Source organism: Amblyraja radiata, chromosome 45 (genome assembly GCF_010909765.2).
Source record: "Amblyraja radiata isolate CabotCenter1 chromosome 45, sAmbRad1.1.pri, whole genome shotgun sequence".
In the NCBI taxonomy this organism is placed as follows: domain Eukaryota; kingdom Metazoa; phylum Chordata; class Chondrichthyes; order Rajiformes; family Rajidae; genus Amblyraja; species Amblyraja radiata.
The window spans coordinates 11,956,177-12,028,265 of NC_046000.1; the positions used below are offsets into that span (position 1 = coordinate 11,956,177).

General features: G+C 46.7%; 2 protein-coding genes across 3 annotated transcripts; one reads left to right on the forward strand and one right to left on the reverse strand.

Annotated features, from left to right (window-relative positions):
- Nucleotides 1–12,578: 12,578 nt before the first annotated feature.
- LOC116968490 (acylphosphatase-2-like) lies at nt 12,579–49,567 on the reverse strand. Of its 2 annotated transcripts, none has more exons than XM_033015259.1 (5): nt 49,509–49,567; nt 37,610–37,769; nt 26,528–26,544; nt 19,587–19,696; nt 12,579–13,402 (listed from the first exon to the last, which is right to left on the reverse strand). In XM_033015259.1, exons 2-5 carry the CDS (start codon nt 37,686–37,688, stop codon nt 13,288–13,290), a joined length of 321 nt encoding a protein of 106 aa, XP_032871150.1. In that variant the 5' UTR covers nt 37,689–37,769; nt 49,509–49,567; the 3' UTR covers nt 12,579–13,287. The 2 variants fall into 2 exon arrangements, with proteins under 2 accessions (XP_032871150.1, XP_032871149.1); XM_033015258.1 differs by lacking the exon at nt 49,509–49,567 and adding an exon at nt 48,009–48,066.
- Nucleotides 39,929–44,299, forward strand: LOC116968489 (probable G-protein coupled receptor 75). The gene is made up of 2 exons (XM_033015257.1): nt 39,929–40,314; nt 42,516–44,299. Exon 2 carries the CDS (start codon nt 42,626–42,628, stop codon nt 44,174–44,176), a length of 1,551 nt encoding a protein of 516 aa, XP_032871148.1. The 5' UTR covers nt 39,929–40,314; nt 42,516–42,625; the 3' UTR covers nt 44,177–44,299.
- Nucleotides 49,568–72,089: the final 22,522 nt, after the last annotated feature.

Sequence of the window (72,089 nt, forward strand, 5' to 3'; positions counted from 1 at the left end):
TTTCCTTCAGGGTTTCGACCCGAAACGTTGCCTGTCTCCTTCGCTCCATAGATGCTGCTGCACCCGCTGAGTTTCTCCAGCATTTTTGTCTGCCTTCGATCTTCCAGCATCTGCAGTTCCTTCTTAAACCTGAGCCAATTAGCCAACAAGCCTGCACGTCTTTGGAGTGTGGGAGGAAACCGAAGATCTCGGAGAAAACGGTCACGGGGGAGAACGTGCAAACTCCGTATGGACAGCACCCGTGGGCAGGATCGAACCCGGGACTCTGGGGCTCAACTCTACCTCTGCGCCACTGTGCTGCCTCATCTACATACAAGAGGGTCTGAAGAAGGGTTTTGGCCCGAAACGTCGCCTATTTCCTTCGCTCCATAGATGCTGCTGCACCCGCTGAGTTTCCCCAGCAATTTTGTGTACCTTCGATATTCCAGCATCTGCAGTTCCCTTTTGAATACATACAAGAGGTACCTGCTTTGTATTTGCTGTTTGGTACTCTCTACTGCTGCAAAATATTTTTCTTAACACGTCTACAAAGATTTATAATCAGAAGCATACTTTTTCTCGAAGCCACAGCGCTTGATGAAAACACTGATCCTTATCAATAGACTCTTCTTACATAACTCCCAGAGTAAGGTCAAAGAGATGTCACATTCCAATAATTCCTAAGGTGCTCCTGAGGTTAAAAAAGTAAGGAGATATCCATTTCAAAACAAATAGAAATTACATTTCAGATATTAAACTGTCAGAAAATATATATTATTTTTTTAATGTCAAGGGGTTATGGGGAGAAGGCAGGAGAATTGGGGTTTAAACTGAGAGGGAAAGATAGATCAGTCGTTATTGAGTGGCGGAGTTAGAGTCGCCAACTTTCTCACTCCCAAATGAGGGACAATAGGTCAAAATACGGGATGATATTCCCGGCGGCAATTCGTCGACCGACTGGGCCGTGGCTGGGTGAATGATGAGTTGGCCCCGGGTGCTGGACTGCACACGAAGCCCAGCCGGCGGGCCAGCTGAGGAGTTTAGGCCCGGGGAGCAGCGCGTAAAGTCAGGCGCCCCGTCCAACTCGTGAACCGATGCCCGGGGTTTTCAAGTTCAGGACTGGTTGGATTGCTCTTCGGAGAACGTGCGAGGGGCTGTAACAGGTCGATGAGGCCGTCCGAGCCGTTTGGCCAGCTCTCCCCCCAATTTATAACCATATAATATAACCATATAACAATTACAGCACGGAAACAGGCCATCTCGACCCCTCTAGTCCGTGCCGAACACATAATCTCCCCTAGTCCCATATACCTGCGCTCAGACCATAACCCTCCATTCCTTTCCCATCCATATAACTATCCAATTTATTTTTAAATGATAAAAACGAACCTGCCTCCACCACCTTCACTGGAAGCTCATGTTACCCTTAAACTTCAGTCCCTTAATTCTCAAGTCATGTCCCCTTGTTTGAATCTTCCCTACTCTCAGTGGGAAAAGCTTTTCCACGTCAACTCTGTCTATCCCTCTCATTATTTTAAAAACCTCTATCAAGTCCCCCCTTAACCTTCTGCGCTCCAAAGAATAAAGCCCTAACTTGTTCAACCTTTCTCTGTAACTTAGTTGCTGAAACCCAGGCAACATTCTAGTAAATCTCCTCTGTACTCTCTCTATTTTGTTGACATCCTTCCTATAATTAGGCGACCAAAATTGTACACCATACTCCAGAATTGGCCTCACCAATGCCTTGTATAATTTTAACATTACATCCCAACTTCTATTCTCATTAACATTACATCCCAACTTCTATACTCATGGAATTTAGTCATAGATTGATACAGCATGGAAGCAGGCCAACTTACCCACACCAGCCAGCTGCACTAGGCCCACCTGCCTGCACTTGGTCCACATCCCTCCAAACCTGTCCAGTCCTATCCATGTACCTGTCTAACTGTTTCTTAAACGTTGGGATAGTCCCAGCCTCAACTACCTCCTCTGGCAGTCTGAGGGAGGGTTTCGGCCCGAAACGTTGCCTATTTCCTTCGCTCCATAGATGCTGCTGCACCCGCTGAGTTTCTCCAGCATTTTTGTGCACCTCCTCTGGCAGCTTGTTCCATACACCCACCACCCTTTGTGTGGAAAAGTTACCCCTCGGATTCCTATTGAAAGTAGATGCTGGAGAATCTCAGCGGGTGGGGCAGCATCTATGAGTTTCTCCAGTATGTTTAGTCTACTTTCAATTTTTCCAGCATCTGCAGTTCAAGTCAAGAGTGTTTTATTGTGATTTGTCCCAGACGGGACAATGAAATTCTTACTTGCTGCAGCACAACAGAATATGTGAATATGTAAGATTTGTATACAATGGGGGAAAAAGAAAAAGAAAAGTTGACAAAAAATCTTCTTAAACACCTCAGATTCCTATTAAATCTTTTCATAGATACATAGAAAATAGGTGCAGGAGTAGGCCATTCGGCCCTTCGAGCCTGCACCGCCATTCAATATGATCATGGCTGATCATCCAACTCAGTATCCCGTACCTGCCTTCTCTCCATACCCCCTGATCCCTTTAGCCACAAGGGCCACATCTAACTCCCTCTTAAATATAGCCAATGAACTGGCCTCAACTACCCTCTGTGGCAGAGAGTTCCAGAGATTCACCACTCTCTGTGTGAAAAATGTTTTTCTCATCTCAGTCCTAAAGGATTTCCCCCTTATCCTTAAGCTGTGCCCCTTGTCCTGGACTTCCCCAACATCGGGAACAATCTTCCTGCATCTAGCCTGTCCAACCCCATAAGAATTTTGTACGTTTCTATAAGATCCCCTCTCAATCTCCTAAATTCTAGCGAGTACAAGCCAAGTCTATCCAGTCTTTCTTCATATGAAAGTCCTGACATCCCAGGAATCAGTCTGGTGAACCTTCTCTGCACTCCCTCTATGGCTATAATGTCCTTCCTCAGATTTGGAGACCAAAACTGTACGCAATACTCCAGGTGTGGTCTCACCAAGACCCTGTACAACTGCAGTAGAACCTCCCTGCTCCTATACTCAAATCCTTTTGCTATGAAAGCTAACATACCATTCGCTTTCTTCACTGCCTGCTGCACCTGCATGCCTACTTTCAATGACTGGTGTACCATGACACCCAGGTCTCGCTGCATCTCCCCTTTTCCTAATCGGCCAAAGGGTTTTCCCCTTTGCATCGAACCGATGTCCTCCAGTTCTCGATTCCCCTACTTCTTCTTCTTGCGTATGGCGTGCACAGCCTAAAGTTGTCGGATAACTTCTTCTATTTGATCTTATTTGATTGAGCATGCCGCATTTGTCGAAACAGGGCGGACCACGTGAAGGTTGCAATCTCCCACCCCGATTCCCCTACTCTGGGCAAGAGACTCTGTGCGTCTACCCGATCTATTCCCCTCGTGATTTTGTACACCTCTGCAAGATCAGCCCCCTCATCCTCCTGTGCTCCAAGGAATAGAGTCCCAGCCTGCTCAACCTCTCCCTATAGCTACCGCAAGAAATGCAACACCTGTCCCTTCACCTCCCCCCTCGACTCCATTCAAGGACCCAAGCAGTCGTTCCAGGTGCGACAAAGGTTCACCTGTATCTCCTCCAACCTCATCTACTGCATCCGCTGCTCTAGATGTCAGCTGATTTACATCGGGGAGACTAAGCGTAGGTTGGGCGATCGTTTCGCCGAACACCTCCGCTCAGTCCGCAATAACCTACCTGAACTCCCGGTGGCTCAGCACTTCAACTCCCCCTCCCATTCCCAATCCGACCTCTCTGTCCTGGGTCTCCTCCATTGCCAGAGTGAGCAACAGCGGAAATTGGAGGAACAGCACCTCATATTCCGTCTGGGGACCTTGCGTCCGGATGGCATTAACATTGAATTCTCCCAATTTTGCTAGCCCTTGCTGTCTCCTCCCCTTCCTCAACCCTCTAGCTGTCTCCTCCCACCCTCCCATCCGCCCTCGGGCTCCTCCTCCTCCCCTTTTCCTTCCTTCTCCCCCCCCCCACCCCCCATCAGTCTGAAGAAGGGTTTCGGCCCGAAACGTCGCCTATTTCCTTCGCTCCATAGATGCTGCTGCACCCGCTGAGTTTCCCCAGCAATTTTGTGTTCCCTCTCCCTATAGCTCACCCCCTCTGGTCCTGGTGAGGATTTTTCTGCCATTATCCTGCCCGACAGATTTATGGTCCCCCCACCACCATGGGTGCAGGGCCCTGCGCGGAAAGCCGATATGCCTGCAGTCAGCGTGTCTGTGGTTTCTCATTCAGCCCCATAGCCCCGCTGCGCTCAGAGTGTGAATGGGAAATGTCAGATGCTGTTAGCCAAGTGTGCAGCCCCACTATCGCACACAGTAACTGTTCACCATTCCGCTCCGGCGATCATTTCTTCCCCTCTGCCAGCCATCAGCGTTTGTTATTGTTGGGATTAAGCCGACTGACGGCCTGGGGGAAGGCAAAGCCCGCCAGGCCTGTGGCCGACCCGGGCTGGACTCCCCCGCCTGAAGTAAAAAAACATTATCCAGTAATGCGAGTGGATTGTTTTTAAGAAAATAACTTTCTCCTGTTGGGGAGAAGGGTACTGCGGCTACGAGCTGGTTTCCCTGATCCTCTTGGCTGCACTTCACACCCACCGCCCTCGTCTTTGTGGACACCCCCTGAATGTAGGGGAGAGGGTAGAGGCCCGAGGGTGCGCTGGTCGGGGTTTGCTCCTGGGCCTGGCCAAGCTGGCCATCCGCGAGTCACGGCGCAAGGCGGAAGAGGGCCCTTTTCCGGGGTTAGGTCCGCGCCCGGGTGACAATAATAATAATAATAATGGATGGAATTTATATAGCGCCTTTCTAATACTCAAGGCGCTTTACATCGCATTATTCATTCACTCCTCAGTCACACTCGGTGGTGGTAAGCTACTTCTGTAGCCACAGCTGCCCTGGGGCAGACTGACGGAAGCGTGGCTGCCAATCTGCGCCTACGGCCCCTCCACCTCCACCGCCCTCTGAGGCAGAGATTCCACAGACTCACAACTCTCTGTGAGATGCATTTCGTTGTCTCTGTACTGTACACTGACAATGACAATTAAAATTGAATCTGAATCTGAATCTGAAAAAGTGTTTCCTCGTCTCCGTTCTAAATGGCCGACCCCTTATTCTGAAACTGTGGTGTTAGAGAGGGTCCACTCGCTGTCCACAGACGCCGTGGGGGGATTTCTGGGACCGCTGGGCACCGCGGGGGTGGAATGCATCCTTGCACAGTAGTTTATTTAGTATATGCGTTTGTCTTGTATTATGTTGGTGGGTTCTGCTCTGTTTTGTTGGATGGTAAATATCGTTTTTTAATAATTGAGCCGCTGCCTGAAAACATCTCTGCGAATAGCTAAGGACAAACTGCACCCCCTCCACACACACATCTGGATCTCCTGCCATCAGGCAAGAGATACCGTAGCATCAAAGCCCGGACTACCAGAGCCTTTCTAATACTCAAGGCGCTTTACATCGCATTATTCATTCACTCCTCAGTCACACTCGGTGGTGGTAAGCTACTTCTGTAGCCACAGCTGCCCTGGGGCAGACTGACGGAAGCGTGGCTGCCAATCTGCGCCTACGGCCCCTCCGACCACCACCAATCACTCACACACATTCACACACAGGCAAAGGTGGGTGGAGTGTCTTGCCCAAGGACACAACGACAGTATGCACTCCAAGCGGGATTCGAACCGGCTACCTTCCGGTTGCCAGCCGAACACTTAGCCCATTGTGCCATCTGTCGTCCCAAATAGACACAGGAGTAGGCCATTCGGCCCTTCGAACCAGCACCGCCATTTAAAGTACCCCCCGTTCCTGCCTTCTCCCCATATCCCCTGACTCTGCTATCTTTTAGAGCCCTATCTAGCTCTCTCTTGAAAGTATCCAGAGAACCGGCCTCCACCGCCCTCTGAGGCAGAGAATTCCACAGACTCACAACTCTCTGTGAGAAAAAGTGTTTCCTCGTCTCCGTTCTAAATGGCCGACCCCTTATTCTGAAACTGTGGTGTTAGAGAGGGTCCACTCGCTGTCCACAGACGCCGTGGGGGGATTTCTGGGACCGCTGGGCACCGCGGGGTGGAATGCATCCTTGCACAGTAGTTTATTTAGTATATGCGTTTGTCTTGTATTATGTTGGTGGGTTCTGCTCTGTTTTGTTGGATGGTAAATATCGTTTTTTAATAAATTGAGCCGCTGCCTGAAAACATCTCTGCGAATAGCTAAGGACAAACTGCACCCCCTCCACACACACATCTGGATCTCCTGCCATCAGGCAAGAGATACCGTAGCATCAAAGCCCGGACTACCAGAGCCTTTCTAATACTCAAGGCGCTTGACATCGCATTATTCATTCACTCCTCAGTCACACTCGGTGGTGGTAAGCTACTTCTGTAGCCACAGCTGCCCTGGGGCAGACTGACGGAAGCGTGGCTGCCAATCTGCGCCTACGGCCCCTCCGACCACCACCAATCACTCACACACATTCACACACAGGCAAAGGTGGGTGAAGTGTCTTGCCCAAGGACACAACGACAGTATGCACTCCAAGCGGGATTGCTAAACAACTTCCTGCCACAGGCTGTGAGGCTGCTAAACAGTCACTCCACCTGATTCTGCGGCTTTGCACTGACATTTTAATAACTCTGGCACTGGCCACTCAAATCAGCTGCCCTGGACATTTTAATGTTTTTAAGAAGGAACTGCAGATGCTGGAAAATCGGAGGTACACAAAAAAGCTGGAGAAACTCAGCGGGTGCAGCAGCATCTATGGAGCGAAGGAAATAGGCAACGTTTCGGGCCGAAACCCTTCCGGGTTTCAGCCCGAAACGTTGTCTATTTCCTTCAGGGTATCGTCCCGAAACGTTGCCCTTTTTCCTTCGCTCCATAGATGCTGCTGCACCCGCTGAGTTTCTCCAGCTTTTTTGTGTACCCTGGACATTTTAATGACTGTATTTACTGTTGCTGTTTTACCTGCTTTTAACTATTTATACTGTTTCATCAGGGGCTGGGAAACGTCTTCTCATTTTGCAACGTACAACTGTTGCTTTGCAAGATGACAATAAAGGTTGATTTGATTTGATTTAGATGCATTTTTTGATTTAAAAAAAAAGGTTGTACTGGGATCTTGCACGCGATGCCATGTCATTGCACTTCGAAGCGTTTGTGGATTAGACGAGTCCTGTTCTCAACCAGTATCCAGAGCCACATGTATGTATCTCCCTATAAAGAGATGAAGGTCTGGGCCGATTTTAGTTACACCATCCCCCACCCCCCCTCCTACAGATGCTGAGACTTCGAAACATAAAAAAACAGGTGCAGGAGTAGGCCATTCGGCCCTTCGAGCCAGCACTACCATTCAATATGATCACAAGTCAAGTCTATTCGTCACATACACATACGAGCTGTGCAGTGAAATGAAAAGTGGCGATACTCGCGAATTGTACAAACAGCAAACTGGCTGATCATCCACAATCAGTACCCCGTTCCTGCCTTCTCCCCATATCCCTTGACTTTATCCGCTATCTTTAAGAGCTCTATCTAACTCTCTCTTGAAAACATCCAGTGAATCGGCCTCCACTGTCCTCTGTGGCAGAGAATTCCACAGATTCACAACCCTCTGGGTGACAAGGTTTTTCCTCATCTCAGTCCTAAATGGCCTCCCCCTTATTCTTAAACTGTGTGTGGCCCCTGGTTCAGGACTCCCCCCAACAAGGCGAACATTTTTCCTGCATCTAGCTTGTTAATAATGTTATATGTTTCTACAAAATACCCTCTCATCCTTCTAAATTCCAGTGTATAAGAGACAAAAGACACTTCAAGTAAACCCTTGCATCCCCTCTCTCTCTGTCTCCCTCCCACTCGAGTTACCATACTGGTTAATCTGCTGTCCTGTTGAGTTTCATCGTCTGTATGCCTAGTTGTCGCCTAGCCCACAGCCAACAATGGACCATTGTGGGCTCCACTTTCCCCTGATCATCGTAACTTTTTTGCATAACTTCCCATTCATTTGTTCTGTGTCTCTCTATATCGCCCGTCCGTATCTCTCGCTCCCCTTCCCTCCCCCCCCGACTCTCGGTCTGAAGAAGGGTCTCGACCCGAAACGTCACCTACACCCTTTCTCCAGAGACCCGCTGAGCTACCCCAGCCTTCTGTGTCTATCTTCGGTTCAAAACCGGCATCTGCAGTTCCTTCCTGCACATCTTAAAGGGCTTGTCCCACGATGCGAGTTGACCTAAGAGCTCTCCCGAGTTTAAAAAAAAATAATCAAACTCGTGGTAAGTACGTAGAATGTACGTCGGAGCTCGTAACACTAACGGCAGGTACTCAGGAAACGCGGTAAGTTCGTGGACAGTATGAAAAATTTCCAAGAATAAAAAAATACTCGTGATGAAGTACCACGAGTTTGAGGTTTTTTTTAAAACTCAGGAGACCTCTTGGGTAAACTCGCATCATGGGACAGGGCCTTAGTGGACTGCCTCCTCTCTCCTATGCAAGGGCTTTTCAAACTGGCCGTTCTCGTTCTGGTCAGCCGATTGTAAGAGTCCAGGAAACAGCTGTGTCGCCGGGTGTAACAAAGGCCAGATGGCCTCCCCTGTCAAAGCTAACAAACTCCACTCCACAATCTGCAAATCACCAGCGACTCCCCGGGATTCTGCAGTGAGGATCGACCCTTCTCTTTACTACACAGAGCAACATGAACCAGTGACCGCTCATACTCCCCTCTAGCTGGTCCTACTTCCCAACCCCCTGCGTTGCAACATCAAAGACAGGAAAGAACAAGGTTCTCCTGTTAAAGGGTCGTGGAATCTGGTTTATTGGGAATACCACTGCCTTCCCATAATTAGAATTGCCACAGGCAATGACGGTCCAATTCTACACGGCCATCGTAGAGTCTGTCCTCACCTTCTCCATCATCTGGTTTGGCTCAGCCACCAAGCACGACATCCGGAGGCTGCAGCGAATCGTCCGATCAGCTGAGAAGGTTGTTGGCTGCAACCTTCCCCCTCCCATTGATGAACTGTACACTGCAAGGGCCAGGAAGCGAGCGGGCAAGATCATCTGATTCCTGGGATGTCAGGACTTTCAAATGAAGAAAGACTGGATAGACTACGACTTGGGTGGGGGAGGGAATGCAAGGGTTGTAGATGGTGAGAGAGTGAGAGACATAGAACATATAGAAAGTTATAACAGATATAGAAAGATATGCCAAAAAGTTACGATGAGAAAGGAGGGTGTCATATAGGGTGTACGGAGAAGGTTCACCAGACTGATTCCTGGGATGTCAGGACTTTCATATGAAGAAAGACTGGATAGACTCGGCTTGTACTCGCTAGAATTTAGAAGATTGAGGGGGAATCTTATAGCAACTTACAAAATTCTTAAGGGGTTGGACAGGCTAGATGCAGGAAGATTGTTCCCGATGTTGGGGAAGTACAGAACAAGGGGTCACAGTTTAAGGATAAGGGGGAAATCTTTTAGGACCGAGATGAGGAAAAACATTTTCACACAGAGAGTGGTGAATCTCTGGAACTCTCTGCCACAGAAGGTAGTTGAGGCCAGTTCATTGGCTATGTTTAAGAGGGAGTTAGATGTGGCCCTTGTGGCTAAAGGGACCAGGGGGTATGGAGAGAAGGCAGGGATGGGATACTGAGTTGGATGATCAGCCATAATCATATTGAATGGCGGTGCCGGCTCGAAGGGCCGAATGGCCTACTCCTGCACCTATTTTTTATGTTTCTATCTCTGACCCCTCTCACCTTGGCCACAAACTCTTTGAATCACTTCCCTCTCGAAGGCGACTCCGGACTGTCAAAGCTGCCAGTCAGACATAAAAACAGCTTTTTTTCCACGAGCAATAATCAAGTCTGTAGCCTCCTTTTGCTCTGGTATTTTATTTCATTCACGTTTAAACTATGTTTTATTCTTAATTGTTTACTGTATGTCATGTTGTTACTTGCGAGCGGAGCACCAAAGCAAATTCCTTGTATGTGAACATACTTGGCCAATAAACTTATTCATTCATTCATTCGTTCCTAGGATGTAGTTTAAAGTGTAGGATGGAACTGCAGATGCTGGTTTAAACCGAAGATAGTCGCAAAAAGTTGGAGTAACTCAGCGGAACAGGCAGCATCGCTGGAGAGAAGGAATGGGTGACGTTTCGGGGTCGAGACCCTTATTCGGACTGAATGTCACGGAAAAGAGAAACAAGAGATAGAGCCGATGATGTGGAGATGAATGAAAGATATGCAAAAACGCAGAAATAGACAATAGGTGCAGGAGTAGGCCATTCGGCCCTTCGAGCCTGCACCGCCATTCAATATGATCATGGCTGATCATCCAACTCAGTATCCTGTACCTGCCTTCTCTCCATACCCCCTGATCCCTTTAGCCACAAGGGCCACATCTAACTCCCTCTTAAATATAGCCAATGAACTGGCCTCAACTACCTTCTGTGGCAGAGAATTCCACAGATTCACCAATCTCTGTGTGAAAAATGTTTTTCTCATCTCGGTCCTAAAAGACTTCCCCCTTATCCTTAAACTGTGACCCCTTGTTCTGGACTTCCCCAACATCGGGAATAATCTTCCTGCATCTAGCTTGTCCAACCCCTTAAGAGTTTTGTAAGTTTCTATAAGATCCCCCCTCAATCTTCTAAATTCTAGCGAGTACAAGCCGAGTCTATCCAGCCTTTCTTTATATAAAAGTCCTGCCATCCCAGGAATCAGTCTGGTGAACCTTCTCTGTACTCCCTCTATGGCAAGAATGTCTTTCCTCAACGTAATGGTGATGAAGGAAACAGGCCGTTGTTGTCTGGTTGTTGGGTGAGAACGAGAAGCTGGTGCAACTTGGGTGGGGGAGGGACGGAGAGAGAGGGAAGTTGGAGATTTCTCACTATTTCTAAACTAAAATCATTTTCCATCCTTAATCCAGAAATCCATTCCGTGTTTTCCATATACCTTTGTTTTATAAAGATCCATACAAGTGGCGTTCCACAATTTGCTTCTGACCAGTTTTAACCTGTGCTCCCTTGTCCTACTTGTGTGGCATACTTCTAGTACGGTCTCTTCTCAAGCCTTTAAAAAGCCACACTGGGACAGGCGATTGCTATCCAAGCAGCGAATGCATCTATCACAGAGAATGCCAACACAGAATCAGGACATTCAGACATACTGCCTTACCGGGTTCGATCCGGAATACGGGTGCTTCTCTGTACAGAGTTTGTACGTTCTCCCCACGACCTGCGTGGGTTTTCTCCAAGATCTTCGGTTTCCTCCCCCACTAGAGACGTACAGATTTGCAGGTTAATTGGCTCGGTATCAATGCAAAATTGTCCCTAGTGTGTGTAGGGTAGTGTTAATGTGCGGGGATCGATGGTCGGCGTGGACACGGTGGGCTGAAGGGCCTCTGTATCTCTGAATTGAACTGAACAGCCTATCTGAATGATGTCGAAGCAAGGAACTGCAGATGCTGGTCAATACACAAAGCGCTGGAGTAACTCCAGCGCTGGAGTAACTCAACAGGTCGGGCAGCATCTCTGGAGAACATGGATAGGTGACGTTTCCAGTCGGGAGCCTTGCGTTGCATCCCTGATTACTGAGGCAGCCTGGATTAGTATAGTTTAGAGTTAAAGCATAGAAACAGGCCCTTCGGCCCACCGTGTCTGCGCTGACCAGCACTCCCCGCGCATTTGCCCTATCCCACACCCACTGGGGATAATTTACAATTTATACCAAGCCAATCAGCTGACAAACATCTTTGGAGTGTGGGAGGAAACCAGAGCTCTAGGGGGAAACCCACACAGGACATGGGGAGAACGCACAAATGCCGTACGGACAAGCGCTCGTAGTTAGGATCGAACTCCGCGTCATAGTCGCCGCAGGTCGCCGAAAATTTTCAATATGTTGAAAATCCAGCGGCGACTAGAAAAAGATACAACTCTTTGGGCGACTATTCACGACCATACAGGCGACAATAGCTTAACTGTGGGACAGTCCCTTAAGGCAGGTATAAATTGTCAATGTTCTATAGATGGCAAGAGTGGAAATGATAACACCCTTGTCAACAACTCATGAGTACATTGCCGGAGACTGACTTCATACACATATCTGTCCACTGCATCTTACTTGCGAAATTACTTTTAGTTTTGAGTTTTTTTTAGTATCGATATACAGCGCGGAAAAGGCCCTTCGACCCACCAAGTCAGCGCCGATCAGCCAATTAACCTACACGTCTTTGGAATGTGGACGGAAGCCGAAGATCTCGGGGATAACCCAGGCGGGGAGAACGTACTAACTTAAGAAGACAGCACCCGTAGTCGGGATTGAAACTGGGTCTTTGGCGCCGAAAGCGCTGTAAGGCAGCAACTCTACTGCTGCGCCACTGTGCCGTCAGATGCTTCCATTTCCTTCACTCTTTAAACAGGCTCATCTAGTACTCATCAAGGGATATGGGGAGAAGGCAGGAACGGGGTACTGATTGTGGATGATCAGCCATGATGACATTGAATGGCTCGAATGGCCAACTCCTGCACCTTTTGTCTATTATCTAAGTATAAAGTCCAGACAAGTCTCACAATTATGGTTAAGGTTCTGGTTTAATGTAGTCCAGATTTAAGCACTTTGAACAAAATAATTCAAGGATGTGGTCATTTTTCTTCAAAGCGCCCCCATATTACCAATTGCAAATCTGCTCAAATAAGGGATACTCCTTTATTTTACAGGGCTGCGGCGATCTTAGGGGTCGGGGTCAGGGTTGGATACACAAGAAATCAACGAGTCGGAGTTGGGTGCTTTGGGTATCGACTCCACAGCCGTGAAATCCTCTAAGCCCTCCATTAAAGTAACCCAGTGGCCAACAAGAATGGGGCCGCTTCTAACAGCAAGAAAACAAATATCATCAAGTAATTTTCTTTGCATGAATTCAGATTTGATTGTGCCTCAGTCACTAATAAAACTTTGGGTAGAGTGCACGAACAGAGAAAAATTTGGCCAGATTTTCCCGGAGGCAAAGAACGGATCTTCACCCAGCAACATCTCTCACTGGGAAGCCATCTTGAAAAATCGACAGTGTTGCAAAAAAAACAGTGAACACTCGACGTGAATCGACGAAAGATGGGAGGTTTAGATTTGATATGAAAATTACAGGGCAACTCTACGGAGAGCAACCAACACATATTCCTCTTTCCTTCCCCAATCACTCATATTCACCCTCTCCTCCCAGCTGGATGACAAGAGCAGTGAAGTCAGCGATCGCGACGAGCGTCGGATCTTGCGGCGCCTCAGGTTTAGTGTCTGATTGTAAAATCGTTAAACTCCAGGTTAGAGACGTTTTTCACGTTGGAGAAATGGGCTTGGTCAATCCGACACTTTGGGCTGCCCGAGGACTTCAGCCAATCCATCCTGCAATGAGAAACAGAAGAAATAAATGGAAAATCAAACTGGCATTTTCATCGTCCTATATGGGACACATGACAATAAAACTCTTTAAGAAAGAACTGCAGATGCTGGAAAATCGGTGGATAAAAATGCTGGAGAAACTCAGCGGGGGCAGCAGCGAAGGAAATAGGCAACGTTTCGGGCTGAAACCCTTCCTCATGTCAATAAAACTCTCTTGACTCTTGAAGTAGTCTCTTCTGCTGGAGAATTTGTGGACCGGATCAGTTCAGTTTTTTTAAATTTGTCATATGTAGGTTAACACAGGGTCAACGGTACGATGTGTTTGACAAGACAACGGGTCACCTCAGCAATAATATTACAAGAATAAAATTAAGAAAGATAAGATAAAATAAAAGATAAAAGTGACATCGGTAGGTAAAAGACAATAATAAATAAAATAATCAACATATATGATGTGTTTATGAGTTCAGAAGCCTGATGATAAAAACTGTTCTTAAGTCTGGTGGTACGTGCAGCCGTGCTCCTGTATTGCCTGCCTGACGGTAACAAGGAGAACAGTCTGCGTGTTGGGTGGCTGTGGTCCTTGATGATGCTGTGTGCCTTCCGTAGAAAATGTCCTGAATGGCTGGGAGACAGTTGCCAGTGATGTGCTGTGTGCTGCCTTCACCACTCTCTGTGAGAAAAAGTGTTTCCTCGTCTCCGTTCTAAATGGCTTACTCCTTATTCTTAAACTGTGGCCCCTGGTTTGGACTCCCCCAACATCGGGAACACGTTTCCTGCCTCTAGCGTGTCCAAGCCCTTAACAATCTTATATGTTTCAATGAGATCTCCTCTCATCCTTCTAAACTCCAGAGTGTACAAGCCCAGCCGCTCCATTCTCTCAGCACATGACAGTCCCGCCATCCCGGGAATTAACCTTGTAAACCTACGCTGCACTCCCTCAATGTACCTGCAATTGCGTCAATTGGCTTCTAACAATTTTAGAATTGTCAGTTATGTTTCAATGTTAACAATTTCACTCTTGGAATTCAAATCTTCACAAAGTTTTGACCCTTCTGATCTCTGTAAAGGGTAGCACGGTGGTGGAGTAGCTGCCTCACAAAACGCCGGAGACCCAGGCTCGCTCTCCCGATTACGGATACTGGTGGTACGTTCTACACGTGACCTGCGTGGGTTTTCTCCAAGGTCTTCGGTTTCCTGCCGCACTTCAAAGACGTAGAGGTTTGTAGGTTAATTGGTACAAATGTAAATTGTCCCCGGGATGTGAAGGATAGTGTTAGTGTGCGGGGTGATCGCTGGTCGGCGCGAACTCGGTGGGTCGAAGGGACTGTTTCCACTCTGTATCTCTAAACTAAATGAAAATTACCCCTCATTCTACTAAATTCCAATTAATAGCCACTCATGACATGACAACCCACTATTCTCACAAATCAGCCATTTTGTTTCGAACTGCTATAATGTTTCCGCGCTGTATCTCTAAACTAAACCAAGCTCCTTCAGTGCTCAAAGGTACACATGAGAGGAGGAGAACTTCTTCAAAGTAGGCATACCTTGAGGAGATATCGCAGTGGAGTAGACAAAGTGTTCAAAAGGGAACTGCAGATGCTGGAATATCGAAGGTACACAAAGGGAACTGCAGATGCTGGAATATCGAAGGTACACATTGTGTACCTTCGATATTCCAGCATCTGCAGTTCCCTTTTGAACATCCTTCAGTGCTCATCTCTCCAATACATTTTAATGACTTCACTGGTTGTGCCTTCATCTGCCTTGGCTCTGGAACCTCCCCATACCTTAAAGCCTCTCTATTAAACTTTATAAAGCAGATTCTAAGTTGGCCTGTCAGTGAGAATTATCTTGCAGAAGATGTTCTCATTATTCAATTACAGTGGCTTGCAAAAGTTTTCATACCCCTTGAGCTTTTCCACATTTTGTCACGTTTCAACCACAAACGTAAATGTAATTTATTGGGATTTTATGTGATAGACCAACACAAAGTGGCGCATAATTGTGAAGTGGAAGGAAAATGATACATGGTTTTCAAATTTTTTTACAAATAAAAAACTGAAAAGTGTGGCGTGCAAAAGTATTCAGCCCCCTTTACTCTGATACCCCTAAATAAAATCCAGTGCAACCAATTGCCTTCAGAAGTCACCTAATTAGTAAATAGAGTCCACTTGTGTGTAATCTAATCTCAGTATCAATACAGCTGTTCTGTGAAGGCCTCAGAGGTTTGTTAGAGAACATTAGTGAACAAACAGCATCATGAAGCCCAAGGAACACACCAGACAGGTCAGGGATAAAGTTGTGGAGAAGTTTAAAGCAGGGTTAGGTTATAAAAAAATATCCCAAGCTTTGAACATCTCATGGAGCACTGTTCAATCCATCATCCGAAAATGGAAAGAGTATGGCACAATACCAAACCTACCAAGACATGGCCGTCCACCAAAACTGACAGGCCGGGCAAGGAGAGCATTGATCAGAGAAGCAGCCATGGTAACTTTGGAGGAGCTGCAGAGATCCACAGCTCAGGTGGGAGAATCTGTCCACAGGACAACTATTAGTCGTGCACTCCACAAATCAGCCCTTTATGGAAGAGTGGCAAGAAGAAAGCCATTGTTGAAAAAAAGCCATAAGAAGTCCCGTTTGCAGTTTGCCACAAGCCATGTGGGGGACACAGCAAACATGTGGAGGAAGGTGCTCTGGTCAGATGAGACCAAAATTGAAGTTTTTGGCCTAAATGCAAAACGCTATGTGTGGTGGAAAACTAACACTGCACATCACCCTGAACACACCATCCCCACTGTGAAACATGGTGGTGGCAGCATCATGCTGTGGGGATGCTTTTCTTCAGCAGGGATAGGGAAGCTGGTCAGAGTTGATGGGAAGATGGATGGAGCCAAATACAGGGCAATCTTGGAAAAAAACCTGTTAAGAGTCTGCAAAAGACTTGAGACTGGGGCGGTGGTTCACCTTCCAGCAGGACAACGACCCTAAACATACACCCAGAGCTACAATGGAATGGTTTAGATCAAAGCATATTCATGTGTTAGAATGGCCCAGTCAAAGTCCAGACCTAAATCCAATTGAGAATCTCTGGCAAGACTTGAAAATTGCTGTTCAGACGCTCTCCATCCAACCTGACTGAGCTTGAGCTATTTTGCAAAGAAGAATGGGCAAAAATTTCAGTCTCTAGATGTGCAAAGCTGGTGGAGACATACCCCAAAAGACTTGCAGCTGTAATTGCAGCGAAAGGTGGTTCTACAAAGGATTGACTCAGGGGGGCTGAATACTTTTGCACGCCACACTTTTCAGTTTTTTATTTGTAAAAAAATTTGAAAACCATGTATCATTTTCCTTCCACTTCACAATTATGCTCCACTTTGTGTTGGTCTATCACATAAAATCCCAATAAAATACATTTACGTTTGTGGTTGTAACGTGACAAAATGTGGAAAAGTTCAAGGGGTATGAAAACTTTTGCAAGCCACTGTATACTATAAGATCTTAAGACAGAGGAGCAGCATGAGACCATTCGGCCCATCAAGTCTGCTTCACCATTCAATCATGGCTGATCTACTTTTCCCTCCCAACCCCATTCTCCTGCCGTTCCCCGTAACACAGAAACATAGAAGATAGGTGCAGGAGAAGGCCATTCGTTGGGGAGTCGAGGACCAGAGGACATAGGTTTAAGGTGAAGGGGAAAATATTTAATAGGAATCTGAGGGGTAACTTTTTCACACAGAGGGTGGTGGGGGTATGGAACGAGCTGCCGGAGGAAGTAGTTGTGGCAAGGATTATCCCAACGTTTAAGAAACAGTTAGACAGGTACATGGATATGACAGGTTTGGAGGGATATGGGCCAAATTAGGGCAGATGGGACTAGCGTAGCTGGGACATGTTGGCCGGTGTGGGCAAGTTGGGACGAAGGGTCTGTTTCCACGCTGTATAACCGGATGACTCTGTATAATAAGGTTCAGAGCGTAATCTTGATTGTATTTATGAATGGGGTGGCATCCATCTTATGAATGGGTGGCATCCATCTTATGAATGGATGCCACCGGTGGCAGCTTCCAGGAAAATCATTCTTTTCCACAAATACTGCACATTTATAATATGGCCTCATTCACACAATGAATTTCCAAGTTTGTGCTAAATGATCTTTCTAAAAATAGCAGATATCTGCCCTAGTTTATTCTAAGAGTCGGGACAAATCTTTAAAAAGATCTTTATGTCCAGAAAATTGTGGAAATATCCAAAAGCACAGTTTTGCTAATTTTGCCCATTAATTTAATTGGTAATCTAAACTTAGATTTTTATTGAAAGAAAACTTTAACTGATTTTGTGCCGAAGACGTATATAATTTAAATAGGCCATTTATAACTTACGCCAACTTACCATAAAGCTCTCCAGAGATGCTGCCTGACCCGCTGAGTTACTCCAGCATTTTGTGTCCACGTTTGGTTGTCACCTTCCAGTTGCTAACAATGTTCTATTTGACATTTTCCTTGAGCCTTGTCCCCTTTAATGTCTCATTGTCACATAGAAACATAGAAACCAGGTGCAGGAGGAGGCCATTCGGCCCTTCTTACTAGCACCACCATTCATTGTGTTCATGGCTGATCGTCCCCAATCAATAACTCGTGCCTGCCTTCTCCCCATATCCCTTGATTCCACTAGTCCCAAGAGCTCTATCTAACTCTCTCTTAAATCCATCCAGTGATTTGGCCTCCACAACTTACCCTTCCATATCTCTGTGTCTCCCTCTCCCCCAACTCTCACTCTGAAGAAGGTTCTCGACCCGAAACGTCACCCATTCCTTCTCTCCAGAGATGCTGCCTGACCCGCTGAGTGACTCCAGCATTTTGTGTCTACCATAAAGCAATGTGTACGAAAGAACTGCAGATGCTGGTTTAAATCAAAGATATAGGCACAAAATGCTGGAGTAACTCAGCGGGACAAGCAGTATCGCTGGAGAGAAGGTACGGGTGACGTTTCGGGTCTGAAGAAGGGTCTCGACCCAAAACCTCACCCAAGATTAGGAATGAGAGATTTTTGATCAACCAGGAGAATAAGGTCATAAAATCATAAGATCGTGTGATAGGAGAAGAATTAGGCCATTCGGCCCATCAAATCTACTCCGTCATTCAATCATGGCTGATCTATCTCTCCCCCCTAATCCCTTTCTCCTACCTTCTCCCCATAACCTCGGACACCCATACCAATCAAGAATTTATCCATCTTTACCTTAAAAATATCCACTCAATTGGCCTCCACAGCCCTCTGTGGCAAAGAATTCCACAGATTCACCACCTTCCGACATGCCCCATGTTAGAAGCGTCCACGTAGCTGGGCTGGAAACTGGAAGTATCCTGAGCCAATTCTGCTTCCACCATCATCTATTGCGACAAGTGATGGCTTCCATTGATTGCCGCTGAAGTTTGCGTCCTTTTCAGGACGGGCGATGACATTTGTAACAAGATGGACACGAAAAGAAGACCGCCCTCTGACTAAAGAAATTCCTCCTCATCTCCTTCCTAAAAGAACCTTTAATTCTCAGCCTGTGACCTCTGGTCCGAGACTCTCCCAGTAGTGGAAACATCCTCTCCACATCCACTTTACCCAAGCCTATCACTATTCTGTACGTTTCAATGTGGTCCCCCCCCCCCCCCCCCCTCATTCTCACAGAGAGTGGTGAGTCTGTGGAATTCTCTGCCTCAGAGGGCGGTGGAGGCAGGTTCTCTGGATGCTTTTTCAAGAGAGAGCTAGATAGGGCTCTTAAAGATAGCGGAGTCAGGGGATATGGGGAGAAGGCAGGAACGGGGTACTGATTGGGGATGATCAGCCATGATCACATTGAATGGCGGTGCTGGCTCGAAGGGGCAAATGGCCTACTCCTGCATCTATTGTCTATTGTCATTCTTCTGCACTCCAGCGAATATAGGCCCGTTGCTGTCAAACGCTCACTATATGTTATCAAACGCTCGTGGTATAGAAGAATAAAGGGGTGGGGTGGGAACGAGGACTTCAGGATCAGCCGTCGTGCCAGGGCTCACGTTCCGTGTGCCTTTTTCGGCTTCTATTTCGTTTGGCAATAAATAAAGTCCTGCGGTGAACCGTGTCACCGAATACACATCTCGACGCGTGCGCGTTGAAGATGGCCGCGGTCCCACCTCGTGCTACTTACATGCTGTCTATTTTATCAGCTGAACCCTGCACTTGACCGGTCACCGTGCCTTCTGTCGTATTCTTCACCCAGCCAACCAGGCCTAGTTTTTGGGCCTGGTCCACCGTGTACTGAAAAATAAAAACAGAAAGGAGAAAACGTTACAAACGATCCCGAGACAATCACAATGGTAAGATTGTGAGGAATGATGATTTGAGATTTGCGCAGCGGTAGAGTTGCTGCCTTGGGGCGCGAGAGACCTGCGTTCGATCCTGACCACGGGTGTTGTCACTGTGGCGTTTGCACGTTCTCCCTGTGACCTTGTGGGATTTCTCTGGGCGCTCCGGTTTCCTCGCACACTCTAAAGACATACAGGTTTGTAGGGTACGGTGGCGCAGCGGTAGAGTTGCTGCCTTACAGCACCAGAGACCCAGGTTCGATCCTGACTGCCAGTACGGAGTTTGTACGTTCTCCCTGTGAGCGAGTGGATTTTCTCCGGGTGCTCCGGCTATCTCCCACACTGAAAAGACCAAAGATCCTATAGCGGTGCAAGATCGACCACTCCTGCTAAATGCAATGGGCTGACGTGTAGTACGCAACGGAGTGGAACGTGGCTTTTTTTCATCCATTTCAGTAACCCGACCCCACTCGCAGTGTAATCAACGTTGCGGGGGAACAGTTTGTGTTAATAAATTATAATTCTGAAAATGAGAAGATTTTTACCAAAGAACTTTTATTTTTACGAGGATGTTTCCGTAACCGGCTTCCGTCTCTGCACTAGTATCTTTGGGATCTTTGGTTACGGAAATGGGGCCGAAAATTACCCATGAATCTGCCCATGACTATACTACGTCTTTTTCGTCGAGTGATCTATCTTGCTCGCTATAGGATCTTTGGAAAAGAGGAGCAGGTTTCTCAGTTAATTCTCTTCGTTAAAATTGTAAATTGGCCCTGGCGTTGTAGGATAGCGCCAGTGTACAGGGTGATCGCTGGTGGGTGACGACTCGATGGGCCGAAGGGGCTTGTTTCCTCACTGCATTTCCAAACTAAACAAAACTAGAAGGGAAGCCAAGAAGCACTGTAACTGTTAAGTTCTGTAAAAAGAGAAGTTGGAACAGATGGAGTGGTCAGTGTGGATGCGATCACACTGAAACCTTGGGGCAAAGTGAAAGCCGCAACTACTGTGGATTGATGGAATCTCCTCCCTTCCATCAGGCCCTGTGTCACACAAAATGGTGACTGTGGTGATTCATTACCCAACTGCATTCTCAGTAGAACGAGACATTCAGAGCCATCTGCCATCCCCTCCCAATGTCGGAACAAGTGCAAAGATAGGCAGAGCAGCACAGTGTAGACAGGTGAAACAACTCCTGGCTGGACTCACAGATAATAGACCATAGACAATAGGTGCAGGAGTAGGCCATTCGGCCCTTCGAGCCAGCACCGCCATTCAATGTCTTCATGGCTGATCATCCACAATCAGTACCCCGTTCCTGCCTTCTCCCCACATCCCCTGACTCCGCTATCTTTAAGAGCCCTATCCAACTCTCTCTTGAAAGTATCCAGAGAACCGGCCTCCACTGAGAATTCCACAGACTCACAACTCTCTGGGTGAAAAAGTGTTTCCTCGTCTCCGTTTTAAATGGCTTACCCCTTATTCTTAAACTGTGTGTGGCTCCTGGTTTTGGACTCCCCCAACATCGGAGAATTCCCCCCAGCCTGATACGCATAAGGTAGTGGGTATATGTAACAAGTTGCCAGAGGAGGTAGTTGAGGCAGGTACAGGTTGAGGCCCGGGGTGGCGACTGGGGGGTGCTCGGAAGGCCCCGACTACGGGTGAACATCTGGGAAGATCGGAGGGGAGGCTGGCTGGACTATGGTGCCTTCCTCACCAACTTTCTGTGTTTGTGCTTTTTTTAAATTCTATTTTATTTTTAATATGCTTTATTATTTATTTTTATGATACTGACTGTAAAGGGAAATTCATTTCGTTGTCTCTAATTGAGACAATGACAATAAATTTGAATACAATACAATATACAACGAATACAATACAATCACAACATTTAATAGACATTTGGACAGGTACATGGATAGGAAAGGTTGGGAGGGATATGGGCCAAACACGGGCAGGTGGGAATAGTGTAGATGGGACATCTTGGTTGGCATGCACAAGTTGGGCCGAAGGGTCTGTTTCCGTGCTGTGTGACTCAATGATACTCTGATTTGTCCATCAACAGTCTCTGCCCAAATGAAGAGTACATGACATAATGAGAAACCCAAAGCCATTTCAATCACCACTTGTATCCGCATCACCGCGGATGCTCTGAGAGAAATTTCCATGTCACTACTGATTTTCTGTGGGCAAAGGCACAGGAATAAATCTGGAGGGGAAAAAAAGCTGATATCATCAATAGTGACCATGAAACTAAATATTTGTCATAGTAACGGATCAGCTTCACTGATGTAGTTCGGGTACGGAAGTCTGCTATCCTAACCCAGTCAGGCCTATCTGTGGCTTTAAACCACAGGAGAGTGGTTGAATCATTCCTGCTCCCTGAAGTGTCTCAGAAAGCTACTCAGTTCAGGGACTTAAGTAAATGTACAGAAAATATTCACGAGGATGTTGCCAGCACTAGAGGGTGTGAGCTACAGGGAGAGGTTGAGCAGGCTGGGACTATTCCCTGGAGCGCAGGAGGATAAGGGGTGATCTTATAGAGGTGTATAAAATCATGAGTGGAATAGATCGAGTAGATGCACAGAGTCTCTTGCCCAGAGTAGGGGAATCGAGGACTAGAGGACATGGGTTTAAGGTGAAGGGGAAAAGATTTAATAAGAATCTGAGAGGTAACCTTTTTCACACAAAGGGTGGTGGGTGCATGGAACAAGCTGCCAGAGGAGGTATTTGTGGCTGGGACTATCCCAACATTCAAGAAACAGATACTTGGATAGGACAAGTTTGGAGGGATATGGACCAAATGCTGGCAGGTGGGACTAGTGTGGTTGGGACATGTTGGCCAGTGAGGGCATGTTTGGCCGAAGGGGCTTTTTCCACACCGTATCATTCCAGTTGGAACTTAGTAAATTGAGTTAATCAAATGAATTTGAAACGAAAAGCTATTATCTGTAATGGTGGGCAGGTAGCGACTGGATTATCATAAAATCCCATCTGGTTCACTAAAGCCCCTGAGGCAAGGAAATCTGGCTTGCTTATCCTGTCACGCGACTCCAGATGCGGCAGGCTTTTAATTGGTTCCTTAGTTCTGGCGCAATTAAGATGGGCAATTACTGGTGGTCAATACTCCACGAACATGTAAGTGAAAAAATCTGCAACAGAAATCCGCTTTGTAAGAAGTGCCTTATAATTGCCTTCATGAGAACGAACAGCATCATCATCTCACTTCACATATGCTGCTGAGTGCTTAGGTCTTCTTTTGCGCTCATTCCGAACTTCGGTCACGGTGGCGCAGCGGTAGAGTTGCTGCCTTACAGCGAATGCAGCGCCGGAGACCCGGGTCCGATCCCGACTACGGGTGCTGTCTGTGCGGAGTTTGTACGTTCTCCCCCCCGTGCCCGCGTGGGTTTTCTCCAATAGAGTAAGACTGGTGGGAGAACTGGGAGAGGGGGGGGTTGGGGATGGAGAGAGAAAGCAAGGGCTATCTGAAGTTAGAGAAGTCAATGTTCATACCGCTGGGGTGTAAATTACCCAAGCGAAATATGAGGTGCTGCTCCTCCAATTTGCGCTGGGCCTCTCAGAGAGTTGTGAGTGTGGAATTCTCTGCCTCAGAGGGCGGTGGAGGCCGGTTCTCTTGATACTTTCAAGAGAGAGCTAGATAGGGCTCTTAAAGATAGCGGAGTCAGGGGATATGGGGAGAGGGCAGGAACGGGGTACTGATTGGGATGATCAGCCATGATCACATTGAATGGCGGTGCTGGCCTACTCCTGCACCTATTGTCTAACTCAGCAGGTGAGGCAGCATCTCTGGAGAAAAGGAATGGGCGACGTTTGAAACGTTGCCCATTCCTTATCTCCATAGATGCTGCCTCACCCGCTGAGTTACTCCAGCATTTTGTGTCTACCTTTGATTTTATCCAGCATCTGCAGTTCGTTCTTACATATTATGTATTTTCAGAGCTTGCGCCAGGGGCTAGGTGCCTCAGCTGCCAGGCATGGGAAGAGTCACAGGCCATACACCATGATTTTCTGATAAGTAGCAGTCGAGATTGCTTGCCCATGGCGTGTGTTTGGAAAACGTGGACAAAGCTGCATTATCTTTCATTCAAAAAGGCCATCAAGTGATATCTTCTGGATAAAATCAGCTTCACCTGAATGGATCTGTGAAGGGGAGCTCAAGTTTGACTAATCTGATCTGAGGAGTTGGGTTGAGAAGAAAGAGCTCCCTGCTGCTTTCAAACCGGCATCAAAGAATCGCTGGCAGCCATTTGAATAGGCAGACAGACCCTACGATGCTGCAATGGAACGTCAGCTGATAGAATAAACCCTAAACATGATGGAGGACTTGAATTCCTAGAGGCAAAATACGATCAAAGGGGGAGGTGGACAGTTACTGAAACGCTCGTGAGGGAAGATTTTAATTTAATTTAGTTTAGGGATACAGTGTGGAAACAGGCTCTTCGGCCCACTGAGTCCGTGCTGACCGACAATCGCCCCGTACAGTAATGCCATCCTACATACTAGGGATTAGGATTTACAGAAGCCAATTAACCTACAAACCGGCTGTTGAAACGATCAGACTCACACATAGTGATTGGAATCCATAGTCTTTTATTAGCAACTCTGCGGAAGAAACACTAGGTGCTTTCCTCTCCATGTATGCAGCTAGTCTAACTAGAGAGAGAGAGAACTCACTATCACGTCTGTGGGCGGGTTCTGGTTCTGGTTCTGGTTGATTACTTAGCAAACACCTCATCAGTGGCTATCTCGCGCAGGTCGGAGTAAGTAGAGCAGTGATTACATTTTGAAGTCGGCCTTTTTGACCACGTGTCTTTTTGACCAAATCCCCTTTTTAAATGACTTAACTTCAGGAGCAGCGCGTGTGTTGGGTGGTAACATATTCCATTCCCTTATCGTCCTTGGGTAAAGTAAGTAAGTAAGTAAGTGGCCAAGTATTCACATACAAGGAATTTGCCTTGGTGCTCCGCCCACAAGTAACAACATGACATACCGTGACAGTTACGAATGACTCAGAAAACACTAAACATTAATAATAATAAAACATTAATGATAAAACACCATTGATCAAGCATGTGAAACAACAAAATACCAGATCAAAGGGAGGCTACAGATTTTTGGCTGTTGAGTAGAGCAACTACTCGTGGATAAAAACTGTTTTTATGTCTGGCTGTGGCAGCTTTGACAGTCCGGAGTCGCCTTCCAGAGGGAATATTGGTAGCAAAATTGATTGAAATTTAGCGAGCTGATGATGTTGGGACCGTTATTTTGTCTTGTTTCATGGGCCGTTGGTGCTCTGGGACGACGAGAGATTTGGATGGCGTGATTTTGTGAATCTCCTTGTAAATTGCCTGGTTCTGCGGAGCTCTAGGGTATCCCATCCGAGAGAAGTCAGCACATTATTCACGCTTGATTTGCACTTGTAGTCATTACATACAAAGCGAGCTGCTCGGTCGGTGTTGTACTTTCTCCAGGGTGATCTTGTTGTTGTTGTTGAGAGCAGGGGCGGAAAACCCGGGGGGGGCCAGAGGGGACACGTCCCCCCCATGTTTTGAGAGGTGGGGGACATCCCCCCACCAAGTTTTTGCCATCCGGATTTTAAAATCTCCGCTCTCCGCGAGACAGTGGAGGTGGGACTGCTGATCGAGGGCGCCGATTGGACGGGAGAGACGGCGGTCAGCAGGCAATGGGGGCGGGACGTGATGATTCAGCGCGATGATTGGAGGAGGGAGGGGGGGACGGACTGAGGATAGAGTGCGGTGATTGGAGGGGGGAGACGTGGCACAGACCTGCATCTCATCCCCAGCCAGGATCGATCCTGGTCGGCTCTCCGCCGCTGTCCCGTCTCTACCCGAGTGCCCCTCACACGGGTGGCCAGAGAGGTCGTCAGTCAGACGCGAGCTGTACCCCCAGGCCCGCGCAGAGAAGCAGCGCTAAACCCAGCTCAACTCTGCCTGTCCCGACAGGTTAACCTGCCTGGGCCTGCGGGAAATATGGCCAGCGCGGAGAAGCAGCGCTGGTTTCCCGTCAGGGCTGTAGTTAACCCGGCGAGACAGGCAGAGTTGAGCTGCATTTAGCGCTGGATTGAGCCTCCGAAGCCTCGCGCGTGTGAGTGTGCGCATGAGCGCGCGGCTGACAAAAAATTGTGTCCCCCCCTGTCCCCTCCATGTTTTGATAGCAAGTTCCGTGCCTGGTTGAAAGGATCCCATACCGCTCCACAATGCTCCAATTTGGGCCTGACTAAGGACTTGTAGGCATTCTCTTTGACGGATGTACTACACGTGTGAAAATTTATTTTGAGAAGGCCGAGAGTTCTATTTGCTTTTGAGTGACTTAAGGAATGTGCAGCATGTATAATCTGCATGGTAACATATATATATATATATGGTACTAACACACTAATCTACACCGGCCAATTATCTAAACTAAAAATGTTTAAGAAGGAACTGCAGATGTTGGAAAATCGAAGGTAGACAAAAGTACTGGAGAAACTCAGCGGGTGAGTTTCTCCAGCACTTTTGTCAACCTAAACTAAAAACCCTTCTTCAGACGAATTCAGTATCATCGTTTACTTGTATGTGCTGAGCAGACTGACGGTACTTACGAAGAACGTGGAAAGTCAAAAGAATTCCTCAGAAAATTGGAAGTATCGATTCGCACCCCCTCCCCTTCAATGAGTACATACTCACTTTTGACAGTCCGGTACCTTGTGTGACATAGGGAGGACATAGTGGTGAGAAACGGACCCGTTGGGAGTCAGCAATCTTACCTTTCGGAAAAAGACACCTGGAAATGAAAAGGAAATAAAAATAAATCATTCGCCATTTCCTACAGAGAGTGCCGCTGCAATGTTTGAGGGATGTATCCCAGGTTCCCAACAGTCTCAAAGTGAGCAACAGAGCACAAATATACATTTTCCACTCAGAACTCAGATCGAGCGGCACGGTGGCGCAGCGGGTAGTGTTGCTGCCTTGCAGGGCTTGCAGTGCCAGAGACCCGGGTTCGATCTCCGTACAAGGGTGCTGTCTGTACGGAGTTTGTACGTTCTCCCCCCGTGACCGAGATCTTCGGTTTCCTCCCACACTCCAAAGACGTGCAGGTTTGTAGGTTAGTGGTTTTGGTGTAAGTGTAAATTGTCCCTAGTGTGTGTAGGATGGTGTGAACCTGGTGGGCCGAAGGGCCTGTTTCCGCTCTGTATCTCTGAATTGAACTGAACAGTCTATCTGAATGATGTCGAAACAAGGAGCTGCAGATGTTGATCTATACACAAAGCACTGGAGTAACGCAGCAGGTCGGGCAGCATCTCTGGAGAACATGGATGGGTGATGTTTCCGGTCGGGAGCCTTCTTCAAAAGTCTTGTATTGCATCCCTGGTTACTGAGGCAGCCTGGATTAGAGTAGTTTAGAGATATAGCGTGGAAAAAGGTGGATAATTCCCATCCTTTTAGAAGCATCTGCATCATGAGTTAAAAATTGATATACTGCCAGAGATATTTGCTCAGTTTTTTTCGAGCGAACTAGGCTGTTTTCACATGGTCGCGGGGTGAATTTTGACTGCATCCCCCAATAGAAGGTTTACCAAAGCCTGAAGAAGGGTTCCCACCCATAATGTCACCTAGCCATGTTCTCCAGGGAAGCTGCCTGACCTGCTGCGTTACTCCAGCATTTTGTGTCTTTGCTTGCCATTAGAGTTAAGGGCCTGTCCCACTTTCACGACCTCTGCCGAGTTTGCCCTTGACTCATACTCGCAGCATGGTCGTCACAAGGTCGTAGGAGGCCGTGATGCTAGTCGTAGGTACTCATGGCATCAAGTAGGTCAGGGACTTCTTTTCTAGCCTGATGAAAAATGTCCACGAGTAAAAAAGGTTGTGAATTAGGTCGTGAAGTGGGACAGGCCCTTTAGGCTGAGAACATGAGACAAAGGCTTAAAAACTATTGAAAATGGTGTCGCATTTATTGCAATCGTTTAGCAGATGTATAGTTCTTTTTTTCCACCATTTTATCAAAGCAACATCTATTAATTTATTAGAAATTAATCAATGAAGAAATTTAATGCATAGCACGATTAATCCAGTGCCAAAAAGGAGAGCAGCTAGTGGAACTCAGCGGGTCATAGAAACATAGAAAATAGGTGCAGGAGTAGGCCATTCGGCCCTTCGAGCCTGCACCGCCATTCAATATGATCATCCAACTCAGCATCCTGTACCTGCCTTCTCGCCATACCCTGATCCCTTTAGCCACAAGGGCCACATCTAACTCCCTCTTAAATATAGCCAGCATCTAGGGAGGAACTCAGTGGGTCAGACAGCATCTAGGGAGGAAATGGGCAGCTGACATTTAAAGTCAAGACCCTGCATCGAGACTCTTCATTCCAGCATCTGCAGTCTCTTGTGCCTCCACAACTATTCCAATGTTTGACTTTGTTACAGATTAAATAGACAGCAGTGATCACACTACTGGCCTGAATGAATCCCACCATAAATTGGAGGAGCAGCACCTCATATTTCGCTTGGGCAGTTTACACCCCAGCGGTATGAACATTGACTTCTCCAATTTCAGGTAGTCCCTGCTTTCTCCTCCCCTTCCCTCTCCCACAGCCCACTGTCTCCGCTTCTTCCTTTCTTCTTCCCGTCCCCCCACATCAGTCTGAAGAAGGGTCTCGACCCGATACGTTGCCTTTTTTCTTTGCTCCATAGATGCTGCCTCACCCACTGAGTTTCTCCAGCATTTTTGTCTACACTCCTGTTGAATGTAAATTGCGGGAGCCCCAGCAATTTTTGTTGTCAAGCAGATGATTGAGGGAAGCGGAGGTGGATGCAAAATGCCGGAGTAACTCAGCGGGACAGGCAGCATCTCTGGAGAGAAGGAATGAGGGAAGTTGGTTTGTTTTGGGATGAGAGTCAACAGCAAGATGCAGTGGGATAAATGTGGCTGCTACTCTGCAGGGCCGATTAATGGCAAGACTCAATCCTGAGTTAGAGTTCAGAGACCAGCAATGCGTATCTCCCTCTGTGGCCCCACTGATAAACTGACCAAATTGGAGTTGGGCAATGTCTCGTGACTGAAATTAGGCAGTGATTAGGCGGTGATGGAGCAGATATGTTGTCCAAAGTTCATTTTAGTATCAAACTTAACATCATGATGGTGAGCGATCCGACTGAATCTCACACAGTTGACTGCGAGGGGAATGGACTAGTTTGAGAAAGAGTTTGTGACTCTGGGCAAACGCTGAAAATTACTTTCATGTATATGTCAAAAATGCTGGAGAAACTCAGCGGGTGAGGCAGCATCGATGGAGCGAAGGAAATAGGCAACGTTTCGGGTCGAAACCCCTGAAGAAGGGTTTCGACCCGAAACGTAGCCTATTTCCTGCACTCCATGGATGCTGCCTCACTCGCTGAGTTTCTCCAGCATTTTTGTCTACCTTCGATTGTTCCAGCATCTGCAGTTCCTTCTTAAGCAAAACTTCATGTATATGTCATCCCCTTTGCAGAGCAATCCATTAAAATAAATAAACACCTTGTTTATGCATTCAAAGCCAATCGCCCATCACCACTGGAAAAAAAATCATCAATTTTGTGAGATGAATCCATCTGTTCCCCTGCTGCTCAGGGAATAATCTGATGAGATAACGGTGACCATAGATAAGACTAAACGTTATCACCAATACGAGAAGAGTCCTTGTCAGACCCCTTTTAACGGAGGAAGCTTTAATCTTGATTGCTAAGGGTGATAAAACTGCACTACTCTCAGTCCACACAAATAATCCTGCTGTATTTTTTTGCTGCAGATCTGAAGTTAAACCTCTGCAGCAATTATTGAGATGCCTGTCCTGTGCGGGTTAGTGGCGGAATAGCATGCCTTTCGGATATGTGGCTTGCAGCACCACCAAGAGGACAGAAAGGGTTTCGGCCCGAAACGTTGCCTATTTCCTTCGCTCCTTAGATGCTGCTGCACCCGCTGAGTTTCTCCAGCACTTTTGTCTACCTTCGATTTTCCAGCATCTGCAGTTCCTTTTTAAACACTGGACAGAAATACACACTGGTTTTAAACCCAACACACTCAAGAATTGGTATTTAGTTTAGAGATACAGCACGGAAACAGGCCCCAAGGCTCACCAAATCTGAGCTGACCAGCCATCCCTGGACATTAACACTATCCTACACACACTACGGACAATTTACATTCATACCAAGCCAATTAACTTACAAACTTGTACGTCTTTGGAGTGTGGGAGGAAACCGAAGATCTCTGAGAAAACCCACGCAGGTCACGGGGAGAACGTACAAACTATGTGCAGACAGGCACCCTTAGTCATGATCGAACCTGAGTCTCTGGCGCTGTAAGGCAGTAGCTCGACCTATACGCCATTGTGCCGATAAAGTGAAATAGTTGTTGTTAGCAGCAAAAACCATAATCGTTTAAAACATTAGCGACGCAGTGGTGCTGGTTAACGACGGGAATGGTGACGGACGAACCACACATCTCTGTCCTCCAGTTCCTGCCGACTTCCGCCGCTGGAAGTATAGGATTTTGGTGTGTGTGTGCTTTATCATCGTTCCTTACAATGCCGTGTATGACAGTGATCGCAACTTCTGCTGAAGTGAGGATGGCCGTTGGCTCGCTAGGAGCTCATCCGCCCTTTGACAGGTCTTGCTTTTGGTCCTGCTGGGGGCCCTCTGACAGCCCCCTCCTCACCTGGCAAACCAGGTGGGGGAGACGGTTTAGTCGCCGACTATCCGACAATAGCAGCAAACATACTGGCAGTCAAAGGTATAAAATAGCAAGTCACTGATCCCCAACTTGTGACCTTCTGCTTCATTTTTCCCAATCCAGATTGTAACCTACCATGTATAGGAACGGCAGATGCTGGTTTACACCAAAGATAGACACAAAATACTGGAGTAACTCAGCGGGACAGGCAGCATCTCGAGAGAGAAGGAATGGATGATGTATTGGGTCAAGACCCTTCTTCAGACTGAGAGTCATGGACTGGAATCTGAAGGTAGACAAAAATGCTGTAGAAACTCAGCGGGTGAGGCAGCATCTATGGAGCGAAGGAAATAGGCAACGTTTCGGGTCGAAACCCTTCTTCAGACTCTGTCGTACTGGAATCTGAAGAAGGGTCTCGACCCGAAACGTCACCCATTCCTTCTCTCGAGATGCTGCCTGTCCCGCTGAGATACTCCAGCATTTTGTGTCGACCTTCCATTGAAACCAGCATCTGCAGTTCTTTCCTACACATACTATACTTTATTGTCAGGTACAGTGAAAAGCTTTTGTTGCGTGCCATCCAGTCAGCAGAAAGACAATATATGTTTATATGATACAGGATGAGGGAATAACGTTTAATGCAAGGTAAAGCCAGCAAAGTCCGATCAAGGATAGTCTGAGGGTCACCAGTGAGGTATAGTTGAGGCTGGGACTATGCCGATGTTTAAGAAACAGTTAGACAGGCACATGGATAGGACAGGTTTGGAGGGATATCGGCCAAATGCGCGGGCAAGTGGGACTAATGTAGCTGGGACATGTTGGCCGGTGTGAAGAAGGGACTCGACCCGAAACGTGGCCTTTTTCCTTCGCTCCATAGATGCTGCCTCACCCGCTGAGTTTCTCCAGCATTTTGCCTATCAAGGAGGAGGGTTGTCATTTGAGGAGAGATGGTAAAGAAGAGATTATTATCCACTCGGAAGAATGACGTGATCTCATTGAAACCAACAGGGTTCGGAAGGGATTAACACAGCGTTTCACAACCGGGGTTCCCTGGAAAGCTAGGGTTCCACGAGAGGTCGCTAGCGGTTCTGAGGGAAATAGTGATAAATAGGCTAATCAAATGTAAATGCATTTTTTAGTCATTTTTGTGTTTAATTTCATATTCGTAAATTTATTATACACGTACAGCATATTCTTTGAAAATTCTTGGGTATTATAATAAAGTCTTCAACCTGTTATATCGTTTAAAAGTACAGGTGCACAACCTTTTATCCGAAAGCCTTGGGACCAGACACTTTTCGTAGTTCAGAATTTGTCGGTCTTCGGAATGGAAATTTTTTAGCGTAGATTTTAATGGCTGGCTCAGTGGTAGAGTGCTCGGCTCATATCCGCAAGGTCGCGAGTTTGCGCCTTGATCCCGGCAGTTACTCGGTCGCGAGTTTGCGTCTTCAATGTAGTTTTTTCTAGCAGGATAAATGTCTGTATGAAATGCAGTGTAGGAGAGGTGTACTGACTGTGTGGGCAGAACTTTGGAAGTGATTGCCCACCAGTCTAAAAAGCCGCTGTGTCTCCCTGTCCCTGGGATAGCACGGGACGATCAAACAGCACAATACCCCCCTCCCCCTCCAACTCCAGAGGAATCCGCTCCCCGATGGGCCGCTACGGCGACAAGTGGCAGTTCGCCCACAGCCCGAGCTGCGCCCCCTCATCCGCCACCCCAAGAACAAGACGTACCTTGCACACCATCAGCTTCTGCCCCTACGTGTTCCTCTGGAGTTGGAGCGGGGCTGGGCTGGAGTTGCTGCTGGCTGTGGGTCTCTGGGATCTCCGTGCTTGCAGTGGGCCTGGGGGTCGGTGCCCCGTTGGTCCTGACGTCTCCGGCCACCCCCCTGGACTGGAGCTGAGACTGTGAACTGTACCGCCCTTGCCCCCTCCCTCTGCAACTGCAAACAACCCCACTCTCCTGCAAGGGCGGTACAGTTCCCGGAGGATGGCAGGTGGCCGGAGACGTCAGGACCAACAGGAACCCGCTCCCCGATGGGCCCCTACGACGCCCCGAGCTGCGCCCCGTCATCCGCAACCCAGGTTCCTCTGTAGTTGAAGCTGCTGTTGGCTGTGGGTCTCTGGGATCTCCGTGCTTGCAGTGGGCCTGGGGGTCGGTGTCCCGATGAGGGGGCGCAGCTCGGGGAACGGCTTCTGGTGGTCCTGACGTCTCCGGCCAGTTTGCAGTTTTCCTCTGGAGTTGGAACGGGGCTGGGCTGCTGTTGGCTGTGGGTCTCTGGGATCTCTGTGCTTGCGGTGGGCCTGGGGGTCGGTGTCCCGTTGGTCCTGACGTCTCCGGTGACTGGCACGGTCCTGCTCAAAGATCCTATAGCGGAGCTATAAGATCTTTGGTCCTGCTGGCATCGCCGACTTGAAGACAGTGCAAAGCCCCCGCGCCGGTGCAATGAGCGGGGAGCTGGAGAGGGGAGGGAAGGGGTCACACACATGGCCGGGAAGCAGAGGGGTGTAGGTGGGGTGAAACTGAAGCGAGCGACAATCTGCTGCTGCCTGCCCCGCTGAGTTAAAAAGTTCCCACGCAAGACTCACGAAACACTGTGTATCGTGAGTCTACCGTGGGAACTTTTTAACTCAGCGGGCAGGCAGCAGCATATTGTCAATTATTAACCCTCCCGCGCAATATACCCTCACCTTCTCTTTTATGAATGGGGATTTAGTTCCCCTTTCTTCGAGGACCGACCGGAGGTTCCGCTGTCACCTCTGCGGGCCGCCCTCGGTGAACGTTTTCAAGGACCTTTCTTCAAGGACCGAAAAAAATGGCCGCTATTCGGAGGTTTTCGTTATTTGGATCTTCGGATAAAAGGTTGTGCACCTGTATAATAATCAGAGGGAATTATATTTAGCGACGTCTAGACGGCGCCAGGGCGAAACGGCCTCTAGTGGTCAGTGGACAAGAGCTGTACGTGATGGATTCGTGTTTCATCAAGTGTCTCACTCGAGTACAGTCGCATACACGGTCTCCATCAGTCCTGTCTGTGCTCCCTGGCGTACAGGTACAGTCCCTCATTTTTACGTTGGGGCTCCCTGAGACATGAAAATCACTTCAAGGGTTCCGCAAGGGTAAAAAGGTTGAGAAACATAGACAATAGGTGCAGGAGTAGGCCATTCGGCCCTTCGAGCCTGCACCACCATTCAATATGATCATGGCTGATCATCCGACTCAGTATCCTGTACCTGACTTCTCTCCATACCCCCTGATCCCTTTAGCCACAAGGGCCACATCTAACTCCCTCTTAAATATAGCCAATGAACTGACCTCAACTACCTTCTGTGGCAGAGAATTCCACAGATTCACCACTCTCTGTGTAAAAAATGTTTTTCTCATCTCAGTCCTAAAAGATTTCCCCCTTATCCTTAAACTGTGACCCCTTGTTCTGGACTTCCCCAACATCGGGAATAATCTTCCTGCATCTAGCCTGTCCAACCCCTTAAGAATTTTGTAAGTTTCTATAAGATCCACCCTCAATCTTCTAAATTCTAGCGAGTACAAGCCGAGTCTATCCAGTCTTTCTTCATATGAAAGTCCTGACATCCCAGGAATCAGGTGAAACGCTGGATTAACAAGATAAATGTGAGGGTCTACGACTAGGGGCGTGGGGGGAACATTGGAATTCTCTAGAATATAAAATGGTGGAAATCTTTTGCGTGTGTGCATATCTAAGAACTGATTTGTGAACTCTAAAGGAACTAAGATATTTGGGAATTGAGGAGGGATTTAAGGGAACCAAGATATATGGGAATTGAGTGGGAGATCAAGGGGGAAGCACGACATATGGGGATTGAGTGGGAAAGTGGATGAGGCAGAGGATTACTCATGACTCCATGGAGTGATATAGATCAGGCTCAAGAGACCTTATAAATCACTCCGGTTTCTATTTATTTTGTTCTTAAAATGTTGGTTGATGATATATGGTTCCCTCGACCAACCGAACCTCACCACATTCCACAATTATAGTCTGTGCACTACTTTTAAATTCAACACTTCCATTTCTGCATTGAAAATAAGAACTGAAAATGCCAGGAATGCTGAAGAGATCAGACAGAAACCGGGGGAAGAAAAGCAGAGTTAACGTTCATCAGATCAGAACTGGACAAAGATAGAAATAAAACAGGTTTGACATTTACTTCTATCTTTATTCATGTGGTTACTTATTGTGGCACAGGCCGCTATTTGGCTCACTGGCTCCTTCGTGGCTCTCAGCAGGGTATTCCCATTATTACCCCTCTTATTTCGCTGTAGCCTCGTAAATTATTCCTCCCACATGTTCTCCCTTGTTTTGGTACTTGCCTAAGCGGTAATTTACAGCGGTTTACCAGCACGTTTCGGGACAAAGGAGGAAACGGAAGCACGTGGGGAAAGCTCTTGTGGTCAGAGAGAGAGCGCGCAGATTCCACGCTGACAGCACCCACGTTTAGAATGGAAACCAGGTGGCTGAAGCCTTGAGGCAGCAGCACTAATCGTTCCTGCTACTGTGCCACCCACTGATCCATCACGTTAGTTCATTTCTAACACCTAAATAATGTGTATTATTCTCTTTTATTGTTTAGTTTAGAGATATAGTTCGGAAACAGGCCCTTCGGCCCACCGGGTCCGCGCCGACCAGCGATCCCCGCACGTTAACACTATCCTACACCCACTAGGGACAATTTTTACATTTACCAAGCCAATTATCCTACAAACCTGGAGTGTGGGAGGAAACCGAAGATCTCGGAGAAAACCCACGCAGGTCACCTCTGTAGTCATTAGATATCAATTCTTTGGCTCCAGTTTTTGTTATTTAGCTTTTGCTAGAACTAACAGCAGTTTTAAACCATTTGCAGGCGTGGAACTTAAAAAATATCTTAAGAAACCTACCGTAGAAATTTATTTTGTCAGAGGGTGGTGATTCTGTGGAATTCTTTGCCACAGAAGGCTGTGGAGGCCAAGTCAGTGAAAGGCAGAGATAGGTAAGATTCTTGATTAGTACAGGTGTCAGAGGTTATGGGGAGAAGGCAGGAGAATGGGGTTAGGAGGGAGAGATAGATCAGCCAGGATTGAATGGTGGAGTAGACTTGATGGGCCAAATGCCTAATTCTACTAACTGGAGCCAAAGAATTGATATCTAATGCTTTTTAGTTTTAGTTTAGGTTAGAGATACTTCTCCGTGGATTGTCACCATGTCGTGGTGGAGACGCATGTGTGGTCCTGAGATCCTGAGATCGATGCCGTCTGGAGCTATGCTCCTGGTAGGGCCACCCATGGCGGTAAGGTCGAGGGGGAGGTCTCTGACAAAGAGCAAACCAACCAAGACCTCAACGGTGGAACAGGCGGAGGATGATGGCTGACCTTAGTGGAGCGTCACAATGGTTGGGAAGGCGGATAAAGGCAGCAACAGAAAACGGTCTCCGGTCGTCTTGGACTCCATGCCACTGGATCCTATCCCAGATCTGTCAAGGAATGTGGGGAGGCTGTCTGTGCACCAGTCTCCCCACTTTTAAACAAAGTCACGCTCCATATAGGGAATAGCACCCTGGAGACACCCATGGTTAGCCATGACCGAAGGGGGCCTAAGAGGAAGAAATCTAGAGATACGGCACAGAAACAGGCTCTTCGGCCCACCGGGTCCGCACTGACCAGCGATCCCCGCATATTAACACCATCCTACACACAACACACTAAGAACAATTTTTACATTTACCAAGCCAATGAACCTACACACCAGTACATCTTTGGAGTATGGGAGCAAACCGAAGATCTCGGAGAAAGCCCACGCAGGTCACAGGGAGAAGGTACAAACTCCGTACAGACAAGCACCCGTGGTTGGGATCGAACCCTGGTCTCTGGCGCTGTGAGGCAGCAACTCTACCAGTGCACCACCATTAGGGAAAAAAAATTCTAAAGCACCAACCCTGACCCTCGACGTCTGAGAGTTTTCAGCGCATTCCTTTGGGAAGTTTCGAAACAGAACACACAGAATTACTTCACAATCAATATTTAGGAATAGTTAACATCTCTGACCACACACCCACCAAACAGGATAATTAAAAAAAAACTAAAAGACAGCACGTTACTCACTGGTGAACAGTGCAGTTTAGTTTAGTTTAGAGATACAGCGCGGGAACAGGACCTTCGGCCCACCGAGTCCGCGCCGCGCCGCGCCGACCAGCGAGCCCCGCACATTAACACTATCCTACACACACTAGGGAGATTTTTTTTTACACAAGCACTGTAAGGCAGCAACTCTACCTCTGCGTCACCGTGCCGCTTTAAACATGGGTATTCAGGAGAGGGTAGACCCAGCTTGGCCTACATATGACTCAGCAATGTGGCAGACTGGTCACGTCTCTGAATTAAGTCAGTTTCCACAAAATAAGCGTGTTTATTTATTTACTTTCTGTGCACAGAAATCTCACCCGAACAAATTTCTATTCTGTATCCCATGTTATTTTGGCAGTGAATCTGGTGGCAGATAAGACACAAAATGCTGGAACAACTCAGCGGGACGGGATGCATCTCTGGAGAGAAGGAACGGGTAACTGGATAGCATTAGGAGAGGCAGATTTTATCTCCCCTCCTGTCCGTTCCTATCTTGGCCATCTTTAGTACCATGTTCACATCAGGCAATTGAACACAGACAGGATTATGGGAACGTCAGCTACGGTTAAATGCTGTACAGGTACTTTTTAACATTCGGTAACATTGGAATTATTCGTTACAATCCATATTTTTCCTACAGATTATCCGTAGTGCAACACTCTCTATGGTATTTGTAGCTCAAAAATCGGTCCTTTAAATAAATATTACAGCACAGCATAAGTGATGAATCTAGAAATGCAAAGGGCATTCAAATATTCACTGCCTTACACAGATGTGCAAAGTTCTGACTTAAAGAGTTGTCAGCCACACCTGCCAAAATAGGCTTATAACGCAGATAAATTTCCCTTGCATCTCCTTTTTCTGACGGCTTCTGCCTTTTTGTGAGTTTTGCTGGGCTATTTTCAGCTGACTCCCTTCCTCCAGCCAGAGAAAGGAGATGAAATGAAATTAAAAAGCAGAGAAAAGGAAAAATGCTTGCCCCCCCCCCCGCATCACACCAACCCTGTACAATTCCGAAGATCTCGTAATCCACGGTTTTCAGCCCTGTGGCGGTGGAGCTCATCCTCTGAAGCCGATGCATACAAACGAGGGCGCTGTCGTCTGAGGGCTGAGCCACTGCTTCTGCCTGTAGCCTCTACAGGATCCGAATGGGAACAAAATCCTGCCATCAGTCAGAGGGAGAGGAAGGAAACACAGGAGAGAATGATAATGAGGGGTGTTTACAAAATGGTGAAAATGTATTATATAATGTTCAACTCGCATTACAATATATTTACATATATTCATCAGAAACTAATTTGGGAGCTTTATAATACATTTTATGTGAGCTGACAACATTGCACATGAAATTTCAAGGCACGGGTTTGTTCACCAATTTAGATGCGTTATCATTTCAGGTGAAATAAATCGCAATAGAATATTACATGTACATTAATCACAACATTTGATTTTTTAAACATTTATTTTCCCCAAAGAAATGTTCTCATGTACTGTTGTTTTGAACACACAGTACTAATTTAATTGCAGATTGTTTTTCACCCAAAGTTGACAGGTGATAAAGCGCAGGATTTTCTCAATTTGCTATGGTGGTCAGCTGTTCGTTTTGCTATTCACTGTTATGGGCCTGTCCCAGTTAGACGATTTTTTTAGGCAACTACAGGCGACTAGTTTGTACAATACAATACAATACAATACAATTTATTTGTCATTTGGACCCCGTTGAGGTCCAAACGAAATGTCGTTTCTGCAGCCATACATTACAAAACGAAAAAGACCCGAGACACAACACAATTTACACATACATCCATCACATCGCTGTGATGGAAGGCAAAAAAACTTATCTCTCCCCTGCACTCCCCCCCGATGTCAGAGTCAAAGTCAAAGCCCCCGGCTGGCGATGGTGATTGTCCCGCGGCCATTAAAGCCACGCCGGATGATGCAAGGCCGCACACCGGGTCTTGGTGTTAGAGCCCCGGCGGGCGCTCGCAAAGTCCCGCGGCCATTCCAAGCCACGCGGGGCGATGGTGTAAGGCCCCGCTCCAGGTTCTCTTCAACCCCGCAACTCGGGCGGGAGAAGTCGCCGCTGCGGAAGCCCCGAAAAGCGGTCTCCCAGCAGGGACCCGCGGGCTTCCGGTGTTGCCGTCCGCCAGACCCGCGGTTGTAGCCTCCGAAGCTCCGGAGGTCGGGTCGCAGCAGCGCGCCACCACAGCTCCACCCGCTCCGGACTCGGCCAGCTCCACGAAGGTGAGTAGGACCGCAGCTCCGCGACTGGAGCCCCAGGTCGTTCCTGTTGGAGGCCGCTCCACGTTGCAGCCCCAATGACAACGGAGACCCAACAAAGAAAAGGTCGGGTCTCCCGTGCAGGGGAAAGAATTTAAAGTCCCCCCCCCCCCACACACACACACAACCCCCGACAAAAAAATAATAAAAACTACATAGAAACGAGACAAAAATAATAAACAGACAGACGGACTGCAGAGGCCGCTGCTGACGAGAGTCGCGCCGTCCACTGTCACCACATGTTCGCCGGGAGAAGTCTCCTCAGTCGCGCAAAAAGCCGTAGCGTCTTTCTGGTCATGTTGAAAAATTTTCAGCGACAGTGGGTGTGAGGCCAATGAGCGTAGCTTGACTTCTCCTGACGTAGGTTGTCGCCAAGATGACGTGGGTCATCGCTGTTTTTTTCGGCGACCTGCTACGGCTATGACAGTCGCCGGCAGTTGCCTAAAAACTCGCCAAGTGGGACAGGCCCATTAGAATAACACTCTCCAAACCCTTGTTCTACTACAACTTCTTGCATTTGGGCAATCAGAACCTTTAGTCAGAATAGAGGGGTCCTCCCCTGTGACCTATGGACCTAATAGGCAACGTTTCGGGCCGAAAAGTTACCTATTTTCTTCGCTCCATAGATGATGCTGCACCCGCTGAGTTTCTCCATCATTTTTGTGTACCTTCTAATCCTGTGTGTGGACTCGCTAAGAAGAAAATATCAGAGATATATGTCCTGTTCCACAGAAACTGCAGCTGCCAGTACTTGCATGTGCTCCAGCCATATATTCCATTCTGAGTGGTGTATGGCTCTTATATAAATGGTACATGGCTGCACACCTCAGCCAACCAGTGTGATGTGCGTTTATAAGTACTCGTACATGCACGTATATGGGGTGATGTAAAAGGAGGACATATTTGGACCCAGAGATTGGTTGAAAATTACCATCAAAATAATGGGTTTTAAAACAAAAAATGAAACATGCATCCAATCACATTCGTCGGAGAAGCTTCATCAATCAGTGCCAACCTGTCAATAAATGCTTCACAGCCACAGCTTGGAAGCAAAACACATTTCCAATTCGTACGTACTTGTAGTTTCCATGGTAACAGTCCTTAGAAACCAGATTGCTCTGGACTGCAGCATCGGATGAAAAAAAAGCTTGTTTAACATTGAGACCGCAATGTATGTTTGCGTATTGAGTGGACTGATTGATTAGCTCTCCGTGTTAACATCTGGCTTTGCATTTTTTTGCAATGTGGACGGGTTTCTGGTCAGCGTTTGATGCAACCTGTCGGGCCTGAGAATTTCTGATTCCCTCAGCCATCAATGTCAAATGCTGCAGTACCGAGCCCGAATGCCAAAGTGTCGTCTCATGGAGGTTTAGAACATCACCGATCACAATCAAAATGTGAGCCTGTGATCAAAATCAGGCCGAGTGGTATGTATTGGCATTTAATTAGTTTTTGAGTAACGATTCTGCGAATTAAATGCCATTAGTTCATTGCAAAATCTATTTTAATTCAGACATCTAAAGTACCAGGAATGTACATTTTATTCTTTACTCTTTCATGTGTTTCGAACATAAAACTGTTAGAAATGACCTGCAGAATGTTTATTTTCCTTTCTTCCAAAGGTGTTGAAAATGTTATACGTATATATAGTACAGTACAACATTGAACTAATTGTTCTTGATGTTTGAAATGAAATATATATATGATACTAACGCTTTTGGGACACAGCATGTAACTGTTATATATGTGTAACTGTGTGTGTCTCTGTAGCAATCAGCAGCAGTACAAAGAAGACATTTCAAATCCATGGATGACAATTGCAGTGTCAGCATTGTGCAATCTGTACACACCTCCGTGAAGCTTTTCTCCCCATCATTTCTTGGAATCCCTATCAATGTTATTTTAAACTGTACAATAACACATTATTCTCACAAAGAAAGGGTGAGAGAGCTAATCTAGTGGGATTGCACCATGTGCAGGAAACAGATTGAGGGGGAATATTACAAGGCTGGTCCCAACCAACTTCAAGTTGAAGGTGCAACAGCTAATTAGTGACAAATTATGCTTTTTGATGGGTTAAAGCAACAATGTTGACCCTACATACGATGTAGGCCGCTTGCAACAGCAGCCCTGTCTTAAGTAGAGACTTAAGACTAATGCCCCTGTCCCACTTAGGGAACCTGAACGGAAACCTCTGGAGACTTTGCGCCCCACCCAAGGTTTCCGTGCGGTTCCCGGAGGTTGCAGGTGGTTGCCAGAGGTTGCAGGTAGTGGAAGCAGGTAGGGAGACTGACAAAAACCTCCGGGAACCGCACGGAAACCTTGGGTGGGTCGCAAAGTCTCCAGAGGTTTCCGTTCAGGTTTCCTAAGTGGGACAGGGGCATTAAGTGGATTTCAGTTCTAAATGACTGATTGGTTATTAATTTCTTAACAGTTGGAGAGTATTTCCCAAGTGCACCATATATCTTTTGTAGCAGAAGTGATGAACAGAAGTGAGAAGATTGAAAGGCAACTTGATAAGAGAGCTTTAAGGAGGGTCTCGACCCGAAACGTCACCCATTCCTTCTCTCCGTAGATGCTGCCTCAACCGCTGAGTTACTCCAGCATTTTGTGTCGACCTTAAGATAATTAAAGTTCTAATTAAAGATCATCCTTCTAAATTCCAGCGAATACAAGTCCAGTCGACCCATTCTTTCATCATATGTCAGTCCCGCCATCCCAGGAATTAACCTGGTGAACATACGCTGCACTCCCTCAATAGCAAGAATGTCCTTCCTCAAATTAGGAGAGCAAAATTGTACACAATACTCCAGGTGCGGTCTCACCAGGGCTCTGTACAACTGCAGTAGGACCTCTTTGCTCCTCAACTCAAATCCTGTGCACAAACAGAAGATTCCACAGTCACTGATCAGCCATGATTTCAAAGACACTAAACAAATCTCTTCCAGTTTCCATTTTCCTACTAAGGCAGTGGAACGGTGGCACAACTAATCAAGCCTGATCTGTGATGCTGTCTGTGTAGTGTTTGCATGTCCTTCCTGCGATTGCAAACATTTGCGATGGGTGCTCTGGTTTTCTCCCACATCTTACAGGAATGGGGGTTTGAAGTTAAATAGCAATTGTAAATTGTTCCCAGTATGCCACTAGTCAAATCTCGGGGGATAGACACAAAGTGTTGGAGTAACTCAGCGAGTCAGGCAGCATCTCTGGAGAAAAAGAATGGGTGATGTTTTGTTTGGGTCGGGACCCGTCTTCAGGCTGAAATTAGGGGGGGGGGGGGGACGACTGGAGGTAGGAAAAGGCATGACCCTCTGAGTTACTCCAGCGCTATGTGTCTATCTTCAGTATAAACCAGCCTATGTAGATCCTTGGTAGACAAAAGTGCTGGAGAAACTCAGCGGTTGCGACAGCATCTATGGAGCAAAGGAAATAGGCAACGTTTCGGGCCAAAACCCTTCTTCAGATATGTAGATCCTTCCTATGCAGAATAGGGGGGATTGTTTAGAATATGAGGAAAATATGAATGAGATTACTGTGAATGGGTGCTTATGGTCAGCATGGACTCAGTGGGCTGAAGGGTCTTTTTCTCTCCCGCATTACCATAATGATATATTATTTCTGTTTTCAGGAACCACAATTAATCCATCCAAATACTTTCTGAAATTGCCATTTGTACAACTAAACGCTACCTGAATGGATACCCAACCGTATTTTATAAAATAAAAGCTCCTTTTCAAAATGAACTCAAGTCTGGAATGTATTTTCCCTGTGCTCACCGACTGCTTTCCAGGCAAGAATCAAACGCAAGTGCAAACAGCCATCCACAGGGCCACACTGGCCACCTGCACCCTTTTGCTTATCCTGGTATTCTGCCTTGGCTCCTACGGGAATCTAATTGTCTTCTCGTCCTTCTTCAATCCATCTTACAGAAAATTCCGGACCCATTTTGACTTCATGATTCTGAACCTGTCGTTCTGTGACCTCTTCATCTGCCTCGTGACCGCCCCCATGTTTGGCTTTGTGATGTTCTCCAATGATGGGAGCAGCATGTCGGACACTTTCTGCTTCACCTTCCACCTCACCAGCACAGGGTTTGTGATCATGTCCTTGAAAACGGTGGCGGTTATTGCTGTCCACCGCCTGCGTATGGTGCTGGGACAACAGACGAACCACTGCTCCTCCTTCCCCTGCAGACTCTTTTTCACCATCATCTTGTGGGTCATTAGTTTCACCTTGGCCACCTTGTCGGCCATGACCAAGTACCACAGCTCCAAGATCTGCGTGCCGCTGCTGGGGCTGATCAACGAAGACGGCAAGGCCATCCTGTACACATACGTTGTGGACTTCACCCTCTGTGTGGGCATCGTGGCCGTGTCCTATGCAATGATCGCACAAACTCTGCACAAGAATGCACAGATACACCGGTGCCCCGTAATTACCGTGGTCGACCCCAAAAACCCTGACTCCTTTCTCCCTCCTGAAGGCCCATCTTTATACAGAAAACAGAAATCCAACAAAGCACCCCATGTCCAGATACATCTGCACGCCTCCGTCCAAAGTAAAAATGCTGTTACTTCCAATAAAAAGCTTGAGCAAACTGTGAATCTTTCCGCTGTTAAGGATTCCAAAGCTGTCGTGACTTGTATTATGATACTACTATCAGTGGTCTGCTGTCTACCACTGGGTATAGCACTGGTGCATGATGTCTTATCTTCAGAAAACAGTTTTATCATCTATCAGTTTGAGCTGTGTGGATTAACCTTGGTGTTTTTTAGGTCAGGCCTCAACCCGTTTATCTATTCACGAAACAAATCTGGCCTGCGTAAGAAGGTGGCTTGGTGTACGCACCTCGTGGCCCTGCTGCTGTGCTGCAAGCAGAAAACGAGGCTGAAAGCAGTGGGAGATGGCAGCCTGGTTGCGAACAGGAACAAGTCTTCTCACCACGACACCAACTCGGCGTATATCCTCTCTCCCAAACCGCAGAAAAAGCTTGTTGACCAGGCCTGTGGTCCGAGTCATTCAAAGGATGTCTTTGCCTCCGTCGAGCCTCAACAAAGAGTACAAAGCTCCACGACACCTATCAACACTAGGACAGAGCCCTATTACAGTATCTACAATACCAGTGCCCTCCAAGAGAACAGCACTCCAACACGCCTGCAGCCCAAAAGGCAAAACTTAGGGTCAGCTCAGTCCTATACTGGAATGTACTACCACATCTCAAAGACATCAGATTTCATGCAGGACTATGACAGCACCTCTGCCAAACGTATTCCTATTCCATCTGTCTAAACCTGCCACCTGTCTATGTGAAGAGTAAAACAGGAATGGACAAATTTCCCGTGGCAAGAATGTTTTTGCTAGAAAGCAGACCTCTCTATTAACAATTATCAGCAATATAAAGTCTGTTTCCTTTATTGTCATTCAAACTTTTAGTTTGAACGAAATTGTAGTCATGACAGAGAATAAAATAACAGAACACACAATGAACACAGTTTAACATCCACCACAGTGAGTCTACCAGTCACCTCCTCACTGTGATGGATGGCAAAAGTCTTAAAGTCCTTATCTCTTCCTTCCTTGTTCTCCCTCTGCATTGAAGCGATCCAGGCTTTCAATGTTGGGCCCCCGCCGGGTGATGGTAAGTCCCGCGGCCGAATCCGAGCTCCGCGAACGGGCCGGTTCAAACTCCGCGGCCCGGGGCGGATGAAGCTGCCACCCTCCAGTCCAGCGGACAAAGCTGTTGTTGCGGGAGCTCCGGAGAATCGGTCACCAACCTGGGACCTGTGAGCTCCCGATGTTGTCGTCCACTGAAGCCTCCGAGGCTCCGTCCGGTCGGGTCGCCGCCTCCGCAGCGCCACCTCAGCCCTAAAGTCGGCCCGCTTCGCGATGGTGAGTCCTGGCTCTACCTCCAGAGCCTCGAGGTCGGTCCCAGTTGGAGGCCGCCAGCTCCGTGATTAGGCCTCAGCGCAGACGGAGATACAACAAAGAAAAGGTCGCACCCCCCCCCCCCCGAAGGAAGAGACTAAAACAAGTTACCCCCACCCCCCACACATACACAACTAAAAATAAACTAAAACATACGTCCAACAGGGCAAAAGAAAACACCAAAAAAGGAAAAGACAGACGGACTGCAGGCGAGCCGCAGCTGCCACTTAAAAGTACTGCTGATGATAGGGCACTGTACTGTTAAATGTAAAACAATGAACATTGGTTATTATCTAACAATCCATAAAACTCTGGTCCAGCATGGCTTTTGTATGTTCCCAGCCAGATGACATGGATATATGCTGCAAATTGTATGAATGTTCTCCCAAATTGTGAAAAGCCACAGGACATTATTGGTGTCAGAGCGGTTGATATAACATTAAACAGGTTTCTGGAACAGGTGGAAACCATGTCCAACTCTGCATAAATGAGTCTCTAATATGATTTTCAGTGGCGACGGACTTTAGCTAAACGATTAAACTGGGATTGCTCTCCTTGGCAGATACCATTTGAAAGGAGATTTAATGGAGATGATGCACAAGATAATGATCAGCTCAGAGGCAGTCATTAGAGAAAACCTGGTGTGGCTGACAGTTCAAGGATGCAGGACACAGATTTTAAATAATTTAGTTTAGTTTAGAGATACAATGTGGAAACAGGCCCTTCAGCCCACTGAGAGTGTCTTATTAGAATGTGGTAAGGATTGTCGAGTAAGATTCCTAAGCCCTCCGGTTAAAAGTTTCATGAGGGAAATTTATGTGAGGGAAAACAAAAGGAAAGAGTGCAGAGATTTAAAAGGATGTTGCTGGGGCCTGTTTAATTGAAGCTTTGAAATACAAGTTTTTGTGTGAATCTGAAGCCATTATAATGGAAGAAACACACCTGTGGAGAGAGCAACCCAGAGTTAATATTATCTGAGTGTTAATAATGCAATGAATACATGTGTGGGGAGAGAGAAAGAGAGAGAGGAACCCCGAGCTAATAATCCAAGAAACCTATCAATGGAGAGAGAGTTAGAGAGAGGGGGGAGAGGGAGAGAGGGGGAGAGAGAGAGAGGGGGGGAGGGAGAGAAAGAGGGAGGGGGAGGGGGGAGAGAGAAAGGGGAGAGAGCGAAAGGGAGGAAGAGGAGAGGGGAGGAGGAAGAGGAGAGAGGGGAGAGGAGAGCGGAGGATAGAAGAGAGGGAGAGAAGAGAGGGAGGAGGGAGACGAGCGAGAAGAGGAGAGAGAGAGGGAGAGAGGGATGAAGCGGGGGAGGGAGAGAGGGAAGGAGGAGAGGGGGAGAGAGGGAGAGAGAGGGGGAGAGAGAGAGGAGGAGGAGGGAGAGGGAGAGAGAGAGAGAGGAGTAGGAGAGAGAGGGGGAAGAGAGGGAGAGAGAGTAGGAGAGAGAGGGGGGAAGAGAGGGAGAGAGAGGGAAGAGGGGGAGGGAGGAGAAAGAGAGGGGGAGAGGGGGAGAGGGAGGGAGGAAGAGGGAAGAGGAGAGAGGGAGATGAGGAGAGGGGAGAAAAAGGGAGGGGGGAGGGAGAGAGAGAGGGAGGGGGAGAGAGGGGAAGGGAGACTGGGAGAGGGGGCGAGGAGAGGGGAGAGACAGAGAGATGGAGGAGGAGGGAGAGAGAGAGAGAGAAGGGGAGGGGGAGAGGAGAGAGAAGAGGGGGGAGAGGGGGAGTGAGAGGGGGGGACAGATAGAGAGAGGAGAGGGAGAGGGAAGAGAGGGAGAGACAGTGAGAGGGAGAGAGGAAGGGAGAGAGAGGGAGAAAGGGAGGGGGAGAGGAGAGGAGAGGGAGAGAGAGTGGAGAGGGAGACTGGGAGAGGGGAGAGGAGAGAAGAGGGGGAGAGAGAGGGAGAGAGGAGAGAGTGAGAGATGGAGGAGGAGGAGGGAGAGATAGAGCGAGAGAAAGAGGAGAGCGAGAAAGGGAGGAAGCGGGAGGGAGGGAGAGAGAGAAGAGGAGAGAGGGAGGGAGAGAGAGAAGAGAGGAGAGGGAAGAGGAGAGAGGGGAGAGGGAGAGAGAAGGGGGAAGAGGAGAGAGGGAGGGAGAGAGGGAAAGGGGAGAGGAAGAGGGGAGAGGGGAGAGGGAGGTGGAGGGAGAGAGAGAGAGGGGAGAGGGAGGGAGGGGGAGAGTGGGAAAGGGGAGAGGGGAGAGGAGAGGGGAGAGAGGGAAAGGGGAGAGGAAGAGGGAGAGGGAGAAAGAGGGGAGGGGGGGGGAGAGGGGAGGAGAGGGGGGGAGAGAGAAGAGGGAGGAGAGGGGAAAGAGGAGAGGAGGAGGAGGGGAGGGCGAGAGAGAGAAGAGAAAAGAGGAGGAGCGAGAAAGGGAGGTAGAGGGGGAGGGAGAGAGGAACGAGGAAGAGAGAGAGAGGGGAGAGGGAGAGAGGAGGGGAGAGGAGAGGGAAAGGGGAGAGGAAGAGGAGAGGGAGAAAGGGAGGAAGAGAGAAGAGGAGAGGGAGGGAGAGGGTGGAGGGAGAGAGAGAGGGGAGAGGGAGGGAGGGGGAGGTGGAGGGAGAGAGAGAAGAGAGGGAGAGAAGATAGGAGATGGAAGAGGAAAGGAGGGAGAGGGGAGAGCGAGAAAGAGGAGAGGGAGAAAGGGAGGAAGAGAGAAGAGGAGAGGGAGGGGGAGAGAGAAGAGAGAGGGAGAGAGAGAGAGGAGAGGGAGAGAGAAGGGGGAAGAGGAGAGAGGGAGGGAGAGAGGGAAAGGGGAGAGGGAGAGGAAGAGGGGAGAGGGGAGAGAGGGAAAGGGAAGAGGAGGGAGAGAGAAGGGGAAGAGGAGGGAGAGAGGGAAGAGGGGAGAGGAGGGAGAGAGGGAAAGGGGAGAGGAAGAGGAGAGGGAGAAAGGGAGGAAGAGAGAAGAGGAGAGGGAGGGAGAGGGTGGAGGGAGAGATGGAGAGAGGAAGGGAGAGAGAGGGAGAAATGGAGGAGAGAGGGAAGAGGAGAGAGGGGAGAGGAGAGAGGGAGTGAGGTGGAGGGAGAGAGGGAAAGGGGAAAGGGAAGAGGGGAGAGGAGAGAGGGAAGAGGGAGAGACAGTGAGAGATGGAGGAGGAGGAGGAGGGAGAGAAAGAAGAGAGGGAGAGAAGAGAGGAGAGGAGGGAGGGAGACAGACTCTGAGGTAATATTACTACAGATAGACGACGTTGAAGCGCAACTGACCAGTTCTGCCGCTGACGGACACGAGGCGCCGCCCGGAGACGGAGACGGAGACGGAGACGGAGACGGAGACGGCGGGAAACCCCGGGCCGGGGGGGGGGGGGGGAGGGGGGGGGGGGGGGGGGAGGGGGGGGAGGGGGGGACCTGCAGTCCGCGCATGCGCCGGGCGGGGAGCGCGGGCGGCACGCGGGGTCGCCGGGCCCACTGGGCATGCGCGGACACCTCGAGCCCGGGGGCGGGAAAACACCAACGTTACGTTTCAAATTTGAAATGCCGTTGGTGGCGCCTGGAGACTAACACAGAGAGAGAGAGAGAGTGTGGCAGAGAGAGATAGAGAGAGAGGGAGAGAGAGAGAGAGTGTGGCAGAGAGAGAGAGAGAGAGATATAGTGTGACAGAGAGAGAGATAGATATATATATAGAGAGAGAGAGAGTGAGAGGGAAATATATATATAGACAGAGAGTGACAGATATATATATATATATATATATATATATATATATATATATAGAGAGAGAGAGAGAGAGATAGATAGAGAAATAGACAGAGATGGAGAGATAGAGAGAGATATATAGAGAGAGAGATAGACAGAGAGAGAGAGATAGACGGTGAGACGGAGAGAGAGAGATATATAGAGAGAGAGAGAGACAGATATATATATATAGAGAGAAAGAGAGAGAGAGACAGATAGAGAGATATATAGAGACAGAGAGTGAGACAGAGAGAGATAGACAGTGAGAGAAGGAGAGATAGACAGAGAGAGGGAGAGAGAAATATATATATAGACAGAGAGAGTGAGATATATATATACATAGAGAGAGAGAGAGAGATAGAGACAGATATATATATATATATATATAGAGAGAGAGATAGAGAAAAAAGAGGTAGAGAGAAAGAGAGATAGATAGACAGAGATATATAGAGAGAGAGATAGAGTGGTAGAGAGATAGAGACAGAGAGATAGAGAGACAGAGAGATAGACAGAGAGATAGACAGAGGGTGAGAGTGATAGAGAGAGATAGACAGAGAGAGAGAGGGGCAGAAAGAGAGAGATAGACAGAGATAGAGAGAGAGACAGAGAGAGATAGACACAGAGAGAGAGTGACAGAGAGGGTGACAGACGGAGTGACAGAGAGGGTGAAAGTGACAGAGAGAGAGACACACACAGATAGTAACAGAGAGAGAGGTACACAGACAGATACACAGTGAGAGAGACAGACAGAGAGAGAGACACACACATAAACACAGACAGACACAGTGACAGAGAGAAAGACAGGAAGTGACAGAAACACAGAGACAGAGAGAGCCTTGTGGAGATATTCCATCACAGGGCAGATCTTAAACCACGTGGAGTTAATGGAGGTGGCAGTCCGGCAGGTAATGGGATCAGACTGTGCTCTGTCCCTGGAAACGCACAGATAAACAATGCATGGAGCCGCAGGCTGATCTTGCAGTAATTTACACGAAATATCATCTGTTTTTCATTCTGCAAAGGTTGAATTACCTTTTTCTCAAATGCACTTTAAATTATCCTGTCTCACTTTTGCGTTTTGCCACTTACAGCCTCGTGAACATGTCCAAACCCGTTTGATTGATTGGAATATTCATTGAAACTAGTCAGACTAGTGAGTTATTGAGGGAAATCGTTGCCGCCTCCTTTCTTCATTCTTGTTTATAACCATAAATAAAACTGCAGAGTTGAGTTATAACCAAAAATAAAACAGAGTTTTAGGTAGCTGGGTGTGCCTTCCCACCATTTCTATACATCCCCCCAAAATTCTGGTGCAAAGATCAGCAATAGATGGTTGAAACAACCACTATGTTTTAACATTGATATTCCAAGGAGGGTTTAGGCCAATTTGGAAGAAAGTTAATCGATTTTTGGGTCAAGCCAACTTCGGTTCAACTTTATGTAACCTCTACACAGCATGGTATATATTCCACTTAGTTAGCTGAACATTGAATTCTCCAACTTCAGGTAAACTCTATAAAACACCCCCTTCTCCCCTAAGTCCTGACTGGCCTTGTCCATATCTCATCTTTCCCTTCCACCCACAAATACACAATTCACACTTTGTCAATCCACAATTCGCAACTCAATGATTATTTCGTTTAACACCTTGTGTGAGTTCATCTCCGGCTTGTGTCCAACCATCTACCTATCAAACCCCACCCCCTCAGAACCTGGGTTCATCTATGACCTGCTACGTAGGTCCGGCCCCTCCTCCCCACCACGTTCTCCAGGGATGCTGCCTGACCCGCTGAGTTACCCCAGCATTTTGTGCCTTTCCAGCATATGTTGCCCATCCCTAACTGTGCTCAAATGAAGGGCTGTCGTGAAATGAAGCCGCCCTTTATTGCATAAGCCGCACCAGGTAAGGATGGCCGGCTTCTTTCATCGGGATGACAGATGGCACAATGGGCTAAGTGTTCGGCTGGCAACCGGAAGGTAGCCGGTTCGAATCCCGCTTGGAGTGCATACTGTCGTTGTGTCCTTGGGCAAGACACTTCACCCACCTTTGCCTGTGTGTGAATGTGTGTGAGTGATTGGTGGTGGTCGGAGGGGCCGTAGGTGCAGATTGGCAGCCACGCTTCCGTCAGTCTGCCCCAGGGCAGCTGTGGCTACAGAAGTAGCTTACCACCACCGAGTGTGACTGAGGAGTGAATGAATAATGCGATGTAAAGCGCCTTGAGTATTAGAAAGGCGCTATATAAATCCCATCCATTATTATTATTATTATCCATGTCTCTCATCCAGTAGGCGTTGCTCTTTTGACACAAAATGTAAGGAAGAAAGTCAAAATAAAGGCTGCGATGCTGGAAATCTAAAATAAAAACTTCAAGTAAACCCAGCAGTATTGATTTCTCTAACTCCAAGTAACCCATGCTTTCCTTCTCTCTCCATCCCTCCCCCATTCTAGTTCTCAGACTAATTTCATTGTCCACCTGGTTAAATATTACTGATGGTTGCCAGTTCATTGGCTATATTTAAGAGGGAGTTAGATGTGGCCCTTGTGGCTAAAGGGATCAGGGGGTATGGAGAGAAGGCAGGTACAGGATACTGAGTTGGATGATCAGCCATGATCATATTGAATGGCGGTGCAGGCTCGAAGGGCCGAATGGCCTACTCCTGCACCTATTTTCTATGTTTCTATGACCCGAAACGTCACCCATTCCTTCTCTCCAGAGATGCTGCCTGTCCCGCTGAGTTATTGCAGCATTCTGTGTCTGTCTTCGGCACTTTGGGAGATTAATGCTTCCATTAAGAGGGGAGCATTATTGCTGGAAACGCAAGAAACTGTAGAAGCTGCAATCTTCAGCAAAAAAAACATCTGCTGGAGGAATCAGGCAGCATCTGTGGACAGAAATAGCCAGACAACAATTTCAAAGTTTATTAATTCCAACTGCATAATGAGGCCATTCGGCCCATCAAGCCATTCAATCATGGCTGATCGATCTTTCCCTCTCAACCCCATTCTCCTGCCTTTGCTCCATAACACTTGATACCCTTACTACTCTAGAATCTGTCAATCTCCGTCTTAAAAATACCCATGACTTGGCATAGGCAATGAATTCCACGACCTTTTGATTAAAGAAATTTCTTCTCGTCTCCTTTCTAAAGGAACGTCCTTTTATTCTAAGACTATGGCCTCTGGTCCTGGACTCTCCCACTAGCGGAAACATCCTCTCCACATCCACATCTATCCAGGCCTTTCACTATTCGGTAATTTTCAATGAGGTCCACCCCCTCATCCTTCTAAACTCCAGCGAGTACCTACCTAGAGCCTTCAAACACTCATCGTATGTTAGCCTAATCATTCCTGGGATCATTCTCATAAACCTCCTCTGGACCCTCTCCAAAGCCAACACATCCTTCCTCAGATATGAGGCTCGAAACTGCTCACAATACTCCAAATGCAGTTTGACCAGTGTCATATAAAGCCTCAGCATCACATCCCTGTTTTAAAAGCCCTCACGGTTTGGGCCAGACCCTTCTACAGGCGATCTTTCTTAAATGCCCGGCATTTGTGCTTAAGATTACCATTTGCTAACTTCTATACAGGTGCTCCCCGATTTACGAGTGGTGAATCTCTGGAACTCTCTGCCACAGAGGGTAGTCGAGGCCAGTTCATTGGCTATATTTAAGAGGGAGTTAGATGTGGCCCTTGTGGCTAAGGCAGATCAGAGGGTATGGAGAGAAGGCAGGTACGGGATACTGAGTTGGATGATCAGCCATGATCATATTGAATGGCGGTGCAGGCTCGAAGGGCCGAATGGCCTACTCCTGCACCTAATTTCTATGTTTCTATGTTACAATGCTTCGACTTGTGATATTTCGACTTTACCATCGTCAAACGCTCGGCAATGGCAATGAGCCGCACATTTCATCTGGTCACGTGATTGCAATCTATTAAATGCGTTTTCGACTTGCGATATATTCGGTTTACGATAGGTTTATCGGAACGTAACCCCCTCGTAGGTCGTGTATTAGTCGTGTGAGGACAATATGGGCATTTTGGACTGCCGATGCTCATTTAACGAGTTCCCACGTGAAGACTGGCCGCGGTGTAGCTGCCAAAGTAGTTGCCACCACCTTCGCAAATGGCCTAGAGTCCAACTAACGGTGCCAAGCAGATTTTTAGTTTCGATTTTTGTTCCTCTCATTTTCATGGGCTAAACAGAAGGAGACAGAGAAGGTTCACCAGACTGATTCCTGGGATGTCAGGTCTTTCACATGAAGAAAGACTGGATAGACTCGGCTTGTACTCGCTAGAATTTAGAAGATTGAGGGGGGATCTTATAGAAACTTACAAAATTCTTAAGGGGTTGGACAGGCTAGATGCAGGAAGATTGTTCCCGATGTTGGGGAAGTCCAGAACAAGGGGCCACACAGTTTAAGGATAAGGGGGAAATCTTTTAGGACCGAGATGAGAAAAACATTTTTCACACAGAGTGGTGAATCTCTGGAATTCTCTGCCACAGAAGGTAGCTGAGGCCACAGTTCATTGGCTATGTTTAAGAGGGAGTTAGATGTGGCCCTTGTGGCTAAAGGGATCAGGGGGTATGGAGAGAAGGCAGGTACAGGATACTGAGTTGGATGATCTGCCATGATCATATTGAATGGCGGTGCAGGCTCGAAGGGCTGAATGGCCTACTCCTGCCTGCACCTATTTTCTATGTTTCTATGAGACGATTATTCCCTGGTATCCCACAGAACAGATTATCTTCCCCAACTAAGAGGCGTTTCAAAATTACCCACCTAAGTGTAGATTTTAATCAAAGTCTTCAATGCAGAACATTGATCAATGCTGATCACGACTCAAATGGACAAAACATGTTTTGCCTCCAGATTATAGAAAACCTCATTATTAAGATAAAACATGACAACAGGAAATATCGAGAGCCTGCTGAACTTGAAGCTCACCTGTTTGTGTGTGTTAATGGGGTAAGCTCTCGCTTACGGTATCACAGGGAAGGACTCTTTTGCACTGTGACAGGTAGGTGCAACAAACTAACACAATTAATTCCACAAATTGGATAGATTGATTTTGTTTTTAGTCCCAATGTTAATTGTGAATTATTCCAATCTGTTCAGTGGCAGCTAGTGGACCTTGGATTGCCAACAATCAAAAAGATAATTTCGATGAAGGTAAGACTTTTAATCAGTAAATATTTCTTCCAAACCCATTTAAGCTTTAAATTGGTTCATATCCACTGTTGTCTATAATGCTGAGATAAATTCTCAGCATAAAATATACAATATGGATATCCATGTTCCCCACGAATGCCAGACACAAAAAGCTGGAGTAAGGCAGCGGGTCAGACAGAATCTCTGGAGAAAAGGAATATGTGATGTTGCGGGTCAAAGCCCTTCTTCAGATTGAGGATGGGTCTCAATCCGAAACATCACCTATTCCTTTTATATGTATAGACCTTTTATAGGTCTACTGACTGAAGAAGGGTTTCGGCACGAAACCTTGCCTATTTCCTTCGGATCAGTCTGAAGAAGGGTTTCAGCCCGAAACGTTGCCTATTTCCTTCGCTCCTTAGATGCTGCTGCACCCGCTGAGTTTCTCCAGCACTTATGTCTACCTTCGATTTTCCAGCATCTGCAGTTCCTTCTTAAACACATAGGTCTACCGACAATAGACACAAAATGCTGGAGTAACTCAGCGGGTCAGACAGCATCTCTGGAGAAAAGGAATAGGTGACGTTTCGGGTCGAGACCATTCTTCAGACTGAAGAAGGTTCTCGACTTAACGAAGGATCTAGACCCGTCTGAAGACCCTTCCTCAGACTGAAAAAGGTACTCGACCCGAAACATCACCTATTCCTTTTTTCCAGAGATGTATTCTGACCCGCTGAGTTACTCCAGCATATTGTGTCTATCTTTGGTTTAAACCAGCATCTGCAGTTCCTTCCTACACATTTCTCCAGAGATGCTGCCGGACCCACTGAGTTACTCCAGCACTTCATAAACTGCAGTCTCTAAATTATATTTAATATAGGCTAGTAGAATAGGCAGAATATGCCCAAAATAGCATAATATTATACAATTGAATAGTATCATAGAAGCTTGCTGGACTCATCAAGTCTTTATTCTATCAAAGTTTAATCCAAATAGTTCCTTTGAGTTACATTTTTAAAACTGCAAATGAGACTATATTCATCACCCTTTCGTATTTCAAATTACTTAATGGATAAAAATTCTTCACGTTGTATCTGGTTCTTTTGCTCATTATCTTAAAGCTCGGCTTCCTGTTTATAGATTCGTCAGCCAATGGAGACAACTATTACTCTATCTGAATTTTTTTTAAACTTTAGAGTTTGATAATTAGGGGACATAGATTTAAGTTAGGAAGTCACGCAAATAATAGGGAATTGGGAAAACATTTTATTTTCTTCCAAAGAGTTATGGTGAGTGTTCCAGATCTCAGTGCTTGATTGGAGTTATAAGGCAGAAACTCTTAAATAAACATTTAGGATGTGTCTGGATGACCCATAAGGCAAGGCAAGTCTGAATAAGAGTCCTGACCCAAAACATCACCTCTCCATGTCCTCCAGAGATGCTGCCTGACCTAATGAGTTACTCCACCATCTGCAGTTCCTTGTGTCTGGAAAAGGCTATGAACCGAGAATTGAGTGGGGAGATCAACTTAAATAATTTCCTATTCTTGGTTGACAATGCACCATATAGACTTCTTTAACATGTAAAACATTTATATCATCACGAGATTCTGGCACTCTGTGTTTCCTTTCTGACAAGATTACCCCTGTACTTCTTCTTTCGTGTGGCGTGCACAGCCTAAAGTTGTTGGACAACTTGTTCTATTTGATCTTCCGTTTGTGCACGTCGAGTTGATTGCATTAGTCGAAACAGGGCGGACCATGTGAAGGTTGCAATCTTCCACCCCACCCCTATACTTGATTAAAAGTGAAATCTGATTCCAAATCCCAAAACGTATGTATCATAGAAGAAATGTCTCAACCCGAAAGGTCTCAACCAGAGTGGTAAGTCTGTGGAATTCTCTGCCACGGAAAGTAGTTGAGGCCAGTTCATTGGCTATATTTAAGAAGGAGTTAGATGTGGCTCTTGTGGCTAAAGGGATCAGGGGATATGGAGAGAAGTTAGGTACAGGATACTGAGTTGGATGATCAGCCATGATCATATTGAATGGCGGTGCAGGCTCGAAGGGCCAAATGGCCTACTCCTGCACCAATTTTCTATGTTTCTATGAAATGGGAAGAAGGGTCTCGACCCGAAACGTTACCTGTTCCTTCTCTCCAGAGATGCTGCCTGTCCCGCTGAGTTACTCCGCCATTTTGTGTCTACCTTCGGTGTAAACCAGCATCAGCAGTTTCTTCCTATACATACAATAATGTAAAGATTAAATAAAATAAAGATCCTTTGTGCATGTTTGTTCCATTCATTTTAATTTGTCCAGTTATAGAAAAGCTGTTACCCCAGCTGTCCTTGACTGCAGTGCAACCAGACACAGGGAATGCTCATTTAAATGAGCAGCTCATCTCTTCACCATTCAAGTTGACATTTGAGGTATGAACAAAGCTATAGACTACCCAGTGATTAATTATTCAAGTCAAGTCGTCAAGTTTATTTGTCACATACACATACGAGATGTGCAGTGAAATGAAAAGTGGCAATGCTCGCGGACTTTGTGCAAAAGACAAACAAACAAACTACAAACAGAATGGAACAGAATCACATATTCACATATTACATATTTGTGGGAGGGAAGAAAAAGGAAAAAAACAGCAATTTTAAAAAGACACCACACAATAGTAAAATGGTCCCAGTAAAGCTAGTCCCTGGAGAGATAGGAGTTTACAGTCCTAATGGCCTCTGGGAAGAAACTCCTTCTCATCCTCTCCGTTCTCACAGCGTGGCAACGGAGGCGTTTGCCTGACCGTAGCAGCTGGAACGTAGCTGCTTCTGCTTGAAGGCGGAAGGAGAGAATTATGTCAATTTGCATGTTTTTAACAAGGCCAGGAAATATTATTTCTTTAGGGCGGGCACGGTGGCTGAGCGGTAGAGATGCTGCCTTACAGCGCTGGAGACCCGGGTTCCTTCCCAACTACGGGTGCTTGTCTGTATAGAGGTTGTACGTTCTCTCCCTGACTGCGTGGGTTTTCTCCGAGAACTTCGGTTTCCTCCCACACTCCATAGACGTACTGGTTTGTAGGTTATATTGGCTTGGTTTAAACATAAAAATTACCCATATCTGATGAGCGGTGATCGCCGGTCGACGCAGAGTCGGTGGGCCGAAGGGCCTGTTTCCGCACTACATCTCGAAACTAAACTACCCTAGACCTGTACGGGTTACTAAGCAATTTCAGTAGGGTAGTTAAGATTTAACCACATTTCAGTAGGTCTGGAAACACTCAGGCCTCGGGTAAGGTAAGGAACTTTCCATCCTTGAATGAAATCAGCAAATAGATGGGTTTTTACAATACTCTGGTAGTTTCATGGTTACCACTTCTTGGAGTTATGCATAAGGACACGTATAAAATGCAATTGTTTAGAATGAATCACTAAAATTGCCAAGTACATTTACTTATAGAGTCATAGAGTGATACAGTGTGAAAACAGGCCCTTCAGCTCAATTCGCCCACACCAGCCAATAATGTCCCAACTAGTCCCACAGGCCAACATGTCCCAGCTACACTAGTTCCACCTGCCCGCGTTTGGCCCATATCCCTCCAAACCCGTCCTATCCATGTACTTGTCTAACTGTTTCTTAAATGTTAGGATAGCCCCAGCCTCAACTACCTCCTCTGGCAACTTGTTCCATACATCTATCACCCTCTGTGTGAAAAGATTCCTATTAAATCTTTTCCCCTTCACCTTGAACATATTACTTGTTTTTTTACTCAAAGATAATTTATCATTTGAATTGGCATACCTAGATGCCACAGTGGGAACTGAATCCCTGTCTACAGATTAATAATCCTATTGTAAAATACTGCAGATGTTAGAAATTTGACATATACTTAAAGTGATAAAAAAAATACAGGTCTATGTGGGGAGAGAAACAGCATTAAAGTTTCAAATCTACAACCTTTTAGAAGTTCTCTGGTACACCGAGTTTCCATTTATTATTTTAGTTTTTTCTTGACGTTTTTATCAAGATGCAATAATGTACATTTTAAAGAAGCCAAAATGTCTAGATCAGTCTCAATGAATATAAGTAAGTAAGTAAGTTTATTGGCCAAGTATTCACATACAAGGAATTTGCCTTGGTGCTCCGCCCACAAGTAACAACATGACATACAGTGACAGTTACGAATGACTCAGAAATGATGTGCAAGATTAATTGTGGATTTCTAGTTAATTGTATTCTCTCTGTCTTTAATTCTGTTGTCTTTCTCAATTAGATTTCAGAGAGAAGTAGCACTGTTCGAACAGACTGCTTAGCAATCAAACATTTCTTACATAGGATCAGTATTGTCCATCCACAGGTATTTAATTAATGTCTAGCAACTGAGTGATGTTGATAGAAATAAAACATTAAAACAAACTGGAGTACACCTGAACTGTCATAACCTCCAAAGAAAGATGTGTGGATAGACACAAAATGATGGAGTAACTCAACGGGACAGGCAGCATCGCTGGAGTTGAGACTTTTCTGAAGAAGTCCTGAAGAGTCTGGAGATGGGTCTCGACCCGAAACGGCACCCATTCTTTTCTCCAGAGACGCTGCCTGTCCCGCTGAGTTATTCCATAATTTTGTGTCTATCTTCGGTTTAAACAAGCATCTGTAGTTCCTTCCTACAAAGATGTGCAGACCCGGAGCTGGAAAGTGGTCAAACTGGATTACTCCTTCTTGGACAAGGCCTGGAGACACTAGAGATGGCTATTGGGAATCATGATTTATCAGGGTTGATTTACCTGAAGTCCAAGAATCTTCAGCGGTCACGGTGGTGCAGCCTTAGAGCGAATGCAGCGCCAAAGACCTGGTTTCAATCCCGAATATGGGTGCTGTCTGTATGGTGTTTGTACCTTCTCCCCGTGACCTGCGTGGGTTTTTCTGAGATCTTCGGTTTCCTCCCACACTCCAAAGATGTACAGGTTTGTACGTTAATTGGCTTGGTAAATGTAAAAATTGTCCCGAGTGGGTGTAGGATCGTGTTAATGTGCGGGGATCGCTGGTCGGCACGGACTCGGTGGGCAGAAGGGCCTGTTTCCGTGCTGTATCTCGAAACTAGACTTTGTTCGCTCGTGTGTCAGACGACGTGTAGCTCGCTGTTGGCTTCTGTCGCCGTCCAACATGTTGGCAGAATTGGTCGCCCAACGCGTCACAGAGTGCATCGTGTCGTCGTTTCCGGGGATCGCCGCCAGGAGGCTTCTGTCACGATCCCCTAAACTAAACTAAACTAAACAAAATCATGAATTAAAAGGGTGGATGTACCGGAAGTCCAAGAGGCTCAGAGAACCAAGTAAGGCTGTTGAACAGAATCTATGGAACAGAGGCATGTTCAGTAATATAAATTTGATTGCTTCCGTAAGGACATTTTATTAGATAAATTATACACATATTTACGGATTGTTACTGTGCGTAAAGATTATTGGGGGGACCCCCGTCTCTGATGCTCCCCGCCTGCCTTTCTCTATCATACCTCGAAATGGATAGGAACATTTATGAAGCCAAATTGGAGGATTAATTTCGAAGGATTGTAAACGTGTCTTCCCCTGAAGGGAGATTCATGGTGGATTTATTACAAAAAATCTCCTCTTTGTTCTCAGAATCTCTTGCCACAATACCACTGTTATGATTTTGGATAGAAAATCTATACAGGCAATTTAAAAATCGGGCACGGAGGGTCATATGATATAACTGGTCAATAAGAAAAAAGTGGAAAATAGCAATAAAAAAACGTAGAATATCACGAAACATGAAATCGGTCAATCTCTTAAAAATACCCATTGACTTGGCCTCCACTGCCGTCTGTGGCAATGAATTCCACAAATTCACCACCCACTGCACATACATTACAACAAGGTAGACAAAAATGCTGGAGAAACTCAGCGGGTGAGGCAGCAGCATCTATGGAGCGAAGGAAATAGGCAACGTTTTGGGCCGAAACCTTTCTTCAGACTGATGTGACGGTGGGGGGGGAGGGGCAGGAAGAAGAAAGGAAGAGGTGGAGCCAGTGGGCTGAGGGAGAGCTGAGAAGGGGAGGAGAAAGCAGGGACTACCTGAAATTAGAGAAGTCAATGTTCATACCGCTGGGGTGCAAACTGCCCAAGCGAAATATGAGGTGCTGCTCCTCCAATTTACGGTGGTCCTCACTCTGGCCATGGAGGAGGCCCAGGACAGAAAGGTCGGATTCGGATTGGGAGGGGGAGTTGAAGTGCTGAGCCACCGGGAGGCCAGGTTGGTTATTGCGAACCGAGCGGAGGTGTTGGGTGAAGCGATCGCCAAGCCTGCGCTTGGTCTCACCGATGTAGAGCAGCTGACATCTAGAGCAGCGGATGCAATAGATGAGGTTGGAGGAGGTGCAGGTGAACCTCTGCCGCACCTGGAAAGTACAACAATGTTTTACATTAAAAGTATCTAATAGTAAAGTGATTTGGGATGTGCTGATAGGGATGTCCCCCTCCCTTTTCATCTGTGCATTAATTGCCTCATATTGTGTTTTGAATTGATTTCTGTCTTTACTTTGTGTACTAGTCATGTCTCTACTATTTATTTCATTCCCCTTACATATTTTTCCTCTACCTGCTAAATTTTTGTAAGGTGTCCTTGAGACTCTTGAAAGGCTCCCATAAATAAAATTTATTATTATTATTATTATTATTATAATGGCACGATTTATTCTTAAACGTAAATTCCAAAAACTATGAATAAGTAAAATAATTTTCTTCCCCTTTAGCTGAAAAATGAGTTTCACATCAAAGTAAATGGAGTTCTATTGAATCAAACTTTTGGGTAAGAATATTAATTTACTATCATATTGCTGGAGTATTGTGTAGAATATCATTAAAAAAAATAATATCAAGTAACCAACCAAACTCCTGAAGAGTTTGTAGATTCACCCTTTAGAAGCCTCTGCTAACACCGGTACAGGTGTAAGGTGAAAGGGGGTGGAATCAGTAGATCTAAGGGGGAAGTATTTCTCACAGAGGGTGTGAATATTTGGAACAAGTGCCAGAGGAGGTAGTGAAGGCCACTACTATTGCAATGCTTAAAAGGCAGTTGGGCAGGCTCTTGAATAGGAAAGGACTAGAGGGATACAGGTCTAACACGGGCCAACGCAATTAGCGCAGATCGACATCATGGTCGGCATGGCCAAGATGGGCAATCACAATCCACACAGTTTTGCCTCAATATTGACCTTTTTAATACAATCCAACATCTGACTTGCAGACTGTTGATCTGAAAAGGCAGAAAGAGATCCCAGGAATGAGTGGGTTAACCTATGATGAACTTTTGCGGTGCTGGGCCTGTACTCGCTGGAGTTTAGAAGAATGAGGGGGGGGGGAGCCTCATTGAAACATACAGAATAGTGAAAGCCCTCGATAGAGTGGACGTGGAGAGGATGTTTCCACTAGTGGGAGAGCTTAGGACCAGAGGTCATAGCCTCAGAATTAAAGGATGTTCTTTTTGGAAGGAGATGAGGAGTAGCTGCCAGAGTGAGGTTGTAGACGACAACGAACTGCCTTAGGGGCTCCGACTCCGGATTTTCTTGAGATTTACTCCTGGAGCCTTTTCCATGACTGGATATGGCCACAAGGCAGTGGAGGTTTTAAATCAGAGTTTTCCCACTCCTAGATGGACCGTCTTTCCAGGCTGACGAGCCCCCTAGCAATAGTCAACAGTGAATAGACAAAGAACTTATTTCCAATGACTGTGCCTTTGCTGCACTGCATTATTTAACACTAAGCATTAACCTGTTATTTTAAACACTGACACAATCTAGTGAGCCTATGACTCAGAACAACCAGTATCCCTTGTACAACAAAGGGAACCCAATTTGCTCAATAAACAAAGACCATGAAACTATAAGCCATCACAATTTATCACCGCAAAAACAATGTCATTTTGGGAAAAGTGCAATGAGTAGAGCATAAATTAAACCAGGAATCTGCAAAGAAGATTTATGATGTTTAAGAAAGAACTGCAGATGCTGGAAAATCGAAGGTAGACAAAAATGCTGGAGAAACTCAGCCGGTGCAGCAGCATCTATGGAGCGAAGGAAATAGGCAACGTTTCGGGTCGAAACCCTGAAGGAAATAGGCAATGTTTTGGGTCGAAACCCTGAAGGAAATAGGCAACGTTTCGGGCCGAAACCCGGAAGGGTTTCGTCCCGAAACGTTGCCTGTTTCCTTCGCTCCATAGATGCTGCTGCACCCGCTGAGTTTCTCCAGCACTTTTGTCTACCCAAGAAGATTTATGAGAATGTTGCCAGGGTTTGAATGCGCTGATACAGTAAACCCGACCTTTTTAGTTATAGCGAACTGACCTGCTGACCTTCATCGCCAGGACAGACTCCCGACGCCACCCCTGGACTGCGCCAACTCCACGGCCACTTCCAGGCCGGGCTGCCCATGCCATACAGCTCCCCTGCTCCCCACCCCCCCTACACAGTTTCCACAGCCAACAAAGTTCAGTCCTCTTCCTCTTGTTCACCCGTAGTCGGGGGCCTATTGAGGCCTCCGCAGTCGCCGCTAGGGCGGCCCGATGTTTCAGGCCTTCCCGCCGGATGATGGCGCTCCGGGCGTCGGAAGAACACTCTCAGCAGCTCGGAGTTCCGAAACGGCCGCTTCCTACCGGAGAACGCGGCTCCCGAAGTCTACAGGCCGCGCTGGGCGGAGCTCCAACACTGGCGACCTCGGCGAAAGTTCCCAGGCTCCGCTGAACTAAAACGGAACTAAAGTAAAAGATACATGGATAGAAAGGTTTACGGAGGGATATTGGCTGAGTACAGGCAAATGGGATTAGGCTACATGGACAATTCCTTCCATCCCACAAATGCTGCTTGTCCCTCTGAATTTGTCTGACATATTGTTTGATGCACCAGATTCCAGCTCTGCGGTCTTTTGTGTCTCCAGTAACTACACTTCATTTTCTTTAGGAATGAGAAACAAGAGAAGTTTTGCATCAGTGGACAATCTATACTTTGTGGCAGTGATCATTATGTCATGTGAGTGTGAAGGAATGGCATAGAAACATAGAAACATAGAAATTAGGTGCAGGAGTAGGCCATTCGGCCCTTCGAGCCTGCACCGCCATTCAATATGATCATGGCTGATCATCCAACTCAGTATCCCGTACCTGCCTTCTCTCCATACCCTCTGATCCCCTTAGCCACAAGGGCCACATCTAACTCCCTCTTAAATATAGCCAATGAACTGGCCTCGACTACCCTCTGTGGCAGAGAGTTCCAGAGATTCACCACTCTCTGTGTGAAAAAAGTTCTTCTCATCTCGGTTTTAAAGGATTTCCCCCTTATCCTTAAGCTGTGACCCCTTGTCCTGGACTTCCCCAACATCGGGAGCAATCTTCCTGCATCTAGCCTGTCCAACCCCTTAAGAATTTTGTAAGTTTCTATAAGATCCCCTCTCAATCTCCTAAATTCTAGAGCATATAAACCAAGTCTATCCAGTCTTTCTTCATAAGACAGTCCTGACATCCCAGGAATCAGTCTGGTGAACCTTCTCTGCACTCCCTCTATGGCAATAATGTCCTTCCTCAGATTTGGAGACCAAAACTGTACGCAATACTCCAGGTGTGGTCTCACCAAGACCCTGTACAACTGCAGTAGAATCTCCCTGCTCCTATACTCAAATCCTTTTGCTATGAAAGCTAACATACCATTCGCTTTCTTCATACCTGGATCTTAATTTTACTGCTCAAAATGTGCAAATCACCCAAATATTGACAAGACCTCTAGAGTGTTGCAGGAAAGTCTGGGGGAAAAAAAGACTTATTAAAAAAAAAACGGACTCGATTGTAACATACAATAGACAATAGGTGCAGGAGTAGGCCATTCGGCCCTTCAAGCCAGCACCGCCATTCAATGTGATCATGGCTGATCATCCCCAATCAGTACCCCATTCCTGCCTTCTCCCCATATCCCCTGATTCCGCTATCTTCAAGAGCCCTATCGAGCTCTCTCTTGAAAGTACCCAGAGAACCGGCCTCCACCGCCCTCTGAGGCAGAGAATTCCACAGACTCACAACTCTCTGTGAGAAAATGTGTTTCCTCGTCTCCGTTTTAAGTGGCATACCCTCTATTAAACTGTGGCCCCTGTTTCTGGACTCCACCAACATCGGGAACACGTTTCCTGCATCTACCGTGTCCAAACCCTTAATAATCTTATATATTTCAATAAGATATCCTCTCATCCTTCGAAATTCCAGAGTGTACAAGCCCAGCCGCTCCATCCAGCCGGAGCATATGACAATCATGTATTCTTTCTGCTGACTGGATAGCACTCAACAAAAGCTTTTCACAGTACCTTGGTGCATGTGACAATAAACTGAACTGTAAACTGTAACTGAAATGATCTCAGTAAACACATAATTATGCCAATCAAATACTTACATTAACTTTCTTTCTAAGAAGAGGTGATGAAAGTGCAGCTCATCCACAATGCTGCAAACTCCACCCCGTTGCTGGAAAGTCGTTCCCTTTGTCCGTTCCTAAACAACTCGCAGAAGCCGGAGTCTGTGGATTGCTGGAGATATTACCGATAGCTGCAATCTGTCCGTGCCTGAAGAACTACCCCAACAAACCTGCTAGAATATCCAACGTATCTGTATCCTTTAGGAAAAGAGTGTACTGTTTATGTGGACGTAAATGGGAGCTGGTTTTCTCTGTAACGTGTGTTCCCGTTGCCCTTTTATTTATTGGTGTATAATGTCCACCAAATGTTACAAAATCTGTAGACTGTAGGGATGGATGCCATCAAGAATTAAGTTTTGCCTTGGCATTGAGAGGGGAATTCCTGTTTTTATTTCTTCTTGAATATACAGAGGTTGGCTTTACTCAAACGAGTTTGCTAATCTATCAAGTGACTCGCTGCCTATTCTGACTGTCCAGATCCCTACTAAATGGACTGTTATCCTGCTTAGACTCAGCCTCAGACACCATATTATTGAACGGCCGAGCAAGCTTTAAGGCCTACCCTACTCCTTTTTTGACTCCTTTTATGTTCTTGGCGATAATCGCGTTTATTTTCACACTGAGAGTGGTGAGTCTGTGGAATTCTCTGCCTCAGAGGCGGTGGAGGCCGGTTCTCTGGATGCTTTCAAGAGAGAGTTAGACTCTCTTAAAGATAGCGGAGTCAAGGGATATGGGGAGAAGGCAGGAACGGGGTACTGATTGTGGATGGTCAGCCATGATCACGTTGAATTGCGGTGCCGGCTCGAGGGGCTGAATGGCCTACTCCTGCACCTATTGTCTATTGTCTACAGTCTGTGCTCCCTATATGTAATAAGTTCATAAGTTCATAAATGAGAGAAGCAGAATTAGACCATTTGGCCCATCAAGTATACTCTGCCATTCAATCATGGCTGGTCTATCTTTCCCTCTCAACCCCATTCTCATGCCTTCTCCCCATAACCCCTGACCCCTTGAGGTACTTATCAAGAATCTATCTATCTCTGCCTTAAAAACATCCATTGACGGCCTCCACAGCCGCCTTAGGCAATTCATTCCACATTCACCACCCTCTGACTAAAGTAATTCCTCCCCATCACCTTCCTAAAGGAACGTCCTTTACTTCTGAGGCTGTGACCTCTAGTCCTAGACTCTCCCACCAGCGGAAACATCCTCTCCACATCCACTCCATCCAGGCCTTTCGCTATTCGGTAAGTTTCAACGAGGTCGTAATGGTACATAATGAATGGAAAATGATTATTTGACAAATGATCCACTAAGGTTTCTGCGGGTGCAATGTTGATATTTGCTTTAACCGAATGGCACTCCTTAACTTGACACATATATTTATATATGGACCCGCTGACCTGCCCTTATCATTCAAGGATGGTAAATGTTCCTTGTCATTCTTCATGGATCCATCCCATCTGGCAGACTGGAAGCAATATGAACAGTGTCTGACTCAACACACTGACTGGACAATGGTGGAAGGAAAGTTTACCTTGTTTGCTTATTAGTTTATCTAAAGGTGACATATTGAGTCTAGTTCATTCAGTTTCAGTTTATTGTCACGTGTACTGAGGTACAAAGCTTCAGCGGAAAGACAATACATGATTACAATCGATCCATTTACAGTGTATAGATACATGATAAGGGAATAACGTTTAGTGCAAGGTAAATTAGTGCAAGGTAAAGCCGGCAAAGTCCGATCAAGGATAGCCCAAGGGTATTCTGGTGGTTATTGAACTATGGTTATATTGATGCCATGAAGCTTAACTATTTGAGGTGCAATTTAATGTCAAAAAACAAAGTGACCAGAAGTCCAAATTTTCCCTGGCTTTTCTGAGTCAACTAAGGCACAAACACAAATACTAGTGATACTGTAATAAAGATGCTTGATGAGCCCTCAGTAGAAACATAGAAAATAGGTGCAGGAGGAGGCCATTCGGCCCTTTGAGCCAGCCCGTTGTGATCATGGCTGATCGTCCCCTATCAATAACCCGTGCCTGCCTTCTCCCCATATCCCTTGACTCCACTAGCCCCCTAGAGCTCTATCTAACTCTCTCTTAAATCCATCCAGTGACTTGGCCTCCACTGCCCTCTGTGGCAGGGAATTCCACAAATTCACAACTCTCTGGGTGAAAAGGTTTTTCTCACCTCAGTCTTAAATGGCCTCCCCTTTATTCTAAGACTGTGTGTGGCCCCTGGTTCTGGACTCGCCCAACATTGGGAACATTTTTCCTGCAAGGTAAGCTCATTCCAATCTCATACCATCAGTTGTAAGCAATGATCAGCGATAGCAATTTTTAGTAGTTAGATTTTCTCTCCATCCTTCCCCCACGCAAGGCGCACCAGCTTCTTGTTCTCACCCAGCAAACAGCTAACAATGGCCTGTTTCCTTTTATCATCGTTATATTTTATTGCATACCTTTCATTCATTCGTTCTCCATCTCTCTACATCACCGTCCATATCTCTCGTTTCCATTTCCCGTGACTCTCAGTCTGAAGAAGGATCTTGACCCATTCCTTCTCTCCAGAGGTGCTGCCTGTCCCGCTGAGTTACTCCAGCACTTCAGCTTAAACCAGCATCCGCAGTTCCTTCCTACACAGTTCGATATTCATGGCTTTTTGTTTGTTTTTCAGCACCTTCCTTTCCAGCAGTTTCTCTTGCACTCCTCCAGGGATGTGCGGAAATATAACTTCAACTTTGTTTGTCGGGGAACATTAATCTTTTCTCCTGTGGAGTTTTTCCCTTTGATGTGACCTCGTTCTTGCTTAAACGACCATACGTCTATTAGAAGCTGACAATTCATTAAAAAAATTATTTCACTCTTGCACCATCACGTCCCAAGGTGATCGTACACACAGCTGGCCGACACATGTTCTCTCTCTTGGCAGAGCAGAAATCCGGGTGATCTTTCTTTTTATTCCTCTCAGGAGGTCAATCCCGTTGCACCCCATTTGGCTTAAATAAGCTGACCGCACAGCCCAGGAATGAGACTTGGATCATGCTTCATTTAAAGAGGCCACCTACTCAGTGAATAAGGGCATTTACAAAAGAAATATATGAAGCCTTACAAAATTACCCATGCATCATGTCCAACACACCCACAGTTTCTCTGGGGTCTAATTTGGAATGAAACGTAATGACACTCAGATTTTTCAGCAAATATTCAGCAGAGACATAAAGAAAAGCAGTATGTGCTGGTGCCGTTTAACAATAATGATCATCATTCAACAATAGACAATAGATAATAGGTGCAGGAGTAGGCCATTCGGCCCTTCGAGCCATTCAATTCAATGATCATCCCCAATCAGTACCCCGTTCCCGCCTTCTCCTCATATCCCCTGACTCCGCTATCTTTAAGAGCCCTATCAAGCTCTCTCTTGAAAGTATCCGGAGAACCGGCCTCCACCGCCCTCGGAGAATTCCACAGACTCACAACTCTCTATGTGAAAAAGTGTTTCCTCGTCTCCGTTCTAAATGGCTTACCCCTTATTCTTAAAGTGTGTGCGGCCCCTGGTTCTGGACTTCCCCCAACATCGGGAACATGTTTCCTGCCTCTTGAAGTTAGTCTTGTTAACTTTTGCACAGTGTTAAAACAGTCTATTCAATCATCTTGACTCTTATTTGTATTTGTGACTAGTTTTGCTTTGGTCAACATATTCCACGAATAACAGCTTTATTTTCATGAGGACTGGGGAAATTTGAGAGAAAAATACCATTTCCTCGGATAGAGGCAAAATGCTGGAGTAACTCAGTGGGACGGGCTGAGTCTGGAATAGAAGGAATGGGTGACGTTTCGGGTCCAGACCCTTCTTTGGACTGAGAGTCAGGGGAGAGGGTGACACTGACATATTGTGTAACGTGTGAAAACGTGACATCAAATGGGATAAAGGTCAAGGAAAATGTAGAATAAATAATTGTGAAGGTAAACAAAAATGCTGGAGAAACTCAGCGGGTGATTCAGCATCTATGGAGCGAAGGAATAGGTGACGTTTCGGGTCGAGTCCCTTCTTCAGACTTACCCGCTGAGTTTCTCCAACATTTTTGTCTACCTTTGATTTTTCCAGCGTCTGCAGTCCTTCTTTAAACAAATAACTGTGAGCTCGGAGAAGTTGACAACGAAGCCTATAGAGATAAAATTTAATTAGGAGGACAGTCAGACTGGTCGGAGACCTAGGAAGGGGGAGGGATGGAGAGAGAGGGATGGCAAGGGTTACTTCAAGTTGGAGATGTCAATATTCATGCCGCTGGGGTGTGAGCTGCCCAAGCGAAATATGAGGTGCTGTTCCTCCAATTTGGACAGGAAGGTCAGAATGGGAATGTGAGGGGAAGTGTTCAGCAACCGGGAGATAACATTTCCATAATTGTATTTACTATTAGTAACAATAAAACCTCGGGCCCATGGGGAGATATATGCTTGTTGCTTTCCATTTCATTTCAGGAATCTGATTGCAAATTGTAAACAAAAATAGCTGAAGATGCACTCTGGTCAGAATCCCTTTAATTGAATAAATGACACAGGAGAAAAAGTACGATGTACGCCCTACAGAGGAGAGGCTTTTAATATGAATGCTCAGCAAATCACTGCCAATCACGGCGATCACGGTGGCACAGCGGTAGAGTTGCTGCCTTATGCCCCTGTCCCACTTAGGAAACCTGAACGGAAACCTCTGGAGACTTTGCGCCCCACCCAAGGTTTCCGTGCGGTTCCCGGAGGTTTTTGTCAGTCTCCCTACCTGCTTCCACTACCTGCAACCACCTGCAACCTCCAGGAACCGCACGGAAACCTTGGGTGGGGCGCAAAGTCTCCAGAGGTTTCCGTTCAGGTTTCCGAAGTGGGACAGGGGCATTATACAGCAAAATGCAGAGCCAGAGACCCGGGTTCGATCCCGACTACGGGTGCTGTCGGTATGGAGTTTGCACATTCTCCCCGTGATCTGCGTGGGTTTTCTCCGAGATCTTCGGTTTCCTCCCACACTCCAAAGGCGTACAGGTTTGTAGGTTAATTGGCTTGATTAATTGGCGTGATAAAAACAAATGTAAAATTGTCCAAGTTGGCGATATGCAGAGTACTGCCCTGACGACTACAAAATTCAGAAGGATATACGAAGATGATTCAGCCAACAGATGAAAGAAAATTTCTTTCCTGTACAAGCACCAGATATCTGAAAGCAAATCGGTTTTATCCACGGTTTTAACATTTAGAGATCACGTTCATTTCAGATTTTTAGTCGCCTTATGCTCCACAAGATATACGTGGAACTGTGAATATAATATCCCGGTTAATAATCCCCATTAATTAATGGACAAGAAAATCTGAATATGATTTTCAGTTTAAAATTTATTAAAAATATTTGGACAAAAATCAACGGTGCCAACATTCTCTGCTGCTGCTCACTCGCATTTAATTGAAATTCTGGAAGTATACTCTTTGAAGTATATCCCTTGAAGTATAGAAACATAGAAAATAGGTGCAGGAGTAGGCCATTCGGCCCTTTGATCCTGCACCGCCATTCAATATGATCATGGCTGATCATCCAACTCAGTATCCTGTACCTGCCTTCTCTCCATACCCCCTGATCCCTTTAGCCACAAGGGCCACATCTACCTCCCTCTTAAATATAGCCAATGAACTGTGGCCTCAACTACTTTCTGTGGCAGAGAATTCCACCACTCTCTGTGTGAAAAAAAAAATTCTCATCTCGGACCTAAAAGATTTCCCCCTTATCCTTAAACTGTGACCCCTTGTTCTGGACTTCCCCAACATCGGGAACAATCTTCCTGATTCCTATACCCATCTTTAAAGCTAATATCTGCATTACAGGATGATATAAATTGGTAAGCACATCTCAGAAGCCAATTGCACTTTATACCTCTGCATTGTGTTATAGGGTTAGCCAACCCAGATATCAGTTACCTTGTTTCATCAGTACTGGAAGATGGTCGGTCCGAAGACGCTGAAACCCAGGAGCAGATGATCCTTCTGTTTCTCTTCATTAAATACTGGGACGACTTTCACTCGGAGCTGATGGATATAATTGGTACTATTGAACTTCTTTTGGGTGCAACATTATTTGCCACATTTGTTAGCAGCTTGTATTTTATTGGGCCTTGCAACACAAAGAAACCTTGTTGGAAGCACTGTTTCAAACTGGCTGGGTGTCTGTGCCAAAGAGGTGCTGTGGATGGTTAACTGGTGACGTTGTACGTTCTCCCCGTGACCTGCGTGGGTTTTCTCCGAGATATTCGGTTTCATCCCACACTCCAAAGACGTGCAGGTTTGTAGGTTAATTGGCTTGGTAAATGTAAAAAACCTGTCCCCAGTGGGTGTAGGATAGGGTGAATGTGCGGGGATCACTGGTCTGCGCGGACCCGGTGGGCCGAAGGGCCTGTATCCGCGCTGTATCTCTAAACTAAACTAAAGATACTGACTGTGAAAGCCGACCTGTCATTATGCTAACAATAACCTACCTGAACTCCCGGTGGCTCAGCACTTCAACTCCCCCTCCCATTCCCAATCCGACCTCTCTGTCCTGGGTCTCCTCCATTGCCAGAGTGAGCAACAGCGGAAATTGGAGGAACAGCACCTCATATTCCGTCTGGGGACCTTGCGTCCGTATGACATTAACATTGAATTCTCCCAATTTTGCTAGCCCTTGCTGTCTCCTCCCCTTCCTGAACCCTCTAGCTGTCTCCTCCCACCCTCCCATCCGCCCGCCCTCGGGCTCCTCCTCCTCCTCCCCTTTTCCTTCTTTCTCCCCCCACCACCCCCCATCAGTCTGAAGAAGGGTTTCGGCCCGAAACGTCGCCTATTTCCTTCGCTCCATAGATGCTGCTGCACCAGCTGAGTTTCCCCAGCAATTTTGTGTACCTATGATGCTAACAGAGATTGCTCTTGGCATTAGGTCGGTCTTTGAAACAACTATTCAATAGTGACACGGATTCTCTCATCAATAGGAGGACAACAAATTGTTGTTGAACATTTGGACCAGATTCTTAACTTTAATAAAGATGTTGTGAGGGAATGCATTCAACCTGTACTTCATAAAGTCCTTGATGAATATATCCAGCTGAGCAAGGTAATTATAATCTATTAGGTGGCATGCAGGAAAGTGATATTGAGCTGTGGGATGTGGTCACTGTCCACATAGTGGCTTGACCAGATATTTTCAAGCAGCATAGACGAGAGATACGACTTTCATTTTGCAACTTTTAGCAAGCGTTCCCCCCAGCCTCGGGTACCATGTAATCCCGTGCTACCTGCTCAATGGTCGGATAGTCGGCGACTAAACCGTCTCCCCTTCCTCGACCTGAAACGTCAGCCATTCCTTCTCTCCAGAGATGCTGCCTGTCCCGCTGAGTTACTCCAGCATGTTGCGTCCACCTTTGGTTTAAACCAGCATCTGCAGTTCCTTCCTACACAGCGGGCAGAGGCGCCAGTTTTCCGCCATTTTCAAGTCCCAGTTGCTTGTAAGTGCAAGGGATCTCGATCTGACCGTGAAGGTCCTGATGTCCTGGCGTTGCAGGGTCTGGCGAAGCATGGCTGTGGTCTCCTCCGCTGCTGCTCCACCACTGCAGGCCTCGTCCAGTCCCAGCTCTCTGCCTCTTGGAGTTGACAAATCAGAGCCACAGGAAGTGCAGCAAATATTTAAGAAGGAACTGCAGATGCTGGAAAATCGAAGGTAGACAAAAGTGCTGGAGAAACTCAGCGGGTGCAGCAGCATCTATGGAGCGAAGGAAATAGGCAACGTTTCGGGCCGAAACCCAAGGGTTTCGGCCCGAAACGTTGCCTATTTCCTTCGCTCCATAGATGCTGCTGCACCCGCTGAGTTTCTCCAGCACTTTTGTCTACCAGCAGCAAATATTACCTGGTGAGCCAGTTGCCAAGCCATGGGGATTTCTGAATAGACCCATCTGTGAAGTTTTACTGTATTTGTTTTTTCTGTCCTGATA

Bases quoted from the DNA above. Each gene is read 5' to 3' on its own strand.
- LOC116968489 (XM_033015257.1), top strand. From the start codon at position 42,626: ATGAACTCAAGTCTGGAATGTATTTTCCCTGTGCTCACCGACTGCTTT.
- LOC116968490 (XM_033015259.1), bottom strand. From the start codon at position 37,688: ATGCATCGGCTTCAGAGGATGAGCTCCACCGCCACAGGGCTGAAAACC. The intron at 13,403-19,586 runs GTAAGTAGCACG...TTCTCATTGCAG, and splicing joins GCTGATAAAATAGACAGCAT to GATGGATTGGCTGAAGTCCT.